Raw genomic sequence first — 60948 nt, 5'->3', positions numbered from 1 at the left:
TTCGAAGAATGACACATAAAATGCAACTGTGAAGAACAAGACAAAATAACAAGATTTAGGGGCACTATGTCTAAAGAACAAACAAGTCAAACAGTAAGGAAGATCAAGTAAAGCGGCCAAACACAGCTAACAAATATTGAACTCAAGAGGATGTATTGAACTCAAAATTCAATAGATACTTTTTATGAATGTCAACTAAGTATCGTAAGTATATTGCTCCCGGTTGTTCAATCATTTGATAACTAGAGTCATTCTTTGATAAATGATCGCTATGAGTCATACTTAGTACCCTATGGCATCTTCAACCCAATTCTCCTCACAATTCAGTGGGATGAGAGCCGATTTCCATAATTAACTTGTCTAGAATACTGGCATCAAGATGGCAAAATATAGTCTTGTTGTTTACGAATTAGAGTTGGGTGGTTTGAATCTGACTTGCTCCAATAGCGAGCCACATAAAAACTCTAAATTCACATCCCTTTTCAGAATGAGTTTATTGAAGGTTTTTGTGATCAATAAGAATATAAGAGTTGAAAGGGGTTCGACTTCTCTTAATCATTTTCGCGATTGAAACAACAAGGTTCAAGATTTATTAACAAGAATAAACATCAAGATGGCCTAAAAACTCATGCCCAAATAACGTTTTTTTTCTCTAGCAAGTTTCACTGAATTGTCTCATACAGCTTCTGAGAGTCTAATTTGAGAAGGACGTCATTCTATTGTGTGCTAATTAGCTATTAAGGTCGTCCACATCCATGTCTCAATACCGTCTCATCCATTAACTTGTCATGGGCCCCGCTGCACTTTTTATCCAATCTCTTAACTATGAGACAACATCTGCAGCCCTCCATCTCTTAATCATCTTATCCTCTAACTATTCATTTAATTTCATTTTTATTTTTATTTCCAACAAATTCAATTAATAAAAACACACTTCATCAAATAAAATAAAATTACAATTTAAAATCCTAAAAATATACATAATTAAAATCTTAAAAAAATAAAAAAGACATAATTTAAAATACTAGAAATTTAAAATTGCACACTTAAATTATAAAAACTACTCCGCCGGCGAATCATCCCTCGAAGGCTGTGGCGATGCACCCGTTTGAGGCGGAATACCAAGTTGTCTTACCAGATACACAATGCCGGCAATATGGGCTTGATATTGGTCAGGCGTCATGCGGGAAGTGTCAGCCATCGTGGCGGTGAAGTACATGGACATTAGGGAGGGCGGCGACGTGCCTTGGGAGCTCGCCTGGCTTGATTCGCCTCGGGCCCTCTCTGCGTGAGCTCTAGTCGCTTTCGCCGCCTTGTTCCCTTGCGGCCGACGTCGTGTACCGGAGGAGCCCCCTGCATCAGATGTCGGGAACTCAACCTCTTGTGAGGCGTTGCCTTCCCCGCCCTCACTAGACGAGTATTAGCCACCCGTCGTGTGCTTCGTGAGTTTCGAGCTCGAGCCCATGCTGGACTGGACACCGCCAACCCACCTATCAACCTCTTTGACCGACTGCCAAATATCAACATATTTGAAATCTTTGCCAGTGTCAGTTTTAAAGACTCGCAAAGCCGCTCTCAGAATGTTGGCTCCACTGGCTCCGCTTTGGTAATTCTCCGTTTCAAGCTTGTAGATCCCACAAAATATTTTGATATCTTTGTCGGCTGGCTCAAAATGATTGCGAAGCATCTTCATGTTGCGCTTGAAGGTTCCCCTTGGCTTTTGCTCGTTGTATGCGGCGGTGACCTTATCCCAAAAACACTTGTGGGATTGTTGATTCCCGACGATGGGATCGTACGACGTGCTGATCCAAGCGTCGAATAGAGCCATCCTCTCCGCGGAGCTGTATGGATGACGGCCTACGTCCTCCACTGCCTCATCCTCCTCGTTTCCGGATCCGCGACTGGCGGAGCTTCCACCGCCTCGTCGTCCTCCTCTGCTGGCTCGTCCTCCTCCGCCTCCTCTTCTAGCTCTGGTCGGAAGGTTTTCCAGAGTGTGTTCCTCCGGAATATTCTCCCTAATTTGGGATAATCCCAGCGTTTGCTCATACCTCGGGGCGAAGGGACGATAATATGCATCAATTGGAAAAGATGGTGTTTGGTACGCCGTCGTCGAAGAGCCTTGGGTGCCCGGTGACGAACCGGAACCAGAAGAACCCAAAACATTGTACATGCCCCCTAGTCGACAAACGTGTTCAAGTCGTATCCGCCCTCGCCGGCAGAGTTTCCGTCACCGGACATTTTTGCAGAAATTGGAGAGGAAAGAGAGATAGATAATATGATAGTGATGAGAAGGAAAAAAGATGAGAGATAGTGTGTTTGTGTGTAAAATGAAAGAGTTAATTGGAGTATTTATAGAATAAATAAATAAATAATTAAATTCAAACAGTAATATTACCGTTTTAAAATTTTAATTTTTAAATTTTATTTTTTTTCGAAAAATCGATCTTTTTTTAAAAAAATTATTTATTGCGTTAGCATGAAGACGCCCATTCGCGGGCCGGCGAGTGGGTGTCACGTCGCGCGCCAGAGCTCGCCAGCTTCATCGCCCCGGAGAGACATGCGACGCGACGGGGGCCTGCATCGCTATCTCGATGCTGGCTCGTCTAGTCGAGACGAGACCGAGCCCGCATCGAGATGGCGATACGGATGCTCTAAAGCGTTGTTTTAAGATTTATCTACTCTTGAAAAAAGCCGATTACATAAATCCCGAATCATATATGATAAAACTAATAGATAACATTCTCAACATGATATTTTAGCTACTTCTTCGTCCTCGTCTCATAATAGATGACACACTTGTATTTTTAATTTATCTCATAAAAGATGTTAATATAAATATAATATTGTCTCCCTTTACCTAACGGAGTAAATAATATTATCTCCTAAAATCTCATGGCTGAGGTACATTATTGCATGATGCCTATCACCAAAGAGTCCTTTTAGTCGATTTTCTAACGTGTCAGAAATTGGATTGAATTTCATACGTGGTGCTAGTATTTAGTACATACATTATTTATCATGAAGAGGAAATAAATGTGAAGTAGTGAAATTGGTGGAGCCTAGAGAAATTAAAAAAAATTGTGGAGCCTAGAGCCCATACAATTGCTAGCTGCAAAATACAGGTGATGATTAGATAGAATTAAAAATTGGATTATTCCTATAAAAATATGGTGGCCTAATTTCCTTTCAAGCTGGAAAATATTAGCTATAATAATAAGGAATGGTTGTAATGTAAGAAAACCTGTGCTATCTATGGTCCCCTCGGCCTATTTGTCTTTTTTTTTATTAGGGCAATTTTCCACCTGATGTTGGAAAGGGGACACCAAATTCAACTAGTACATAGCATTATTGGGAAATTTTAAAATGATAAATTTAATTATTTCTTTTTATTTTGTACTATAAGGCAATAATGAGAAAAATAGGATGGGACCATTCTATTTCAAAACCAATAAGAGAATGGAAAAGCTCTCTTTTTCTAAGAAGTGTCGAGTTATGGTTGTGCAATGAGTAAAATGGCAAATTAATGAAAATAATAAAGTATTCGATCAAGACATTGCAATTGATCTATTTCACACATTAATGTTTCCACATGACGACGATGTTAAAGTTTCATACAATCTAAATGTGGCTGCAATTCATTCCCATGTTTATAATTAATATTTTATAGTAGTATTTTAAGGATAGTACTTGACCACTTTTTGCATTTAATTAGAGCATCCACAATGGAGGCTAGCGGATAGGCTAGCCGATCGCGGGCACTAGCCGATCCGCTAGCCTCCATTGCGACAATTTAGGCTAACCGATCGGCGAGCTCTAGCAGATTCGCGGGCGCTAGGCGATCCGCTAGCCGCCATTGCGGGCTCAGAATCGGCTAGCCGATTTTTTTAATTATTATTTTTATATAATTTACTTTTTTTAATTTAAATAAAATTATTACATTTTCTCGTATTTGTGTCGTAAATTTAATTCCGTATTTGCGTGATTGTAATTTTTTATTATGTAATTCCGTAATTCGTGTGTGGAAGAGGAGTTTTTTTAAAAAATTAATGTACTTTTTTTTAATTTTAATATTATTATTCAATTTTCGCGTATCTGTGTCGTAAATTTAATTCTGTATTTTGTGTGATTGTCAATTATTTGTTTTATATAATTAGGAGTGATGTGGCTAGACTATTGCTGGGCTATTTGCTTGTCCTGATGATGTGGCAGGATGATTTTGTGGCTGGACTATGACTGAGCTATTGTTGGGAGAAAGCCATTGTGGATGCTCTTAGACTACCATATTATCACCAAGAAATGTGAGTATTTTTTCCTTTAAATTTTGGTTCATTTTTTTTATAACAATACTAAGTTGCTGTTGAAACTACTTAATTTTAATTATTGAGATATTAGGTGAAACAAGAGAACTGAATCAGATGCTTCGAACTAATAAAATGTGCAATTTAATGTAAATAAATGGCTAGTCACAAGGCCAAACTTCGGATACTCCTATTTCTTAATTCAAATATAGCATTGAATGAAGTTTCTTAAATTAAAGAAGCATTTATTAAACTTTAAACATGGACTCCACACCATCCAACAATTAATTAATTATATACACCGAATGTATAAAGGCAAAACACTTTAGCATTATATAAATTTTGAGCTAACTTTACAAATCAGTTTGGTTGCAAAATAGTCAAATTCCAATCCGTAAGAATTTATTATACGTTTTCACTTTTAAACCGGAACATTTAAAAGAAGAGTGTGTATGTGTGTGATGATGTTGAAAACAATATTTTTTAAAAAAAAATAGGAAAAGCAATAGAGGAGATAAAATGATATAGAGTGAACTACAAAAATGGTCCATGGACTATGGGTTTATCTCGTCCATAGTCCATGGACTTTAAAAATATCCTCAGATATCCTTAGACTAAGGGTTTATCTCGAAATTGGTCTTTTTACTATTTTTTATAAGAAAATACTCTTTTGAGGGTTTGGACAATTTGGTTTTTTTACATTTTTAACATTTTAAATCTGATATTATTTCAGTGATGTATTAAATCTGGTATTATTCCAAAATTATCATTCTTCTTCCCTTTCGCCATCCTTCACTTTGTTTATTTATTTCAATATTAGATTTAATTTTATAAAATTAAATTTTAAATTTAGATATTTAACTATGAATAAATTTTTATTAATTAAAATTATTAATTCATGGACACTATAAATATTAATTAAAACTATAAATTTTTGTTATTTATTATAATATTCATTTGAATCGAAGAAGTACAGAAGAATAATAACAATAATCATGATGAAAAAATAAGAGTTATTCTACTTAGCCTTCGTTCGGTTGTTATAATTGCTTGTGATTATATATTATGAAGTTGACTAAAAATTTGATACTACTAAAAATTTTATACATGAGTATTTTGTTTAAATTTTCTAGTTAATTTTGATTGTTTTTAAACAAATAAACGAAAATTATATTAGTCTTACATTATATGCATATTTATTTTAGAATAATCGTGTTATATGATCTATTTATGATCAAAACTATTAAATATTGATTAGAACTAAGTTGGAGTCGGCATACCTTATTGATTAAATATTTAAAACTATCAAATATTGATCAAAACTATTAATTTTTGTTATTTAATAGTAATTTTAATAATTAATAAAAATTTAATGATATTTAAAAATCTAAATTTTGAAATTTAATTTTATAAAATCAAATCTAATATTGAAATAAAGAAAAAAAAAGTGAAGGATGACAAAAAGGGGAGAAGAATGATAATTTTGAAATAATATCAGATTTAGTACATCACTGAAATAATATCAAATTTAAAATGCTCAAAGTGTAAAAAGGCCAAATTGCCCAAACCCTCAAAATGGTATTTTCGTATAAAAAATGGCAAAATGACTAATTTCGAGATAAGCCCTTAGTCCAGGGTTGTATGACAATATTTTAAAAATCTAAGGACTATGAGCGAGATAAACTAATAGTCCAAAGACCATTTTTGTAGTTCACTCAATGATATACTATGAGGCAATGCACATGATTGGCCTTTTGCCTACAAATTATTCATTTGAAATGTGACCAATAATGAAATGAGTTGAAATATTGGCACATTTGATCATCATTTGCTTCTTCATATACCATGAGTAATTCAATAATAAAAGTTTAAGTTGCAAATTCGAACCTCAAAAGTTATAGCTCATAGTTCATGTTTTAAGTTAACAGTTATTTATATACGTAGTACTGTATTTGAAATAAAATTACGATGTTGATGATTCATTATAATATATTTAAGAATATATACTCAGTAAAATTTAAGTTGAGTAACACTGATAAAAATATTAAGTTGCTATGGAATATAGTGGTACTAGTACTATTTACTGATTCTAATATTCCACATTTGTTGTAAAGAACAAACCGGAAAATTTGACATTTTCTTGCTTTTAGTTTGTTGTGCAGTGCTCTTATATATCCTTGGTTTTACTTGATTTGAGGTTTTGATACGTGCGGTGCGTGCTTCAGGCGAGGGATTGTTTGACCTATTTATTAACCAGCATTTAATGATGATAAAACCTTTTATGACAATATGAAATCATGAAATAAAAAATTGTACTCCACATAGGTAATTTAAGGCGTCAAACGTAGTAATGGATTGTATTAGAATAAAACAAAAATGAAACTTTGTATTTTATTTATGTAAATTTTAATTTTGGAACAATATAAAATAAATAATGTAAAAGTAAAAAACTCTATATAGTGACATGTTCACTTATTTCTCGTGTATCAAACTAGATCAACATTGCCAAAGATGAAACACAGTTTAATTGATAAGATATTTTCCTCCATATTTTCCTCCATTCAATCAATAGATCACGGATTTAGTGTTATTATGGCAATAGAAGAAAACTGGACCTACGTCGGCCTCAAGGCGTAAAAGTCGATTTTCCAAAATCAAATATGCGATCAGATATATTTTTATGAAACTATCAAATATTTATTATACATTAATTATGCATCATATATTGAGGTGATTTTAAACAATAATAGTAGGAGTACTAATATTAAGGACATATTTTTTCCAAAAAAGCGAAAAAGTAAAGAATGACATTGAGCATCTAGTGGGTGCAATAAGAGCATGCGCAGCGGTGGGCGGGCGGCGTTCGTTCGTCCGTGCCAGCAAGCTCCATCGCCGCTGGCACGGCGCTGCTCGTTGTGAAGAGCACGTCCGTACCAGCGAGCAGGCGACGTGGCGGCACGCAATTGGGCAACGACATAGCCGTTGCCTTTGAATTTTTTTTTATTAAAAATCGATTTTTAATATAAAAAAACCGATAAAAAAAAATCACTTCCCAAAAAAAATATATCCGTTTATTACCGTTGTTTACCACTTTTAAAAAAATATATATTTTTTCCCCCAAAATACACATTTTCATCTATAAATATCTCACTTTAACACCCAAAAATTCACACCAAACTACACAATTCTCATTTTCATTCTCCCATATCCATTCTCAATCTTTCTTCCACTCCTACACCATAACAATGTCCGGCCACGGCGATAACCCCCGGGCTCCGGTTAGAACCCCGAATGGTTCGGTTCACCACCGTTTCCTAGTCTTGAAACGGAATACTCGGCCCCTCCTCAAACCCAAAGTTCGGGGGTTCCGGGTGGCTACCGGCCATACCCAATCGACGACCAAGGAGCCCCCGAAGGGCGATACGGGTGGACACCGGAGCCTAGGCCAACTGCCCCCTCCCAAACTCCGACTCCTCTTACTCGCGGTGTCCGCACACCATACACTCCGGCGGAGATGGATAAATTGTTGAAGGCGTACTTGGAAATCTCCGAAGATCCGGTGGTTGACACGAACTAATCCGGCGATCACTTTTGGTGGCGCATCGCTCGCCGGTACAATGAAAACCGGCCGCCGGGAATAGTCGAGCGCAACGAGAGTATGGTGCGCAACGCCATCTTCAGAGCCAGCGATGAAATTGGCAAGTTCAATGGCTATTTCCTCCAGGAAGAGCGAAATGCGGGGAGCGGCCGGAACGAGGTCGACTTCGTCACTGCCGCGATGAGCACCTACCAACCCATGAACTACAAGCCGTTCAAGTACCTCAACGTTTGGCATGAGACGCTGACGCACCCGAAGTATATGGGAGGCGTAACATCCTCCTCTAGCGGCTCCTCCAAACGGTCAAGGTCGGTATCCCTATCCGACGCCGGCTCCGAAGAAGTGGCTAGCCAACTCGCCGGAGCTAACTTGAGTAGCCCCGACGCCGGCCCGAGCTGTTCCCAACGCCGACCGCAAGGAAGGAAGAAGGCGGCGGCCAACCGCCGTCGAGCCATGGCTGCAACCGCCCATGCTCCAGTTCCCGCTCCCGTTCCATATGAGCCACCTCAACCCCCCCCCCCCCCCCACCAACTCGTTGTGGCAGCTTTTGGCCCAACTCAATATGACCGATAGGTCCACTATGACCCCCTCGCAACTTCGATCGCACGAGGCCATGATATTGGGCCTCCAAAGACAATTGGGGGTAGTGCCGCCGGATGAGTAGTCGTCCACGGGGTATTTTTAGCTTTTAATTATGTAAATTTTAATTTTTAGGAGTTTAATTATGTAATTTTTAATTTTTAGGATTTTAATTATGTCTTTTTTATTTTATTTATAATTTGTAATATTTATTGTGGTTTTTTAATGAATTTTAATATTATGGAAATGTTTTGTTTAATTGAATTTTAAATTGAATTGTGCTCGTACTTGCGGAAGAGCATAGTTGTGGGTGTTATGCTCTTGCCAGAGAGCAGGCAGGAATAGTGGCGCCGGGCCCACAACCGTGCTTGCTGGCAAGAGCACGGTCGTGGATGCTCTAAAAGGCAATACCCGGCCAATGGTAGCGAAGTGCGTGGGACCACTTATCAGGTCATGCCACGTGGAAGTTTGCTTGGTGCATTTAGTGATGTGGCAAGTGGGAGTGGGTCCTATGCCAACGAGATTGTAAATTTTAGGAACCTCCTTTATTTGCAAAGCAAGAATATTAAATAGGTGGCCTCTTTGTGTGTGTTTGTCTCCCATCCCATTTTTTTTTGGTCAATTATTCAGATTTAATCATATATCTGTAATTATTTGTAGGAGTCTCAGGCCATCCACAACGCTGTCTCTATACCGTCTCTTAAACCGTCTCTTAACTACTATTTGAGCACTATTTGAGGACCCCACTGTCCTTTTTTCCTCCATCTCTTAACTAAGAGACGGAGGCTGCAACGCTCCGTCTCTTAACCGTCTCTATACCGTCTCTTAATTACTATTCATTCAATTTAATTTATAATTTTTTTTAAAACCCAATTCAATTTAAACAAACACACTTTATTAAAATTAAAACAATATTACAACTTAACATTAAAAAAACGAAGACATAATTAAAATTCTAAAAAAATAAAAATGACATAATTTAATATTCTCCGCCAAAGTTTTCCCAAATGTGCTCAATTAGATCCTCTTGGAGTTGGGTGTGGGCGCTAGAGTCGCGTGTCCTTGCCCGAATAGCCAACCGTTCTTGTATAGATGGATGCGCTCCACTTCGCGGCGGACTACTTGCAGTTGAGCTTCCGGGGGATTCGGGGTCGAACCAATTTCCGGCATCGGGTCCTTCGTCTCGGACAATCATGTTGTGCAAGATTATGCACGTATACATGATGTCGACCATGCTCTCCATGAACCACGAACGAGCCGGGGCTTTGATGATGTTGAAGCGCGCTTGGAGAACCCCGAACGCCCTCTCCACATCCTTGCGCGCAGTCTCCTGCTTCTGCGCAAAAAGAGCCTGCTTTGGGTTCGCTGGCCTGCCGCACGTCTTCACGAAGGTCGGCCACTTCGGGTAGATGTCGTCGGCGACCGACCGCGTCGAACCCTTCTCGGAAGAACTCCTCCCTGGCCGCCAAAGTATTCGCTATGTGGAGAAATAGCGGTTTCCGCATGCGGAAACGGCGACGGAAATAGGTATCTCCCCAAATCGGGTTATCGCAGAAGTAGTCGCGTACTAACCGTGCGGCGGCTTCCTCCCGGTTCCGATTGATGTACTTCCGGGAGCGTCGTGGGGGTGGTGCGGCTTCCTCCGCCTCTCGTCGTCGATCTTCTTCGAGTGATTGTTCCATTAATTGGCGCATTTGCTCAAAAGGATCCATTTGTTTGAGTTGATTGAAGATGGAAATTGGAGTGATAGAGAGGATTTGAGAGGAATAGATGTGTGTTTGTGTTTGAAATGAGTATGGAATAGAATTATTTATAGAGTAAAAAAATTAAAAATTTTAAAAATGAAAATAAATATTTAACGGTAATATTACCGTTTGAAAAAAAAAATTTTATTATTAAAAATCGATTTTTTTAAAAAAAAATGAATTATTGCGTCATCAGTGACGACGCCCACTCGCGGGCCAGCGAGTGGGCGTCACGCACGCATGGGGACGTGCCACGTGTCTCGGGCGCGTGGCGAGACAGCTCGTCTCGTGTCTCTCCGAGACGAGCTACGCGACGAGACGGTCGCGAGCTGGAGACGAGATGGCCGCTGCAATGCGTCTCGCGGGGGTCTCGTCTCTCCGAGACGAGACGCGAGCCCGGCGCGAGACGCGTTGTGGATGGTCTCACACTAATTATACATTTGTTACAGTTATATGGTTTAAACTAGAATTCGTATAATTCAAATAATCTCTCTTTCTCTCTTAAATTCAACTATAAAGTTTATAGCCTAAATATGTCCAAACCAAATAGGAATACCACACCATCGATAAATCAGACATAAAATAAGATAAATAAATGGAGAAAATATTAAGAGAGCAATGGCTTTCTATCCATCCATTTATTTATCTATATCCACTAAAATTCATGTGCACTCATTAATCAATTTGGGTGAAATCTAAAGCAAGGGATGAAAAAAGAGAGAACCAATCTTAAAGGAAAGGAGCTTAAAAAATTGGGAATAAAAGAGAGAGAGAAAAAAAAAAGAAAAGGGTATGATTCTTGTGGTTTACGTCTTGGGGAATACTTTTTTTCTTCAACCCCCATCAATATGCTACATATATTTTTTTAATAGATTTTAGTATGTGACTATGTATTTTGCTTGTTTCATTTATGATATACTCCACAGAGAATTTTAAAAAATTATAATAACCAAAGTGGATATTATGATGCTTCAATTTGGATATTATATTAATTGTTTCAATTTATCTGTTGCAATATCAGATGCGTGGCACCTCTGGATCTATGATATATGCTGATTTCACAAAATTGTGTCATAACCATTCAACTTTTGGAAAATTAAAGTGGAGATTGCTCTCATTTTTCATGATTAATAACCACTATCACTGTTGATGTATTTCAATGATATATCTCATAAATTGAATTTCTAATTCATTATTCTTTTGGGAATAAATGGCTTAATAGAGGAGTAAATTTAATCTAATATCCAATTGTTGAGGTGATTAAAGAAGAGGAAGACGTAAAATTGAGAAAATGACTAATCTCCTAATTATATGCAAGTTTGAGAGTTAAATTACCGTTTTAATAAAGTCAACGCAAATTATTATACATGACATTTATGGATTATAAATATTCATAAGATGATTTTATAAGTAAATATGAAGTTTATTTTCGTTATTTAATATATTTTCCCTAAAAAATAATCTCAACGCCAAGATGGCCTACTATCAACCAAATACATGCAAGTATAATTAAGAGATTTAGCTAAATAATTATACATATTAGCGTGTTTGTGTGTGACCATTACGCCATCTCTTCACCACGTTATGCCAAACGGAAATTGTTTATTGATTGATGGTCATAATTTATTCATTTTAATGTTCAGTATTCCCTTAAAATAAGATTATATATCCCGAGTTCTGATAGCAGAAGTCAAATTTAAAACGATTATTAATTTTGACTTGATATTTCCAAATTATTTGCAAGATCAATGCCATGATATCACGCGTTGAGAATTGAGATAAGAGAAATAATTATCCTACTATTCCACGTTTCTTTTTTTGAGTGGTGAAAATGTCAAATGTCAATACATTAATCTTTATTAACCAAATTTGATCGAAACAAAATTCAACCATATTTAGTGCAAAAGGTATAATTAATCTTAACTTAATTACGAATCTAGGAACAGTTATTGAACTACCTTACAAGTTTTCAATACTTGAATTATTTTATTACAAAATACTAATGTACTGTCACTGTGAAACCACTAAGTAAATATACTAATTCTTAGTAATCAATTCGAAAAGTGTAACGATTTTTTTTTATCCAAAGCTCAATTTAATAGTACTATAAGTTTGAGTGCAGTCGTGTTATTTTATACCCTCTCTATCTCATATTATTTGAATTATTTTTTACATAAAATTTATAATAATAAATTACTCAAGTAATATAAAAATAATGAAACAATTTAAAATGAAATAAAATGAAATATTGTAATTTTGCAAATTTGTAACTGTACCATATAGGAGTAATTGCAAACTAATTTAATTTTGAATGAATCCTACTAACAAACTAATTAATCTCTAAATTTGGAATATTCACCTACAATTGAGTCAACCCCGAATGTTGTTTCATTTACATACAAATCGAGTAACAATTTAAAATAATTGTCGTTTAGCATAAAGATTTGAAAATATGGAATAGGAGTATTAATTAAAATTTTAAACCCTTTTTCAATGGTAAACAAAAAATGTTTTTAACGGCAAAAGGAAATGATTAGTAATTGCGAGAAAATGAATATAATTGGAAGTTAAGTACTATTAATAAGAAAATGAAATATAGGTTTCTCACTCTAAAACTAAAAGGTGGGAAAGAGAGAATCTGGTCGCCAGCCATGAAATAGAGGGATCAAGCTTTCTCTCTGGTCAAAGATGGCATTTCTTGTTTAAAACCCTTCTCCCTCTTCACTCCTCCCTCTCTCGAATTCAAATCGCCTCTCCTCGCCTCGCCGTGAGAGGGAAATATACTACTCCATGTTTCTCATTCTCATCTGAAGAAGAAGAAGAAGAGAGTTTTTAATGGTTGATTATTGCAATCCATCCATGGCTGTCGCATCTCCGTCTCTCGCCGGCGGAGAGAGGAAGCATTGGTGGCTCACCAACAAAAAGGTGCTGTAAATTTGATTGATTCCTCTCTCTCAATTGATTTATTTATTGTTGATGATTTTGTGTTGGTTATGTGGTGGAGATATTGATTATGAATGATGTATTGCAGATGGTGGATAGATACGTGAGGGAAGCCAGGATGTTGATTGCGACGCAGGACCAGAGCGAGATTGCGGCGGCGCTGGGGCTCCTGGAGGCGGCGCTGGCGGTGGCGCCGCGCATGGAGGTTGCGCTCGAGCTTAAGGCGCGGTGTTTGCTGCACCTCCGGCGGTTCAAGGAGGTGGCGGATATGCTGCAGGATTATATCCCGAGCTTGAAGATAGTCTCCTCTGATGATTCGTCGTCGAGCGCTTCGTCGGATAACTCGTCCACTCAGCTATCGAGAGAGCGAGTCAAGCTCCTCTCCTCCAGCGGCGACTCACTGAGTGGGGACGAGCCTGCGTTCAGGTGCTTCTCCGTCTCCGATTTGAGGAAGAAAGTGATGGCTGGGCTCTGTAAAAACGTCGAGAAGGAAGGGCAATGGAGGTAAATTCGTTTAATCCTCCATCTCTTTCTCTCCGATTTGTTTTAGTGTTGAGTAATTAAGTTTGGAAGTTTGAATTTTACGCGAAGCGAGCTGTTTGCAATTAATGATGCTTGACCTAATCCACTCGTCATTAATTCGTTTTGATCCTATTCGAAAATTCAAATTCGTCTACTTCTATGCCCAGAATTTTCACCAACGATGATCTGTCTTCATCAGATTTAAATAATTACCAGATTTGCACGAGTTGAATTGAATTGACTTGACTCAGTTATCTGACGCATTTCATCGAACAGGTACTCGATATTGGGGCAAGCATGCTGCCACCTCGGCTTAATGGAGGAGGCAATGGTACTCCTCCAGACAGGAAAGCGCCTCGCCACCGCCGCATTCCGCCGCGAGAGCATCTCCCTCTCCGACGACATCTTCTCCTTCAACAAGTTCCCGCGCTCCGGCGAGAATCTGATCAGCAACCAGCCCCAAACCCCGCCGAAGACCGAGTCCGAGAGCATCTCCCACCTCCTCTGCCACATCAAACTCCTCATCCGGCGCAAGGCCGCTGCGATCGCCGCCCTTGATGCCGGCCTCTATGCCGAGGCCATCCGGCACTTCTCCAAAATCCTCGACGGCCGCCGCGGCGCACCCCAGGGGTTCCTCGCGGAGTGCTACGTCCACCGCGCCACCGCCTTCCAATCTGCCGGCCGGATCGCGGAGGCGATCGCCGACTGCAATCGCGCCCTCGCCCTCGAAACCTCGTGCATCGACGCCCTCACCGTACGAGCCAGCTTGTTCGAGGCCATCCGATGCTTGCCTGATAGCCTCCATGATCTGGAGCATTTGAAACTGCTCTACAACTCAATTCTCCGAGACCGGAAACTGCCCGGCCCCGTTTGGAAGCGGCAGAGCGTTCAATACAGAGAAATTCCCGGGAAATTGTGCTCCTTAGCAGCCAAAATTCAACAGCTGAAACAGAGACTTGCCGCCGGAGAAACCGGCAACGTAGATTACTACGCATTAATTGGACTGAGAAGAGGCTGTTCGAGATCAGAGCTTGAGAGAGCTCATCTCCTGCTCACGCTCAAACACAAGCCGGATAAATCGTCTAGTTTCATCGAGAGGTGCGAGTTTGCGGATGAGAAAGACGTCGATTCTGTCCGTGATCGGGCCAAAATGTCCTCGTTGTTGCTGTATAGATTGGTGCAGAGGGGATACACCAGTGTAATGTCGATCATTTTGGATGAGGAGGCAGCTGAGAAGCAAAGGAAGAAGGCGGCTGCAGCTGTTCAGCATCCGGCCCCGCCTCCGCCTGAGAGGGTGGCGATGCCAGTGGCGGTTGCGGTGGAAAGCAAGGCCTTCAAAACTCCACCGCCATCAGTTTTTCAAGGCGTTTTCTGCAGGGATATCGGTGTCGTTGGTAATCTGCTGGCGCAGGCCGGTTTCAACCGTCCGATTCCGGTGAAATATGAAGCTTTGAGCTGTTGATTTAAAAGAAGTTGAATAATGACGGTGGTTTTGAATTGTTAATAGGCCGGCAGGAGAAATCTGATTCTGGTTGCAATGTACAAATCGTTAAACCTCTAGTACTACCCTCCCAGGATAAAAATTTTGTTACCAGTTCCATCTTTTTTTTAAATCATTTTCATTTCCTTTTTACTATTTTATGCTTATCTATGTGTATGTACAGATTTAATTTCAATATTTAAGTAGTTTGAAAACTTGGGGATTAGTTGTGTCATGTGGGATATTCAATCATAATTTAAGATGGGAGGTTGGAAATAAATGAGGTGATGATATTAGTGGTGCATTTGTAAAGTGTTATTGCTTTGCATTCTGGGCTTTTGGCTGATATCTCATGTCTTGTGTGAACGCACTATTGAATGTCAGCCTTATCCAACACACAACTCACATTCCACGAGGTTGAAACCCCTTTGCATCAATGTCTAGATCTTGGTTTTAATGGCATATAGTAGAAAAGACACATTGCCATGAATCCACTTAAAATCCACAAATTATTAATTATCTTCTTGAGTTTATTGGTAATCATCAGTTGCCACTAAGTTCTGAATAAGTTAAAAGTTATTGTACTCCGTACATCACTATATGATTATATAGGCTCCAAGAAACAAAGAAATCATATTTTTGGCCTTGGAAGTACAGTTACATCCTTTCAGGCATACTAGCAACATACTTTCAATTCAACAAAATATTAAGTAATCAAACATCCCCATCATCAGAGCATCCGCGCGGCCATCCGACCGGCGTGCCGGAAGTCCGCGCAGGACGTCCGCCATTAGGCAGCAGGGAGGCGGACATGCGTTGCGGACACCAGAGCTCAGCGGCATTCCAGGGACGTCAGCCATTGCAGTGCCACGACGGACGTCCCGATTTTTTATTTAAAAAAAAAACTCTATATATACGGCTGGTTGAACTTCATTTCATTCGCATCACTTGTTTTAACGAGTTTCTGTCTCTCTCTACGTTTCCTTTATATATCCAAAATGGCTATTGGTAGTGGTAGTGGTAGTGGTGTGGTGCTGATGACGTACGCCGGCGAATTAAACAACAGTTGCGGGCCGTTACGTCCAGGGAGATAAATCGCGTGATACAAGCGGGTTGCAGCAGCAGCAGCAATCGGCTGTACCTCGACCCATCTATCGTCGAACTATAGTACCTCGAGACCACATCACTACACACCGTCGGTTGTATGAGGACTACTTCGCTCCGGAGCCACGGTTTGGGGAGAACATATTCCGGTGACGTTTTAGGATGCATCGTCCGCTATTTCTACGTACCGTGGGCGCTTTAGAGCGTCGATACGAGTATTTCAGGATGAGGGAGGATGCGGTTGGTAAACCTGGCCACACGCTCATACAGAAGTGCATACGGAGGTGCGACCGACATGTTCGATGAGTACCTCCACATCAGCGAGACAACTGCCCGCGAATGTCTGAAGTATTTTTGTGAGGGCGTTAGGGAGATATTCGGGGATAGGTATCTTCGGAAGTCTACCCCCGAAGATTGTCAGACTCTGATGGATATGCACGGGAGTCAATACGGGTTTCTAGGAATATTGGGCAGCATAGATTGTATGCATTGGAAGTGGAAGAACTGCCCCACCGTCTGGAAATGGGTGTTCACTGCCGGTTTCAAGGGCAAGAATCCCACGATGATCCTTGAAGCGATAGTTGACTACCGGCTGTGGATTTGGCATGCGTATTTTACAGTAGCCGGGTCGAACAACGACATCAACGTCCTCCAGTCGTCGCCCCTTTTCAACGACCAGTGCATGGCGTTAGTCCGGCCGTCAGTTTCGTCACCAACGGCAACCAGCACAATATGGGCTATTATTTGTGGATGAGATATACCCTATGTGGCCCGTCGTTGTGAAGACGATCAAATGCGCCACATACGAAAAGAAGATCTATTTTGCGGGTCGTCAGGAGGCAGCGCGCAAGGATGTGGAGCGGGCATTTAGTGTTCTCCGTCCTAATTCGTGTCGAAATTTTAATTCCGTAAATTGTTTAATTTGGTGAATTTGTGAATTTTTTTTTGTGAATGTCCGCCATTGTGCAGTGGGAAATCCTTATGACGTGGCAGTAGGTGTTTTTGGGAAGTCCGTCGGGATATCCGTCCCACTGTGGATGCTCTCATGCATTGTACATTATTATTTGTGCCTGAAATGTAAAACAATTTAAAATCTGTAAAATGAAAATTAATTATTTTTTGGGTTCTATTAGAGTAAGTCGTATTCATATTTGAACTTTCATGTTGCAATCGATTGCAATTTAACTTTTTGGCCAAATTCAACACATTTAATCTCTAGTTATCTATTACTACTATTATACAGTACCTCCGTCTCATAGAAATAGACTCAATTTCTTTTTTTTATTTTGTTGATCTATACTATCTACTATTAATAAAAAAAATTCTTGCTCTCTTTTAGTACTTAATTATTATGGGGCATGGGCCAAACATCCACTGTATTCCCTATAGTCTCCAATAGAAGTCCCATTTTTTATGACACGAATTTTAATAGTATTTGATTTTATGAAAATGGTTGAAATAGTTATTGGAATGTGAGTTCTGTTTTCATATATTGATTTTATAATAAAATGTGAGTTAGTAGAACATGGATTATTTTGATTTTATATATTGATTTTATATGAAAAAAAAGTAAAAGTCAAATCAAATTTCTAGTGGAGATTAGAGTTTAGACAAAAAATAATGAAATGAGAGTTTAGTGAAGAAGTGGAGTGTGTAATTAAAATTGCACAAGCTACCTATGAATCAGTTTGACTGTGTTGGTGAGACATTTGGCTGTGGATAATGGTAATGTGGAAAGGGGCTTATCAGCACTCAATACAAGAAAATGCAGATATTTTTAACTTTTACTGATCGTAATTACTTACCACACCTACCCATTTCAAAGGTAAATTATGACACTGCCACTGCTACGCCCTTTCTCGTCTTTTTCGTGCTTTTGGTAAAAAACTTTCTTGATTGAAGCATGCGTCACTCTGCTCTGATATTTTTCATAATTTTTTTACGTCCTCCAAATACAACAGATAATCATCAAAAAGCTTTATTGGACCTATTATTATGTTTGTTCACCAATGTGCCACTTCTTTATTAATATTCAATATTAATAATATAGCTATATATACTTCAATAAAAAAGTTGTAATCTGTTTATAAATATAACCCTCCCATGATTTTTTATATCAAACTCATTTCACAAACATACATGCAGCCATGCACACATATACATCAAAATTTGATACTCCTAATTTGGTAGAGTGTGAAGATTTTAGGTTTGATTAATCTATATCCATTTTATCACTATTATACCTCTATTTACACACAATATGATAAAATAGGTTGTGGTATGGCCAATTCCTCAAAAGTAATAAATGCTCTAAGCCTTGGGTTTGTTTCTAAGAAAAGTTGCAAATTGCAATTTTTCATGAACACAATAAATTACCAAAAAAAATGAAGTCAAAAGCACAAGTGACATGGGAAGCAACAAATCTCAAAATCAATGGCGTACAAATATTCTCTCAATCTCTGGCTTTTTGAGTGTTTTTGGTAGAGTGTGAAGACTTTGAAATGCTAAAAACTTCATGTTTTTTCCTCCTCTATTTTACCAATATACGTCCACTATATATACTAATATTAGTTATTAGTTATATTTGTGGCTTTACTTGGAAGTGAAAATTCATCAGTTATATTTGAAATTTAAAGTTATTTTCTTTTCATTTTATTCGAAGAATTGGTTTCTTCACTTCCACACTAATCAGCAAAACAATGATTCCTCACTGCCCAACAATGTGGTGTTAGTGAGAATAATCCAAAGATAGCCATCTTACCTGGTCCCCATTTCAAAACCATGTGAAATAAAGTTTAGACTACTTAGAAATTTTATTTCAATAATTTAGGTCTTTTAAAATTTTTGTTCGACTCTTATTAATTTAATTATATACCCGATATATATCAATTATGTTCTGCTTTACATGCCACCAATAATTAAGATTCAAGTAGAAATACATGAAAAGTAAAGCAAGGTATAAAATAAAAAGAGCAAAAATAACATGATCCAATAATGAGAGAATATATTGATGCTTGTTGTATAGAGTTTGGAATGCAAAAAAGAAAATAAAAGTGTGACAATAGTCACGTGCTGGCCAAAAAGGTGCACCTGCAATTTCATTCCTTCAAAAAGAAAATACTTGCACAGAGTTATTAATTATCACCAAGCAATAAATCCTTCTTAACATTTAAATTAAATTTCATATGATTATATGGAGATGATCGATTATAAAAATGCACAAAATATGTATTAGTGAAATGAAGTTTAAAATTCATGAAGTGGAGATATAATAGAAGTTAATCGTTGTTTAACTTCCCACATTTTTTTTGCTTCATTAATAAGAGTACTTTTTTTCTATTATTACTTGAATAAATACTAATCGCACTAACATAGTAATTAATTGCATCTGAGCATATCGAGGTATTTATAATATCAAACATTTTCTGACAAACTTTTTTATATGTTTGAGATGTTGGATTTCATATGAGGAAATATATCAGTACTGATGTGATATTGGAAAAAAATACGTAAAAGTTAAAACTGTTAAATTAAAGGTGTTCACAATTTCAAAATTCCAAATTATTTTAATCAAAGCTTATAAGAAAAATATTCTTGCAAATTAAACAAAAGGAAAAACGTCTTGAATTTTTTAAACTCATTGTAAGACCCTAATTTTTTTCATTCTTACAGTATTAATTCTTTCTCACGTCTCATCCAGCGGGTGCGCTGCGATATTAAATCGGATTTAATCTTAAGGTGTTATTTTTATCACGTCCCAACATAATTTTAATCGTTATTATCATTTTTGTCATATCAGTATATGTATAAATCGTGTCCAGTAAATTCTAGAAGTGTGAAATGTAAGCCTTAATTTTATGACAAAACAAAAAATGAAATCGAAATTGTCTTACTCGTATCATTGAAGTGATATTGATATATAAGGAGTAATGTTATTGTGACAACTTATCGGGCATGATTAAAATTAAAAATAGGTTAAAATGTTTAGTTGCTTAGAATCAACCCATAAATATAAATTAATAATGCGAATGATCCATCCGAACAAATTAGACAAATTTGTTCATTAAATGTTTAATTAAAGCATACGAATAAGACGATTAATTCATGGTTGCATATAGCTGTATAATGTTATGAAATTAAGTAATACAGCTAACCCTACAAATCTATCAACCGTAGGTGTGGTGTGGGTTTTAATTCATTTCATTGTGTGTTGTGCGTGTTTTTAATATTACTCTGTGCAGAGACTGATAGTGGAAGAAATATGCTTTCACATCTAAGTTTATTAAATTGTTAATTAAATATATATGTTATACTACAAGGTTTTGAAGGTCTACAGTTTGAAGGATTCAATGGATTTTCTGACGCACTGATTTTATATTCTTATTCTTTGAGTTTTAAACTACATTGGATTTGGCCTTGAAAAACCACAACATTGAATTTGATAATTGGTACTGTAACGATAATGCCATAAAAAAAAGTTGACCAGTAAAAATGTTTTTTCCTTCTTTATATTATTGAGGATAAAGAAAATATTTCAGTTCAGTTTTTATAGAGCATAGGTGTAATAGTAATTTTTATTACTGCATAAATTAAAAGTGTATAATTTTGAAGGTAGAATAAGACATGGATTGCGCAATAGAAGATTCCTTTCACAAGAAGAATGTGTAGGATTTATAGCATCCAGATTTCGAAATGTTTACCTTAAATAAATTCTGGATTTTTATTGAAAAATCGGGCTTTTCAAGGTCCAAATTGCTGATTTTCAATGTGCAGACTGACATAATGATATGCATATAATAAACTGACATATGCATATTTAGCTAACCTTAATAAATGGAGTAACATACTATACTATGACATAACACAATTTGAATTTTGATTTGTTGTTTCCGTTGACAAAATTTCACCGCTCTTATTTTCCGAAGTAAAAAAATAAAAAAATACTAATAACCTAATAAATAAAACGTCAAATGCAACAAAATTTAGATATCTTTTTGGGTAAGTCTATGTGGCCATAATGTGGCTGGCCATAAATGGCATTTCAGTAAATATAGGTGTTTTTAGATATTAATAAAATAATCATCTCATTTAATGCTTAATTCAGTTGACAATATTACCCTTTCTTTATAACTCACTTATTCTATTCTTTTTTTAGACGTACTTTGCCACTTAACACTTTTACTACTACACTTTATTTCTATTTATATTATACTTTAGTATATAATCTTAATAACAGTGTTTTTAATTTTATTTTTTAAATTTTGTACTTGTTCAATTAAATTTAAGGTTAATTAAAATTATTAATTCAATATAAAATCAATAAAACATCCAATTATTTCAACTATGTATGGATCTACCATTTGAATATCAAATTATTCAATTAAATATAAAATCGAATTGAAAATCGATTGACTTAATAAGATATCAATAAAAAAAATTGATTTAAAGCATACTCATAGAAAGTTATAGTTTGCGTTTATCGAATAATATCATGAATATAATTAAAGCATACTGTTAAATGTTAAATGTAACATAATTTATTTAAAGCATACTCATAGAAAGTTATAGTTTGCGTTTATCGAATAAATTCATCGTTTAGTTTCCCTCTAGCCATGGATGCATTTATTACTTGATTTTGCACTTCTTTAAATATGGTATAACAATGTAACTAAACAATTCAATACACAAAACTATCAATCTGCAACAAGTACTTTATATAAATAAATAATAGAAAAAATGCGTTCCCATTTCAGATCCATCTCCATAGTTTTGAATTTGAAATGAAATTATTGGAAAATAATTAATCAATTTTTCTTTCAATTTCCAGTTATACTAGTACTAGTATTTTATATTCTTAGGGACAAAAGGTGATTCGCTCACCCCAGGCGCCCCCATAACCCGGCCCGACATCGCTATGGAGGGGTTCAAACACGGTACCTCAGCGGCCCATTAGGTGGGAGGAACTTACACTGGTAACCAGCACACAAGGAGCCACCACAGTGGTGAAACTCCCACACTGCGGCTGCCAGCATTCGATCCTGTCTGCTTAGGGACAATCTACCACCCAGGAACCTGCCAGTACTAGTATTTTATATTCTTCCTATTATAGTTTGTAGGCCATTGACAGATTTCGAGCTGATGATATATTATTGGCACATGTGTGATGTGTCTAAGGTCTCAACCTTGATTAAAAAATAGATATTCTACATAAATAGATATTCTACATGACTATTTTATATTTGAGGGTATATTAATCTTTAAAAAATTGTTACTCTCTAGATGCATAAATTTCAACAATTTGGCATTAACTATACAGAATTTTAATAATTTTTTAATATTATGGCTGGCCATAATATGGCCATTTAGCACCACTCTATATTTTTTCAGGGATGGTAGTTAGAAGGTCTATTTTCTAGGTAAATTTTTGTTTATTTAGGAGGCAGAATTCAATATATGGGGGAAATGAATCATATTCTTACCAGATTTGTTTTTGCGAGAAATTTTAAGTTTCTCCACTCATAAAAATTATTTGTTACTAAATCCAAGGAAATGGGCCAGATTTGTTCAAATATTGGTCTATTTCCTAAAATAATGTGTTCCACTCAAAAGCAAGGAACATATCTATTTCTTTTATTTGCTTTGAACAAAGTGTCAAAAACTAACATAACAAACGTGATAAGTTTAAGGATTTTCATATTTACTATTTGTACGTAACATCATGCTAAGACTTGAGAGCAATGTTCAGTTATCTTTAGTGTCTTTTGCTACTTCACAAGCCTTTATGCCAAACCTTTAACCTTGCAAGAATTTCAAGATCACTAGGCATATCACTTCTTCGATTTCTTGGCTCGTTTCTTGGAACTCCGGCTGCTAGTTTTATGGCAGCAGTCACGGCAGAACCAGTCTTCCTCTGGCACAGCCTCAAGCGGAGGATCAAGGCAGTCCGTGTGGGTACCTACACCGCATCCATGGGTACCACTTTCATCACCACATATGAGCATCTCGTCTCCTCTGTCAAGCGATCCACACCCTTGACACACTGTATCATCGACCCGGTGCTCTTCCGGTGTTTTAGGGTGGTCCTCAACAGCCTCCATGCGGTTAACTAGATTCTCAAGTGATCTCTTAGCCCAAGCATGAGTTTGGTATTGCACATGCTTATCAAGGGAATAGCCTGGCTTGCACACATACTCTACCAGATAGTCGGCTAGAATGCAAGGTATCTCATGCCTGAGAAACTCTTGCACCCACATGTCAACATGGGGCATGCCTGCGCTAACAATGGCGAAATCAACCCTTGAATTTAGAAACCGCGTGTATGGAGGGGAGGTTGCTAGTATGGTCCCATCTCCAGCCTTTACAACACGCTTCAAAGTATCCTGATTCGATGATTGTATACACATTATGCCAAAATCATTAAGTAATAACTACGGCAGAATTGAACAAGTGAGTAGCATACCAGTGGAGGAGCAATGCACTCGCCATATATGACTATACGCATTCCATAAAACGCTCCATGACCGGTTCTCTCCCTCAGAAGACGCCATTTCCGTGGACCTTCTAAGTTGATTGATCCATCTTCCGTCAAGCATTTCTTTTGCCATTCATATGGCTCTTCAGGCAAAAACCTTCCAGCCTCGGTGCCAGCAGTTAGATAATCAGTTTTAAGAATCCAACTGCAAAAATTGAGTTATGTAGATGCATCCAGTCAGGTACAGCTTCATTCACATAAGACTTTGAGAAAATGCGTTAACTAGGAATACCTTCCAGATGCAGCAGCTGCAAAGAACTTCTCAGTTCTTCGAATTGGATCTGGAACAATGAAATGTGTTGCTTGATATGACCAATTATGAGAATCCCTGCACACTTTTCCTTTCAATCGCTTTATAACCTGCTGAAACTCCTTTCTTTGAAGCCTATGGCCGCTCAATATAAACCATGCAGGTTCGGTCTTGGTGGTTAGGTCCTGTGTACTGACCTTGTCGACTTTACTGCCATCTTTTAGAGGCTTTTTGGATTTATGAGTAGAATCTGAAGCTGCTCCTTTATCACAGCTTACGATTGGCTGCATAACAGGTTCATTTTCCTTCTCCACATCAAGTGGACCTTTTAGTTTCTTAGATGGTCTTTTACTGGTTTTACCAGCTGACACAGCCATTTCTCCTTTCTTTGAGACAGTCTTCTTCTCGTTTTGTTTGGCCTCCTCGGTAGGACCCTTCAATTTATTCATCTTGGATTTAGGCAAAGGACGTTTCTTGCCCTCTGTTATTTTATTCTCTGCAACATCACCTCTTGATGTTGATTCCGGCAACTCTGTCAACTTTTTAGTTTCAGTGCTCTTCTTTACCCTTGATTTTGCTTCCTTCTTTTGTGTGTTTCTTTTGCTGGATTGCTTGCTTGTATGATGTTCTTTGACTTCTGCAGAATTCTTGCTCCCCATGTCAAACTCATTTGGCCCTTCGCATTCTGGAGCTTCAGTTTCATCGCCTACAGTTTCATCTTCATTGCGGTTTGAAGAGACTGTGACAAATTTCTCGGCATGAGAAGCATTTTTTGTGTGCTCAGCTGCTGCTGCTCCATTCGAATGACCTGCAGACTTACTCTGCAACACGGCGGAAAGCAGCCCTTTATATTTTGTAGTTTTCTCTTTACATGAAGTTGGTTTGGAACCCAATGTCTTCCTGGCAAGCATCTTTTTCTTTGGAGATTTTGACTTGGTGCCAGTTTGATCCACCTTTGATGAGTTCAAATCCGTGTGATCATCTAGTTTCTCTACCATAGAGCTTGAACCCGGAAATGGGGGTCTGACATCTGGTAGATCACTTTGATGTATATCTTCTTCCCCAGTGCAAGATTTGGTCCTGCTCGCAGAAAGGTCCTTCACATCAGAATCAGGCGATCTCCGCTTTTTGGGTCTTCCTCTAGAATATGTAATTGTGTGATCACCGCACTCTTGTTTTCCATCTAGTAGAGTAGAAGTGGCTAAAGCTTCTTTAGAGATCAGCAAAGCTTCCTCTCTCAATTGGCTGGTGATATCTGTGGGAGGAGATATATCAACAGCTGACTGACGTGAACCATGGATCGGAGTTCCAGAAACCAGTATTTCTGTAGCTTTTGTATCCAATACAGTCCCCACTAATGTCTTCTGAGAACGGCTTAGTTTTGTTGATTTGGACTTGCTACGCGAAACAGTCGTTTTCTTCCTACCAGGCAAACTGCTGGTCTGTTCCTTGTTAGGGTGCAATGAGACTCCATCTAAAGGAGTCTTTACCAAACCAGATTCAGTTGTATCTCCATCCCTCTCAGACGGCATGTTAAGAAAACCACCAACTTCTTCCCGCATACAACTAGTAACGTTTGTGGGGGTAACATTAGCAGCGACTTGATGTGTACCATGAACTGAAGATCCAGAAACCAGCATTTCCATTGGTTTTGCATCCAATCCACTTCCCATTAATATCTTTGAAGACCGGGTTTGCTTTTTTGATTTTGAACCACTGCGTGGAACGTTCATCTTCTTCGTACCAGACAAACTGCTTGGTTGTTCCTCTTCATGGTACCGCGAGGCTCCCTTTAACGGAGTCTGAATTTCAGTAGATTCAGTTCCATCTTCAATGTTTTCTGATGGCAGGACAAAAGCGCCACCAACTGCTTCTCTCAAACAGCCAGGTTGGGTGCTTGGAGAACGGCTTAGCCTTCTTGATTTTGAACCACCACGTGAAATAGTCATTTTATTCGTACGAGGCAAACTGTCTGTTTGTTCCTCATCGAGGTGCGACAAAGCTCCCTTTAAAGGAGTGTTTAAACCAGTAGATCCAGTTCCATCTTGAATTATCTCTGATGGCATGGCAAAACCATCAGTAATTTCTTCTCTCAAATAGCTAGTACCTTTAAACGGAGACATATCACAGGTTATTCTGCATGAACCATCAACTGAAGATCTAGAAACCGGCATTTCTGTCGGTTTTGTAGCCAATCCACTTCTGATTAATGTTTTTGGGGAATGGCTTAAGGCTGGTGATCTCAGACTACCACGGGGAACAGTTGAGTTGTTCGTACGGTGTGATCCAACGGTTTCCCCCTCATTAGGGAGCAAGAAGCTTCCCTTCAATGCTGATCTGATACCATGAGAATCAGTCTCATCCGGATCTCTCTCCATTGATATGTCAAAACCTCCACAAAGTCCAGTTTTACTGGCATTTGACAAAGGGCTGCCTGGATTACTTTCAATTCTTTCAGACCTCAGAGGGAGACTGACCTTCATACTCTTGCTACTTAATCTGGACAAGCCATCATTCACAGATTTCCTAGCACTTCCAGATGCTGAAGCTATCACATGCTCAATGTTTTCAGAGTTTGTTGTGCCATCGGGTACGTTTGATGGCACCCCATAGAACATTTTAGCAGGACTCCTGGCACAAGAAGTGTTTGAAGTACTGATATTCTCACCATGAGTATCACGAGATAATGATGCATTTCCAAAGTCGGCCTCTTTTCTGGGAATTGACTGGGTTTTGCCGGTATTCACTTTTCTAGGAGTTGAGTTGGTTTTGCTGGTATTTCCAACATTTGCAAAACTTTCAAATGCAGTCACATAATGACTGGTTCTTGAAACCCCCTGCTGTTCAGGTAACTGGAAATTTCTATTCTCAACTAGTGCATTGTGAGGACTGGTGATGCTTTTCTTCTTCAGATCAACTGAGGCCATGTCTTCTGTCTCTTCTTCGGAATCTTTAGCTTGAGCCTCCATCATCAACTCAAACCCACTGTGTCAGAAGCAATGGTAATCAAACACTACCATGAAGGTACATGTATGCTAAAGTTATGCACTATTATGTTGAGAGTGAAAGCATAGAACATTGCGTTGTCAGGACCTCACCTTTTGGCATAATCAGCTTCTGGAAGCAGCTGCCAGGCCTTCAGACTGAAAACATGCACAAGCAAAATGTAGATCAATTTGACAAACTGCTGAAATTTATATTTCTATAATAAATCAAATACCCAATCCTTCTTATACTTTTGGATTAGTTATAATCAAATTTGAACATACCTATCTTCTAGCCAATGATGGTTAACTAGCTTTATCGTCTTCATCTTCTTGGCAAGCTCATATTTCTCCCCTGGTGAAGAATACAATTTTTTAGTGCATATCGATATCACAAAAATACCTAAAATGCAAATAGATAAAAAAGAATGTAGATAACATTTTGCAAACTTTCTGGGACAAATTACAAAAATTGAAGCAGTTAAAGATTAATTTAGTGCAAACTTGAAGAACTATGCTGACGCCATCATGATCAGTTCAACGGAACAACATACAGCAAAGACTTTTGGAAAGGACAGTGTGCTGCGGTTCCAAACTTCTGTTTTCATAGATTGTCAAACAGTTTTCATCATTATAAACATGATTTACTAAATACTAACTACAAAAGAGTTGTTTGCTAACAAATATCCATGCTACAGATAAAGAGTGGTTCCATACATTCACATATAACAAAGTGGATATTACGGTTGACACCAGTGTGTTGAGCAACAAATTAAAAATACATCACAGAACTCACCCTCAAACTTGTAACATATCAGATGAGTAACCTTGGTAGCCAGCAATGGCTTCGTAAAAGTGGCACCCAACAAGGAAACCATATTCTGTGCAAGAAACAAGTTTATGATAAAATGAGACAAAACAATGTTAATGGAATTTAAACGAGCAGAGAACTCTTGTGTTTAGGTTCAAAAAGCAGAAGAGATTAAATAAAATGTCAGAACCATGATATCATCTCTATCCTGTCTTAGATATCCAGTCAGGCACATAACCAGGGACTTAGCGGCTGGAATCCCACTCGGATCTCTTACTGGCCAATACATGACCTGTGAGGAATCAGAATACAAAATTAAAACAGAAGAGCTGAAAGTGTTCGAGATATATTATCTTCGACAGATTCTAGACTTAAAAGTACAGAACAATGCATGTGGGAACCAATACACTTGAACTGTTGAACATCAATCGAACGAGCAATAGTGCAGTTAAGCGTTGCAACTTAACACTTTAAAATTCAATTCTAGCTTAATAATATACAATAGACAACTTACAGAAGTAGGATCAACAAGCATCCCCCCATAAAAACAGTGATCCACCCAATTTCCAATCACCAATATCTTGCCATCTCTTCGCGCAGCAGCACATATGGGATCATCCTGCACCACAGGCAAACAACAGCAATTATGCAACTATTTCCATACAATTAGAGCTAGTGGAATCAAAATCGATTGGATTAGTGCTATTCTCTTCCATATTGAATGAAAGCAGATCAATTTCGTAAATAAATCTTCAAGCAAACGCTGGTTAACACAATACTAGCATTAACTATCAAAGTCGCAAGTTTCGTCATACACGAAACTTGAAAGCAATACCCAAAATTTGAAGAGGCGAAACTCACATAGAGAAGATTATCGACGATCACGTGATTACAATCTGGACCATAATTCACAGTATCAACTGCCCCTCCTTCTAAAAGCTTCGCCCGCACCTAGATTTGAAAGGAATTCCAAGTAAAAGTAAAAGCTCCGTTCTTGCAACTAAGGCCACAAAAATAACTCCAAACGGAAAAATTCGTTGAAATGATACCTCATCTTCTCTAACTGAATCGAACCCGAAGAGAACGAATCGAATTCCGACAAATGCTTTGGAGGGGTCATTGTATGCTGAAATTTGCTTGCTTGCCAGCATTGTGCTTCAATTTGCCTCAAGTTGCACGCACTTCAAGGGCAAAATCAGACTTGAATTATTTGGATAGTAGAAATAAGGAGTGGAAAGATTGAATTTTGGGGAATGGAAGTGTAGTTAATTGGCTGAAGCTTGTCGAGGAAGAAGGCGAGGGAAGGATAAAATAGGGAATTCGAAAATGAATGAACCAATCATTTTTAATTTTGATTTTGGTGGTGGCGGGAGCGCAAAAGCCTAGGCGGTATAAATAACTAATCATCAATTGGGCATTACGAGTTAAGAATTCCTCCGAATATTGGCCTTCAAGCCCATTTAATAAAAGGAAGGGCAATTCAGTCCATTAAAGTCTGATTCCTTATTCAACATCCCAGATAGGAATGTCAATCGGGCCGGCCCGTCGGGTTTCGGGTCAACCCTACTCGGATTGCGGGTCAATCGGGTGCGGGCTAATCGGGTTGTGATTTCTTTCGGGTTATAAAAGCTCAACCCTAACCCTAAAAGCTCGGGTTTCGGGCTAGCCCAGCGGGTTAATCGGGTTGCTACCGATAATATTAACATGCGATAAACCCAATAAATAATTATTAAAATTACTAATATTCATGCAATGTAAAACATTTAATTATGATATATTTGAGATATATGCTTAAACTCAATCATAAACATGATCAAATACTAATATTTCAGATATTTCGTAGAATTTTAATGCATGTTTTAGAAATTTAAATATTTTTCTTGTGAATTTGAAGTTTTTAATTTATTTATCAATTATTATATTAATAAAAATTCAATATATAATTTGTATATATAATATAAAATTGAAAGTTATTTTTTAGTTAAAATTAATCAATAAAATGTCGAATTAGGAGTAAAAAAAAATAGAATAATAGAAACTTTATCGGATTTTCGGGCCAGCCCATCGGGTTTTCGGGTCTGGCCCTAATGGGTTGCGGGTTAATCGGGTGCGGGCTAATCGGGTTTTGATTTTATCGGGCTAGAAATTTCCAGCCCTAACCCTATAAATTTGGCGGGGGCCAGCCCATGGGTTACGGGCTACATTGACATCCCTAATCCCAGACTTCAATGGCGAGCTTTCTAGAAGCAGCAGAGTTTGGTGAATAATTTCTAGACTTAGAGCATCAGCAATGGAGGCGTCAAAACGCGACGCCGATTTTTCGCCGACGCCGGTTCTGACGCCGAACCATTGCGACCGGCGTCGGCAAAATCGGCGTCAATTTCGGCGTACCCATGCCGATTCGTTTTAACGCCAACAATTTCTGGCGTCGTTTTAGGATGAGGCGGGACTTGTTTATGCGTATTGTTAACGGTTTGGAGCAGCGATATCTGTATTTCCGCTTCAGGCACGATGCGGCTGGCAAACCCGGCCACACCCCTATTCAAAAGTGCACTGCGGCAATCAGGCAGTTGGCCTACGGCACTTCGGCAAACATGTGGGACGAATACCTCCACATCGGTGAGACGACTGCTCTCGAATGTATGAAGTATTTCTGTCAGGGCGTGATTGAAGTATTCGGTGATCAGTATCTTCGAAAGCCTACCCCCGAAGATTGCCAGGATCTGCTGCGGATGCACGGGGAGCAGCATGGGTTCCCGGGAATGTTAGGCAGCATAGATTGTATGCATTGGGAGTGGAAGAACTGTCCCGCTGCCTGGAAGGGGTTCTACACGACCGGCTACAAGGGAAAGAATCCCACGATGATCCTCGAGGCCGTAGCTGATTACCGGATGTGGATTTGACATGCGTATTTTGGGATAGCCGGTTCGAACAACGACCTAAACGTCCTCAACTCGTCGCCCCTTTTCAACGAGCAGTGCCTGGGCGTCGGTCCGGCCATCAGTTTTGTCGCCGACGGCAACCAGCATGATATGGGCTACTACTTGGCGGATGGGATATACCCTAGGTGGCCCGTCTTTGTGAAGACGATCCGGTGCGCATCAGATGCGGAGAAGGCATACTTTGCGAAGCGGCAGGAGTCGGCGCGAAAGGACGTGGAGCGCGCATTTGGTGTGCTTCAGGCGCGATGGGCTGCAGTTAAGGGACCAACGCGTTTGTGGCATGTCGACTGCATTGCTGATATAATGTACGCATGTATTATCATGCACAACATGATTGTCGAAGATGAAGGTGTACAACTGACTGATTGGGCCAATGACGATGTTGAAGCCGGTCCAAGCCACGGCGTCGCCGCCGCCAACGTACGAGGTGGGGTACCTCACGATGAAGAAGCCCTCCTCCAAGCACATGCCGACATGCGTCAGACGGAGGCTCATATTCGACTCCAAAAGGATTTAATTGAAGAGTTGTGGGCGCGGAGGATTGGAAGGCATTAGTTTTTATTTAAATTTATGTAATTTTTTAAATGTATTTTTTTAAAATTATTGTACTTTTTGAAATTTTAATAGTATTATTCAATTTTCCTGTATTTATCTCGTAAATTAAATTCTGTATGTTGCTACAATTGTAAATTAAATTTATATAATTGTTATTAGTGATGTGGATAGGCTATGCGAGGGCTATTTGATGTCCAGTTGCATGTCCAGATGATGTGGCAGGAGGATTTTAGTGCTAGATGATGTGGCAGTGGGAAGGCTATGTGAGGGCTATGGGAGGTCCTAGACCATTGTGGATGCTCTTAAAGCATCCACAACGGTGGCAACATGCCGTCCGTCCGTCCTTACCGCTGGCAAGGACATGCTTGTCCGCTGCTGCGCTCTTGCCGCGGGCACGGACGTGCTCTTAAGAGCACGTCCGTACCAGCGAGTAGGACGACGTGGCGAGTTTCTATTGGCAGTTGGCATTTTATTTTATTTTCCTTTTTTTAAATCGAAAATAATACTAAAAATTTAAAAAAAAATCGAATTCCCAAAAATATACAGATTTTATTACCATTTTTTTGAATTTTTTTGAAATTTCTAAAAAAATTAATTCCAAAATCATCTATAAATACACATATTCATCATCCATTTGGCCGAAATTCGGCCACGAGCAGTGGATTTTTTTAATTTTATGAATTTAATTATGTAATTTTTAGGATTTAAATTATGTAATTTTTAATTTTTAAGACTTTAATTATGTAATTTTTAATTTCTAAGATTTTAATTATGTAATTTTTATTTTTTTGTAATTTGTAATATTATTTCGATTACTTTTAATGAATTTTAATTTTGGGAAAATGTTTTTATTTAAATTGAATAATGGAATGGTGGGGCCTTGTGCTCGTCCTTGCGAAAGAGTACGGCAGTGGGTGTTATGCTCTTACCTAGGAGCAGGCAGAAAAAGTGGGGCCGGACTCACAACCGTACTAGTTGGCAAGAGCACGGTTGTGAATGCTCTTAGAGCAGCTGCAGATTGCACTTCATTTTCACCTGAATACTGAAACAGTCAACCAGTGAAGATGGCGTGGCTGACTAGATTTCTCACGGCGGTGGCGTTTTTTGCGATCGGCGTTGTTTTCTCACCGGAAACATTCGGATCTAAGTCAGACGGCCAGCACTCGCAGTTGCTCCTCTCCTCGCTGAAATTGGCGCACCTTCTCTGCTTCTCTACCGCCTGGGGCGCCGCTCTCTGGGTGACCTTCATCGGCGGCATTATTATGTTCAAGTAAGTATCTTTTTTTCTTTTTTTTCGATTGAAAATAATCAAGTGACTAATTGTTCATTGTTAATTGATGTTATTTTTAGCAATATGCATTCACTTGGTACCTAATTATGGTATTGTTTTAGAAATTGTCATTGCTACGCCTCGTTTAAAATTGTTCATTGAAACGCTATGTATTTGGAAGGACACGTGTTGTTGTGTTGGATTATGCTAAGCATTGTGAACATAGGTTTTGAAAATTTTCTAGTTATGCATCTCTCTATTTTGTAAAATAATGCAATAGTTTTGATGGTTGATTATCAGATTGAGGTGAATTGGGTGAGTGGAATCACTTACTAACTTAGAAGTTAGTTATGTTGATTATTGGTTGTGAAATTATTACAGTAAAACTCAATTTTGGTTGTTTCTTTTCAAAGGAATCTGCCTAGGCATCAGTTTGGAAACCTACAGAGCAAGATGTTTCCAGCATACTTTTCCATGGTGGGAGTGTGCTGTGCTGTGCAGTGGCAGTAGGGTCTTTTGGAAGACATCAGGATCAACTGAGAAGTACCAGCTCGGCTTCTTGCTTGCTTCATTTGCTTTCAATCTGAGCAATCTTGTTATCTTTACGCCCATGACCATCGAGGTACAAACAATTAGCTTCTATAACTGTTTGCAATCAGTGCAAGAATTGCATTTGCTGGACTTGATTGACCTTCTTTGCTTTGTGATTTTGTTTGTCTCGAGTTTTTCTTGTTTCCTTGATAGTCATGTATATGGTTAAAGCATGACCTTAAATGCGTTTTAGTATATCTATTAGCATCTTTGTGGGGCTGTAGCCATTAGGCGAAGGGATTCAAGGGGAATTTTCCATTCCTCTTTACTACTGTTGCTCTGCTGCTTTCTGTGAAGAAAAATGATTTTTTTTTATTTGAGCAATTTTATATATGAAAATACTAAGCATCATTAATATCTTGCATCTGCCTTTAGTATAAGAAGCAGCATGTTACTCTATCATTCTTTTTGGGTGCAAGCAGATGATGAAACAAAGGCACAAGATCGAGAGAGAAGTAAATATTTGGGAGGAAGTTGGGTGGATGAAGAACCAAGAAGTTGCGAAGAAAAATCCGAAGCATGCAGCGATGAACAAGAAATTCGGGATGATCCATGGGATTGTTTGTCTTCTCTTGCTAATATCTTCTCATTTGGTAGCCATGCCCTCCACTCATGGTATTTAGCTGGTAAACTCAATCTGTAAATCTGCTACATATCCTCTTCACTGAGAATATTATGCTTGGCTGTATGTACATGTAACATCAAACGTAAAATCTGCCCATTATATATTTTTTCCAAAGAAATAGTAGTATGTATTTCAGGACTAAACTTTGAAAATAATACATTTCCATTCTCTTGTTTGGGAAGTTGGAAGTGCTCTTTATGGGCATGCATGCTTTGTGCTTCGGAGCCGCCACATTGGTTGTTGTAGCATTTGTTTACTACTAGTATAGGATAGGACTATAAAACTTTTATAGTTAGCCTGGCTTGCTGATTAGGTGTGTTATTATTCATTTCGTATGCCATTATTAGATGTAGAAATAAATAATATTGTATCATAAAGAGAACTGAAGTTCATGTCAATTAATCAACAAGCTATGTCAGCATTAATATTTGTGGAAATTTTAGTCGATTAAGATCAGATCAAAACTGAAAGTCTAGGAATTAACTCGCAAATATTAAAGTTGGATATGCAAAATAAAAAATTTATGCGAACAATATATTTTATTATTTACGATTTATTCCATGTGCACACAAAGCAAAACCTAGCATTGGCATTCAATTGAGTGGGGACGTATTTTTGTATGGGCCTCTGAAATCATAGCAGCGTATGTTGTTGGCAGATGGTAGCCAAATATCCTTTCTGGGCCCAAGTCCATAATTAATGATAATAAGAAATAAACATCCCTCGTGAAAAATTTTAAAAAAAAAGCAATATTGAGGCAATGAAGTATAAATTTATTTATACGATTATTTCTACTTCATTTGAGAGTTGGAAAGGAAATGTGTGCTGAAAATTGGAAAAATGTATAATACCTTCTCAAATACCTCTATTCTTGGAGAATAATTTTTCATGAAAAAAAATAAATATGATAGTTATATGACTTTACCTCTCCCCTTGGAGATGCTCTAACTATACATTGGGGGGCGTCTTTGTACTTCAAAATTTTCGGAAGATTTTACACATCAGACATCGATTATTTTCTATTTCTGAAGATTTTATATTGCTGAGTTTTCATTAAAGTTAGTTGGAGCTTGATTGTTTATATGATATATAAATATTTCTTACATTTCGTCATTAATAGGTGGGTTGTGATAATTTTTTGTCAGGACCAACTTTGGAGTGGCGTTCATTGATTCTTTTATTGCCAAAATTAAATTGTTGAAATTTAGTAATTCACCAATAGTTAGGCAAGATTTTTTTTTTTCTTGGAAGTATTTACTATAATTTAGGTAAGAAGGTCAAGTTTGCAGATTTATATTGGACTCGTGGCATTCAAAGTTGATGGCGTTATGAAAATCATTACAACTTACAACTGTGTGGTTGAAATTTATTTCGGTGGACTGCATTTTTTTTGTAATTTTGTGCTTCATATTGAGAGTAAATGAAATGAAGGCGAGTCTAAATGTTAACACAATTGGAAATTTACATACCAATTCAAATAGCTCACTAAATCTAGAAGATTATAGTTTAAATTTTAGTCCAGTTAGCCAATAACTTAAAGTAATCAATGACTCTAAACGTAATCACTCGGCCTGATGGGTTGGCTATATATGTGAACTCTTGTTTATTAATTTGACATTTGGATGATTTTTTTTGAAAAAAATTAACTAGTGGAGTGTAGTACATAAATGGTTGCATGAATATTCTACTATAAACTGTAAAACTAAATTACTAATAGAATGCTGAAGAGTTTAAAGAAAGAATATAAATCAAAGTGAATGCATGATCAATTTGAAGGTATATATATGTTGGCACAATTTCCACTTCTATGTTGAGCTTGCCTGAAACTCTAATGCTTTAAAGTTGTATTGGAAATTTATGATCCGATAAATTACAATTCGATTAGCTTATATTTAATTAATTTATACCAAATATGTAACTCACTGAGACCCATTTAGTATGATGACACGGAATGTGAATCATATTTTCATTTTATTCATTTGATTGATACAATGGAATAAAAGAGACAATTTCTATTTCCATGTTCTGTTTCCATTCTATGATACCAAGATTAGCTGTGAGAGTATCAATTAAAAACCTAATATACCTGATGGGGTACGAACTAAACCCTAATGGCAAGCCCAATAACAGTGACGGCCCATCAGCCCAGAGCCCAAGAAAGAGTATCTGTTCGGCACCAAAGAGTTCGGCACGACCAAAGAGTTCGGCACGACCAAAGAGTTCGGACTCAGCCTACAGCTCGGTAAAAGCCGACCAGTCAAGCTCTCCTCTCAGATCGGCAAGAGCTGATCGGTAAAGTCCAGCAGTTCGGTCTCAGCATTCGACCGAACTAGGAGTTGGTGGACTCACGAAAGGCCTCCACGACCTCCACTATACCCACGATCTATTTAGTGGTATGAAGCAGTTATTGAGCAGTTATTGCTCACCCACGATCTTGTTAGTGGGGCTGCAAACCACGATCCTAGTTCAATGTATAAATAGAACTTAGATCTGATAGAAAAGGGTTAAGCTCTCTAGAGATAAAATAGCATATAGCAAGTCTGTATTGTAAGCTGTATTTTCGCAGATCAAGCAATACAAACCTGCCCTCATTTCTCCCCGTGGACGTAGATTTACCTCAGTAAATCGAACCACGTAAATTCATTGTGTCATAATTCTCTACCAGCATTTACTAACATCAATAATTCGCGGATCCATCACTGGCGCCGTCTGTGGGAAACAGAGAACAAAATTTGTGATAAAGCGAATTTTTGATCCATTTTTTCCACCCAAAAAATGCATACCAGATCGCAGAATACCCGTATTCCAGCCCGTGAGAACCAGGAGGAAGCCAATCCATCCCATAGGTCGGGAAAACAGCCTAGGGATAAATCCACCACCAGTTCTCATGGCGAAGGAACAAGCCGCTCCAAAAATCGTCCCACTGAGTCTTCCCAGCAGCCCGATTTGAATGAGGCTGTTAAGCAGTTTTTGGCTGAAAAGCAGGAGGAATTCTTAACCTTCCTGCGAAAAAGCCAAAAGCAGCCGGAGACGAAAACGACGGATTCTCCTTCTCCCTCCGCACAAGAAAGTCACTACCGCAGTAGTGTCGCATCTCCCAGGAGAAAGAATCCTCAACCCCGACATATTCCAGCTCCTCCTCGGTACCGGAATCACAGGAGAACTCAATCTCCTCCATACCGACGAGATATCGGATTCGCCGTGTACGGAGCACTGAAGACTCCGTTCTCGGACGACATCACCCGAACTCCCCTACCACAGAACTACCGAACTCCGTCAATGACTTACGACGGGCTCGTGGACCCTCACGATTTCTTGGGGCGCTATCAATATAACATGGCGAACCAGGGTCTCAACGAGGTCCACATGTGCAAGCTGTTTCCCGAGCTGCTCATCGGGAACGCGAGAAGGTGGTTCGATAGCCTCCCCCAGGGCAGCATCAGATCTTACCGAGATCTAATGGATGCCTTCCACAGGAGGTTCTTTCAGAAAGCGGAAGCCCGAATCACTTCGGCTCAGCTGCTTTCCATTCGTCAAGGTCGCGACGAAAAAATTAGCGACTTTATGACAAGATTCCACAAGGAATGCCTGCAAGTAGACGATCTCAACGATCTGCTTGTCATCTCGGCATTCCAAAATGGAATCCTGCCCGGAGCTCTCTACAGGAAGCTCGTTGAGTGCGGTCCGCAGACAGCTCAGGAAATGTGGGACATTGCGGACCAGTACTCCCGGGCCGATGAGGCAGACCGTCGTAAACGGTCGTTAGACAGCTCATCGTCCCGAGGAGACAGAAGGAAGCCCGATCATAGCGATCAGGGGCATCCTCGCCGGACTCCATTTGAAAGAATTCAAAGGGCTCCGGTGCAAGACAGATTGGGACCTCGTCTCAATCCCGAGAAGCCGCCCGCTCAGTTCGTACCGCTGAACAAGCCGAGGGCGGAAATTTTCGAACTGCACTCTGACCTATTCGAAAAGCCAAAGCGGATGACGAAATCAGCCGCGCGCCGACCACAGGATAACTACTGCTCCTACCATCAAGACCACGGTCACGATACTGAGGAGTGCAGAAACTTGGCTGCAGGTATCGATGTTCTTGTGAAGGCAGGGACATTGAAAAAATACCGAAGTAAGCAGCCAAAGAAGAATAAAAAGCAGAGTGGTGCGAACTGCGCCCCTCAGGATCCGAAAAGGCAGCCGGATCCCGAAGACGATGACGAGCCGCAATATGATGGAGTAATCCAGACTATTGACGCGCTCCCTGCCGGGAAGACCAAGTCGTCCCTAAAGTCAGAACGCAGAGGCTCCAATCGAGAGGAGCCAACGCATAAAAGGCTGAAGCAGGACGAAGTGATTACGTTCTCGGCTGCTGATCCCGTCCCGGCCATCTCTCCTCACCAAGACGCCATTGTCATCCAAGCCGGAGTGGCAAACAAACTGATCCACAGGGTGTTTGTGGATACAGGAGCGTCGGTTAGCATTCTTTTTAAAGAGTGCTTCGACAAACTAGAAGTGGACCCAGCTCGGCTCAGTCCGGCTCCGCTTCCCCTGAAGAGCTTCACCCAGGAGGACACCCGCCCTGAAGGTATTATCAGCCTTCCGATCACGGTGGGGAAAGCGCCTACTAGCTCCAGTACGATGATTGAGTTTTTCGTGGTGAAAGCTCGGTCCCCGTACAACGTCATCCTGGGAAGAGACTGGCTCAACACAGTTCGGGCCGTTTGCTCCACCTATCACCTCACCATCAAGATCCCCACTAAAGGAGGGATAGCGGTCATCCGAGGTGACCAAAAGAGAGCAAAGGAATGTCTGCAAATTGCGCTTAGAAGTGCCGAGCAGTCAGATCGGCACCACCAAGCATAGCAATCACAGCAGCCGGAGTCAGAGGCGATGACCGAAGTCATACCGGAGCCGAACTCGATGACAGTTCAGCTGTACGAAGACGATCCATCCCGAACGGTTAAGATCGGCTTCGCGGGAACGCCCCTACTTCGGGAAAAAACCATCCAGCTCCTCAAGGAGTATAAAGACGTCTTTGCATGGTCTCCGTTGGACATGACCGGAGTGCCCCCCGAGGTAATCACTCATCGGTTAAATATTGATCCTTCAGTCCGGCCGATAAAACAGAAGCAAAGACTCTTTGCGGCAGAACGAAATCAAGTCATCCATGACGAAGTCCGTCAATTATTGAAGGCGGATGTGTTATTCGAAGTGAAGTACCCTTCGTGGGTAGCCAATCCTGTCATGATCAAGAAAAAGGAAGGAGGATGGCGGATGTGCATAGATTTCACCGATCTAAATAAGCACTGTCCCAAAGATTGCTATCCCCTTCCGAACATAGATAAAAAAGTAGAAGCTTTGATAGGCTTTGAAATTTTTTGTTTTCTTGATCTGTACAAAGGATACCATCAAGTTTTAATGGATGAGATTGACGCTTCAAAAACGGCCTTCATTACTGATTTCGGCATTTTCGCTTATAAAAAGATGCCATTCGGTTTAAAGAATGCCGGAGCCACTTATCAAAGGATGGTAGACAAGCTTTTTCGGCACCTGATTGGAAAGGAGGTCGAAGTGTATGTTGACGATATAGTCGTCAAAAGCAAAAGCACTTCGGAGTACGAGCACAACCTCAAGTCCACTCTCAACGTGCTCAAGAAAGCCAACCTCAAACTTAATCCCCAAAAGTGTACCTTTTTGGTAGATTCGGGAAAGTTTCTGGGTTGTTGGGTTTCAAAGGACGGACTCAAGGCAAACCCCTCAAAAGTTCAAGTCGTTCAAAACATGGCAATGCCGAAGTCCATACATGACGTGCAAAGGCTAACCGGATGCCTAGCCGCACTGAATCGATTCCTTTCTCAAGCAGCCGAAAAGCAACTGCCGTTCTTCACGGTGTTGAAAAAGGCACCAAAGTTCGAGTGGGGAGCCGAGCAGAAAAAGGCCTTTGACGAGCTCAAAAGTTATCTAGCCGAGCTTCCTATGCTCTCTGCTCCAACCGAAGCCGAAGTAATATTCTTATACTTAGCGGCATCGGATCAAACCATCAGCGCGGTGCTTGTACGAGAAGAAGGCCTAAAGCAGCTTCCCATCTACTTTACAAGCCGAGCATTAAGAGGTCCAGAAACAAGGTATCAACCACTGGAAAAGATTGCTCTGGCATTAGTAAATGCAGCAAGGAGACTGCGGCCATACTTCTATGCTCACAAGGTATGCGTCTTAACTGATCTGCCACTTCGGCAAGTGTTGACCAAACCGGAAGCATCAGGCAGAATCGCCAAGTGGGCTATAGAGTTGGGAGAGCACACAATTGAATATCTACCTCGGAAAGCCATCAAGGGACAAGCCTTGGCAGATTTTCTTGCAGAAGCAAAGTTCGATCAAGCAAGTCCTGTTATTGCCGAACAGAAGAATTCTGCCAATGCCGAACTAGCACAGCCCTTGGAATCCGAAGTAGAACCGCCGGACTGTTGGAGCGGATTCGTAGATGGAGCTTCAAACAAGATGGGAAGTGGAGCTGGTATTCTACTTGTCGCTCCCGACGGACACGAGGTAACCTACTCACTTCGGTTCCTATTCCCCACTACTAATAATGAAGCCGAGTACGAAGCCCTCCTGGCCGGACTCCAGTTAGCGCAAAGTCTGCTCGTCAAATCTCTCAAAGTCCATTGTGATTCACAAGTCATAGTAAATCACATGTTGGGTACAAGTGAAGCCCGTGACGAGAGAATGAAGAAGTATTTGGACAAAGCGCAAAGCATCAGCCGAAGTTTCTCCTATTTTCGGATAATCCGTATTCCCAGAGCGGAAAATAGCCGAGCAGATATCTTAAGTAAGTTGGCCTCAGATCCGAGCTCAAAGGCGGAAGAATTAATGCATCGAAGCATTGATGAAGCCGAGGTACATTCAGTATCCAGCTCGCCGAACTGGATGACGCCGATCTTGCAGTATCTGGATCAAGGACAATTGCCCGAGGATAAGAGAGAAGCTCGGAAGATCACGTGCCGAGCTCTTCGGTACGAACTTCATGAAGGAGTCCTCTTTAGAAAGTCTTACCTCCAGCCGTTATTGCGGTGCGTAGGACCAGAAGAGACGGACTACATCCTCAGAGAAGTTCATGAAGGATCGTGCGGTAGCCACATCGGAGCCAGAGCTTTAGCTAAAAAAGTTCTGAGATGGGGATATTATTGGCCAACCATGGTACAAGAGGCAGTGCAGCTCGTCAAGAAGTGTACGAAGTGCCAAATTCATGCAAATGTCCCAAGGATGCCGCAGACCGATCTGTACACTATGCAAAGCCCTTGGCCTTTCATGCAATGGGGCATAGACATAGTGGGACCACTTCCTCAAGCTCCTCGGCAAATGAAATTCCTTATCGTTGCCGTGGACTACTTCACGAAGTGGGTGGAGGCTGAACCATTAGCTACGATAACGAGCTCAAAGGCATTGGACTTCGTCTGGAAGAACATAGTGTGCCGATTTGGCATACCCCACATCCTCATCTCGGATAATGGGACTCAGTTCACCGACAAGACGTTCAAGAATTGGTGCCAAGAGCTAAACATTCAACAGCGGTTCACTTCGGTCTCCCATCCCCAAGCAAACGGACAAGCGGAAGTAACGAACCGGATTCTGGTGAAAGGGTTAAAAGCTCGGTTAGAACAAGCCAAAGGACAATGGGTAGAAAATCTCCCTCAAGTCCTATGGTCCTACCGAACTACACCCAAAACCTCCAACGGTGAAACTCCGTATAGTCTGGTGTACGGCACTGAAGCCGTAATCCCGGTGGAGATCGGCGTACCCAGTCCCCGAACTCTAAATTTCTCCTCAGAAATGAATGACGACGGACTGAGAGCAGAACTAGATCTCGCCGAAGAAAGAAGAGAATTGGCGTGCATAAAAGCAGCCAAGTATAAGGAGCAAGTAGCCCGGTACTATAACCAAAGGGTGAAAAAGCTTCAATTTCAAGTGGGAGATCTCGTCTTGAGAAACAACGAAGTAAGCCGAGCAGAAAAGCTGGGCAAACTCGAGCCCACATGGGAGGGTCCATATCGGGTGTCAGAAGTCCTCGGCAAAGGGTCTTATAAATTGACTCACATGTCAGGAGAACAAGTACCCCGAACATGGCACGTCTCCAACCTCAAGAAGTTCCACTTGTAAGAGACAAAGTCCGGTCAGTCTGTCTTGTGTCTAGTTCGGTCATAGGGGTACATGTTTTTATTTGTTTGTTTTTTTTTACTTGTATCTTTTACTTGTCGTTTTATAAAAGTTTAAAGTTTTTTTTTTTTTTCTTTCGTCTTTTTCTTTTTTTCTCTATGTGTTTTGTCTCTATGTGCTTGTCGTCTCTTACAAATGGTACCAAGGTATATCGTTCTTTAAAGACTGATCCCCTTTTTAGATCGATTATTAAAGACTATTGTGAGTCCAAGCTTCTAAGGAGGATATAAGACCACAATTCAGCTTAACAAGCAGTCCGTCTGAAACGAACTGCAATAAGCCAACGATTGTGCGTCCAAGCTTCCAAGGAGGATACAAGACCGCAATTCAGCTTAATAAGCACTTCGTCTGAAACGAACTGCAATAAGGGAAAGTCCGATCCACGCGATAAACCTCGCCGAATTAGGACGACTGAGTTCGGTCAAAGAAGTTTACCTCATAAGACCGAGGACGACCATGTCTAGTCAAAGAGGTTTACTGCATAAGACCACTTCGGTTAACTGGGAAAGTCCGATCCACGCGATAAAACTCGCCGAATTAGGACAAGGGAAAGTTCGATCCCGGCGACAAAAATCGCCAAATTAGAACACAAACCAAGTCCGGTCAAAGATGTTTATTTCATCAGACCAAAGACGAGTCCGGTCGAAGATGTTTATTTCATCAGACCAAAGACGAGTCCGGTCAAAGATGTTTATTTCATCAGACCAAAGACGAGTCCGGTCTAAGATGTTTATTTCATCAGACCAAAGACGAGTCCGGTCAAAGATGTTTATTTCATCAGACCAAGGACCAAGTCCGGTCAAAGAAGTTTACTTCATAAGACCGAGGACAAGTACGATGAAATTTTTTCGCTAAGCTGTAAATACAGTGTTAGAAGCGAAAACAAAATTTCATTTATCAAATCTTGTTCGGCATACAACTCCGCTACCCTACAAAATGGCGTTACGCTATTACAAAGGACTATTCTACTGTCCAGGGTTGCTGAAGTTAAGCCACCTATCTGCAAAATCCTCTGGAAGCCGAGTTCGGTTGTTCCGAGCAGATGAAGAATAAGCAGGTCGACGAGATGCTATCCTCGACCCAACGCCTCTTCCCCGAGCCCGAGAAGTCCTAACACCTCGGCGATGAAGAGTCTCTGCAATAAGCATCTGCTGATCTTGCTCGCTCATAGTCACAACTCCTCGGCGAATTTCAGTCCGTCCCCGTCTTGACGATTCCGGTTGCTCCTGAGCCCGTTCTCGTCTAGACGTTTCCGGCTGTTCCGGAGTTCGTTGTTGACTTGGAGTAGGATTTTGAACAAGGGAACCAGAGGTTTGATCTGGAGTGCGAGCATCTGTTGGCACGATATGCCGAAGGAACCTTTCTATGGAGGGGCGCCGAGAAAGAACAATGTTGTACCGAGAAGCCCAACGCCGTAGTGATTTCACAACTTGTTGGCAAGCCGAGCTCTCCAGCGCATTGTTCCTCCGGAGTACAAGATATTCCTCCCACAGTTCGTCAACTCGACTCTGAACATCTGATATGGTCAATCCCCCGCGCACACGGATGTAATCCTCGTACGCAGTCCTCTCAGCAATGGTCGTATTCAGCTCGGCCTCCAGATCTTTCTTATCGGACTCTAAGTCCTTGATATCGGCCTCCAGCTTCACTAAACGAGCTAGAAGCTCGTCATTCTTCGTCTGATCGGCTGTAGCTCTTCTCTCAGCTTCGTCTAAAGCCGAAGAGTACAGCCGTTTCCAGTGAAGTATCTCCTTGAGTACAAAGCAGCTATTAGTTCGGCAGCTATACCGAGCAGATAGTAAAATACAACAGGAATAAAGGCGAGTACGAAAAGCTATACGAAGACAAATGTAGAGAATTTTTCATTCACAAGGAAAATTTTTTACACTAGGGCTTCAAGGCCATTTTACAAGGAAGAAACTAGACTAAGAGAAGGGAGACGAAATCATACTCCGCCTGCTTCGTCTCCGGCTCCTCGGTCTGGTACAGCTTCCTTCTCCTGGGCTACCTCAGCCTCGGCCTCGCCTCCTGCCGGCCTCGCCTCCGCCTCCTGATCGGCCTCCTTCTCCGGATGCCCGGCCTGATCGACTTCGGCCTCCCGCTCCAGCGGCTCGGCCTCACCCTCTCCGTTGTAAGTCGAAGCGGGTGAAACGGGTCCCACGGAGGCAAAGATAGCCTCCAGGTTCTCGTCCCGATCAGCTCGACAACTCCGGACTCGGTCTGCAGAAAGCAGGACCGAAGATGAAGCGAGCTCCTCAAGGAGCGGCAGATTCTGAAGCCGAGCTGCTATCTCTCGGCTGTACAGAGGCAGCACGACGTCGGCCCCCTGCTCGCCCTTATCGGCAATTAGCCTTACCAGGCTACCGACAAAGGCCGAGAACTGGCTGCTCAAAAAGAGTTTCTCCGTGTAAACACGGAGAGCCTCCCCTTGGGCAACCACGGCAGCAGCATCGCTCCGCTTCGCCTGCTCTCGCTGGATGACGAGCTGGTTTTTGGCAAACTGAGCTTCATCCTGGGCCGAAATCCTAGCAGCTCTGGCCTTCTCAAATTTAGCCTCAGCCTGTTCGGCCCGATGACAAGCAGCCGCCAACTTCCTCTGCATCTCGGCATAGTCATTGGACGCTTTGGAGAGTTCGACGGCGACGAGCTTGGAGAGCATATCATTCCTCTGAAAATGGATAAGGAAAAAAGTTAACAGAGGGCACCAAAAATACAGGACAGAAGCCAAGCCAAGGAATCAAGAAGACAATTCACCTCGGCGAAGTCCGTGGGCCATAGAAATGGCTCACAGATATGCTCCGAAGGAGGCGCCAAGACCATGTCTTTCTCTGGCGCTCTCGGGGGCTTCTGGGTCTTCCCCTTCCTATTTGCCGAAGTCGACTCCGGCTTCTTTGGACCCGAAGAGGTCTTTTGCCTCTTCGGATTCTTCTCGGCATCAGGCGCCGAGCTGGTAGCCTTCTCTCTCTCCGGCTCCACAAGCTCGGAGGACTTTCTGATAGCCTTATTCAACATGAACACTGCCAAAAAGCAAGAAAGCAAAGTCAGATTTTCTTCGTTAAAGCAGTAGAGCATAAAGATAAAGAGAAATCCTCACCCTCGGCCTCTTCGTCCGAAGACGAGATGTCGAACACGACGTCGCCCTTGACGAGCTCAGACTCCGTGTATTGTTTCCTAACTAGGGGAATCTTGTTGAGCTCGCCGTCGAGCTCGTCCAACGGTTCAGGCCGAGGGTGACGGATAACGGACTCCGGCCCTCTCCAGGGAAAACTAGGAGCCGCGGTCCTATCATAGTAGAAGAAGCGATTTTGCCACTTCGGCCACTTCGTTTTACAAAAGGCCCTAAAAGGCTGTAAAGGGATCAAGTAAAACCAAGACCCCTTCCTCTTAAATTGAAAGAATTTAAGGATCGCCTTCAAAGACAAATCCCTTCCTAACCTACGGAGTTCGGCAGCGAAGGCCGACAAGTGCCTCCAAGAGTTCGGAGTCACCTGGCCTAAAGGAAGCTGAAAAAAATCTAGTAAATCTATAAAGGCAGAAGGGAGGGGGAAACGAAGCCCGCATTCTAAGCAGGCCTCGTACACGGTGACGTAACCCTCCGGCGGGGAGTCAGCCCTGTGATCACCGTCAGGTACCACCGCCTTCCCCCCAGGAAAAGAGTATTTTTCGTAAAGGGATATCACAGTATCCTTACTCAAGATACTGTGAAAATACTCTACGGTCTTCTCCCCGGATTCTTTCCGGCTAGAAGACCCCTTACCCCCTTTCCTAACGCTACCCGACTCCGAAGAAGAAGAAGAAGACATTTTTCTTACTTTTGAAGGTGAAGATAGTCTGAAAAAAATTCTTGAAAGCGGAGAGAGAATTTTCGCAAGAAAGAGAGTATAGAAGACGCAACAGCAAAAGTGCTTCAATGATGAAGAAAGAGCGTATTTATCAGATACGGGAAAGATTTCGAAATCGTTGCGCCGTTTCGAATCCCACCTTTTCAGGAATCAACGGCCGGATTTTACTGTCGCATTTAATGCAGGCATGCGCTAGGCACGTCCCCTGACGTCAGCCTCCCCCTTACCGTTATCCAGAATGCCGAAGTGACTCACCTCGCCGAAGTGATCCACTTCGCTTTTCGGGGGGGGTAGTGATGGGGTACGAACTAAACCCTAATGGCAAGCCCAATAACAGTGACGGCCCATCAGCCCAGAGCCCAAGAAAGAGTATCTGTTCGGCACCAAAGAGTTCGGCACGACCAAAGAGTTCGGCACGACCAAAGAGTTCGGACTCAGCCTACAGCTCGGTAAAAGCCGACCAGTCAAGCTCTCCTCTCAGATCGGCAAGAGCTGATCGGTAAAGTCCAGCAGTTCGGTCTCAGCATTCGACCGAACTAGGAGTTGGTGGACTCACGAAAGGCCTCCACGACCTCCACTATACCCACGATCTATTTAGTGGTATGAAGCAGTTATTGAGCAGTTATTGCTCACCCACGATCTTGTTAGTGGGGCTGCAAACCACGATCCTAGTTCAATGTATAAATAGAACTTAGATCTGATAGAAAAGGGTTAAGCTCTCTAGAGATAAAATAGCATATAGCAAGTCTGTATTGTAAGCTGTATTTTCGCAGATCAAGCAATACAAACCTGCCCTCATTTCTCCCCGTGGACGTAGATTTACCTCAGTAAATCGAACCACGTAAATTCATTGTGTCATAATTCTCTACCAGCATTTACTAACATCAATAATTCGCGGATCCATCAATACCCTTTAATCTTAATTCAGTTGGCCTCTTATTTCTCACCAAACATGGACATCACATCAATGTCTATAATTTCTGATGTACATTACATTTATATTTTCCTCAAGAAAACCATATTACACTGATGCGTTAAACTCTAGTAATTTCGTCTATACGATTTTTTAATATAATTCAATTGAAAGCTGGTAAATATTGTCTAACTATATGGGATCCTATTAGACCTTTCACACGTGAGCCAGGATTATTAATATTAATACATTTTACATACTTGGTATAATTACAATATATAAAGATTAACATTAACTGTGAATAATAACGGAAATTGATATTCTTCAACACCACGCCAAATTATTGAAAGAAAAATTAGATATTTTTGTTTAAGTCTATTTCAACTTGTAGTTAGTTGTTGCGTACGGATTTTCCCCTCACTTGATTTTAATTTCATACATTTTGCATTATTGTGATAAATAATAGATATAGATAGAACTTAATTCAAAATCTTGTTTTTATAAACTTCTAAGACTTCCTAGTTATTTTAACGAACACAGTAAAACTCTAGTTTATAAGCAAAGTCATAAGAGAATTGCATCCTCTTCAACTAAAAGAAAATGGAGTATTGAAGAAAGATATGACCAAAAAAAAAAAGTTTCGTCCATTGTGAAAAGTTGTTTGTAGTACACTACTAAAAGAACTCTTTTTTAACCCAAATTTATCTTTTTAATGTTAACGACATGGGGAATATCCAGAAGAATACGAGGTATTTTCAAAAGTATTTTCATAAAAATTAAATGTATTTAATTATTTTCACAATCTCTATTTCTCTCTCAATTCCACAACGTGTTGATGTCGAAATGCATAACACCAATTGAAACGAGAAAATGACTATTCAAATTAGGTTGGATGCTCATGTGTCAAATGAAGAAGGATGTGTTTGCTTTGTTGGATGGATAAAAACTAAATACATGGATTGCGCCATTTTAGACTGTGGACCATTATTTTGTCTTCAAACGCACCCTTGCAACTATAGGAAACAACATTTCTTTCTAGGCGACTTGTTTGGCATATTCAAAATTTATTGGTCACAACTCCAGTTGTACTGCATTACCATTTTGGGGTTTATCCAACTTCGTGTAAAATCTGCAATAAATAAAATATCCAATAAATAAAATATCCAATTATTTACTACTACTACTATCACCTAGTAGTAAATTTATATCCAGCTCATATTTTTTCTTTTTCTCTCTTCTTATAGCAATAGTTCCTCTTGATGACGCCAATTTTTTTAGCTTAGTGATTTCAATTAATTACTTTTGAGAGATAGTTCTACACAATAATTGGTTAATGCCACTCAAAAGAAATTAATCAAATCCATTAATAAACTGAATCACCATGAATGTTAAAAAAATGAGAAGACCAGAATTTTATAAAAATGCAAATTAGTCCAATCTGTATGCATCTGCCTCTGCAACACCACCCCTATCAAACTAACAATAGTGTAACTCAATTTTAATGCTACCTATAAAATGGGGAGAGGCATTTAATTATTGGAATATTGATACCTGGTATCATTGAACTTTGGCTAAATTATGGTATTTCTCATGAAATTTAAAATTGGTCTTAAATATCACACACTTTGCTTTCTGTTTGTTATTTCTCAACCCAAGCCAAATAATGCAAAAAAAACTTATTCTAGGTGGACAAACGTGAAATACTTATGATATTTTATATCACTTTTTAAGTTCGTTGCTAGTAGGTTCAAAAGTCACATAAAAAACAATGTTTTAATAGTGTCAAGCAAGATTAAAAAATGCATGTAAGTTAATTGAAAATAGTGATTGAAAAACAAACAAAATGTATAGTTTGTGATATTTAAGATCAATTTTAAAGTTAGTGAGAAATATCAAAACTTAATAAAGTTTATGATTTTAGTAGTCAATATCCCTAAATTTACCGTGCTAGTTAGGTTAGATCCCTAAATTTACCGTGCTAGTTAGGTTAGATTTTTTATAATGTACGCATTTATACATGAAATAACATTTGCAACAACATTTTTCATGCCAATCAAAGTTGATCAAATTTACATTACAAGCTCACAACTGTGTGGTTGTAAGTTGTAATTTGTGGAGTAATCTATATGGACAACCAATTTTGAAATCAATAATCAATTATTATTACAAGTTTACATATTTAATAAATTCGATCAAGAAGGAGAAAATTATATTGCTTCAAGACGAGAAATGACTAGTAAAAAGATTTAATAAGGTATGCAACACGTATAATTATAAATTTATACATAAATAATATTTATATATATGAATAATGATCGTGTACATTTTTCCATAATCTAACTGCAGTCTGCAATTTCCCACTGCAAACCAAGATTATTGCCAATCCACTGGCAAAATGAATAAAGAATCATCTAATTCTAGTATTATTGCAAACCCTTGTGAAAAATCATCACCAAAAAGTTTGCAAAAACCGTTTTTAATCAATTGAATTTGACCAAACCAGAGGCTCCCAATATCAGCAATTTAGCAGGAAACAAGAACACCACAACCAGATGCATATGTTGAGAGGCAACCAACCGACTAAACCGTTTCAACGATTCGCGTCCTGTGTGAACAACACCGGCAAAGTTCAGCTGCCCCCTCCCGACCATGCTTCCCGGCCTAGTAACGATGATTCCGGCATTGATCCCGCCAGGTGCAAGGAGCGGCCACCAGGCTTTCCTGCGGCGCTCTCTCCTCGCCTTCCTGATGCGCTTGATCTCAAGCTGGATGACGTTTCTGACGGATTTATAGTAAGAGTTCATGTCGTGGTCTCGTTGGATGGAGCCACTGTTTCCGTATGCAGCACGGTCGCTTAGGATCTCGAGTGGGTGGGGCGAGTTCAAGAACACGGTTTGCGCGGCTCGGATCTGCTTCTCTGCCTCGCCAGCGTCTGCTTCCGGGCAGGTAAGCAGATATAGGCCGCTGCCTGAGGGGAGGAGGTCGTGGCTGGGCGAGAATTTGTTGTCGGGTTGGAGAATCAAGAAATCCCCCATTGGAGTGTATAACAGCTTCTGTTGATGGAAGAATGTCAAACTAAGCAAGTTTATGCATCAAAATGGATCGGTAGGTACAAAATAAAGCATCAAAATGGATCAGTTTCATACCTGTTTGTTGAGGCATGAAAGATTACGGAAGTTCCCATTCACAGCCTTGAGAAATTCAGCAACATGATTGGGATAGTTGCACGAGAAAGCTCTTGGAACGATGTCCCGGTGCATTGTGATGGACTTGACATGATGTCGAGGCAGCCCCAGATTGCGCAGCAGGCGATCCCCACCACACATGATCGATGGCGACCCAAAAGTTATCACAGGAAGTAAAGAAGAACGAGGTGTTTCGCCCCTTATCAGCAACATGAGATTTACGAGCAATGACAGACTCCCACCAAGTGAGTGCCCTGTGAAACGGAATCTAGCACATTCACCATGAGTTTTGAGATGCTCGCGGATTTCAGGCAGCATTTGCTCATAAATCCCTTTTGCAGCCTCATAGATACCTCTGTGCACGAGAACATCCAGACCCTAAACAGACGCAATGCGTGAGCTTTTTTCGTTGTCATGAAACAAAAATTGATCGACAGTGATCATAACTAAAGATTCACAACAGAGTATTTTCTCAGGCATCATCATTACATACATTTGAAGGTCAACAACTTTAGTTTATGTATAATTACCTCAAACTGAATAGGCTCAAACAATAAATTAGCTTGCCATGAAGCCATGGACTCCGACCCCTGAAAATAACAGGTTTTGAAAGTTCGAGTTAGCAACATTAACATGTAGTACTAACAAACTAGTCGCAATGTGGAGAAACCAAGGACACCGTCACCCTACCTGTATGACAAAGAATCTCGTGGCGTTTTGATCATCATCACAAACAAACCACTCACACGGTGAGGATTTAATTGAGTTGAGATCATCTGCAACGGCCTGCTTTACTTCCTCCTTCGCAGCAACAACTGCAGTCACCGAGTCTGTGGTTGCCATCAACGAAGCCACATCCTCATTCATGTGTTCCTCAGCCAGGTCCTCGTCATCCACAGTTGATTTGGATGACTTCAAACGGAGAATGCTTCTGGTATGCGAATGCAGATAGGAAGCCGCTGTGGCTGCAATTTGATAGGCAGCAGATGGTCTTATTTCATCACCCTTCGCCTCACCAGCATCTACACTCTCTGTTCCATGGCATTCAACATCCTCAGCTTCAGCTGAACTCGTTAGTCCTGTTTGCTCTTCTTCAGCCGAGATCTTCTCCTTCTCGACTCTCAACGCTTGTTCCTTCTTCTCCAAGGATGAAGTCACGAACCTTAGTCCGTGGTGTCTCAGAAAATGTCCTGGCTGCAATGCCATTCCACAAAAACCAATCAGCATAAATTTACTAGAGAATTCAACTATGAATCAAGAAATCAAACTAAAAAAGCTATGCTTCAATCTATGATTCATCATAATTATCAAGAAATACACACAAAGCTCCCAAATTTTCAATTAAACATGGTCCAGGAATTAAAATGGACGTTGAACAACCCTAAATCCTACAAAATCAACATTAGTCCAAAATCCCCAAAACTGTTGCTTCATGAAATGATCATCACACAGATCATACAAATAAATCATCATTCCTACACTGATACATTATACAATAATGAAGCAAAACAAATCATACCTTGATTTGTGATATTGAATAAGCCAAACTCCCCAAATAAGACATCTGCGAATAAAACCTAGCTTCAGCAAGGGGCACCTTCCGCAGCAATTTCGAAAACGATTCCCTATCAAATTCAATCTTCTCTTCATCATCATCATAGTCGCAAACATCGCATCCTTCCTCCTCTCCACCGCAATCCCCGCCGTCTTCTTCCAATTTCACCCCCAACTCCTCGGCCAGATCGCCGTGTTTACTATCCCTCTCTTTCCACAGAGATCTAACATGTAAAATCTTAAAAACCCAATTCCCATTCCCATTCCCATTCCCATTCCCATTCCGCCCCTCATCCTCCTCCGTTTCTCTAACTTCATCCCTCTCTTCAACCAAAACGGCGTCGTCGGCCGAGATCGCCGGTTCAAACCGGCTTTTGGCGCCGGGCCACAGAGATCTGAGGGGGTGCCGGAAAGTGAAACCCCAGGGCGAATTCTTAGGCTGGGCCGCCGAGACCGACGGCCTGTCGCTAAGGCGGATCTCGGAGGCGGCGGCGATAGGCGGCGGCGCCATGGCGTGGAACCCCGCCTTAAACCACAAAATATCCATTGTTGATTTTTCTTCGTTTTGATCTTGTAAACAAATCTTGGTTTGCTTATAGTAGTCGAAGATTATTTGTGTGTGTATGTATATATAGGCGGAGAATGATAACGTCAGCCACAATCTTTGAATTTGTGTTTCCTCTATGAGAATTTAGAGAGTGATTTCTTTATAATTTGGTGTCAGCTCAAAATATATAGAAACAGATGAAACTTCAAAAGCTTTCCTCTCTGCAACTAGAAAAACTACTCTTTTCGTGGAAAGGGATAATAAAATAAAATAAATATCTGAAATTGAGTAATTGAAGCGCCAGTTGCCGGTTGTCGCCTGTCGGTAATTTACTCCAATCACAAAATAAAATGAAAATCATCAGAGGTTCTAGATTTATGATTCCACATTTTATTACTAGTATATTACTGTCTTTTAATACATTTTGGATATAATTTTTTATTACAATAACTTTCAGAAAGTTGTTTAATTAGAAATTATGACAGGTAACTTGTTTTCTCAAAGTAATTTACTTGTCCAATCCTATTAAGAAATACAAGTTTTTAATTGTTTTGAATTATAGTCTACGTTTTAAATTCAAATTATATATTTATTTAATTAAAAATCATCTTATTTGGTGTTTATGCTAATATTACATGAGATATAAATAATGCAAAAATAAAACAATTGCATATAAATTATAATTAAGAGCATAGTATTATTTTTAAATATATATACTATGATAATTCAAAATTGACAATATACATTGGGACGGATGGAGTATATGTTGGCTGACTAAATGTGAATTTTTTTTCTTTTTATTACTTTGATAAACTTAAAATTAGGCAATATATATCAAACTTATCTTGATAAAAGTAAAACACAAGATTTCATCTTATCATTAATAAAACAATTTATTTTATTTTTAAGAAGTTTAGTAAAACCTATAACGTCATATTTCGAGGAAGAGTACCATATTTTTGTGCAGTACATATTTTCGAATTTTATTTGATAATTACAGACGATAATATTAAGTTTCAATGCGTGCTTGCTTGAACTGATGAACATCTGACGTGGAGAGAGGGAGTGGGACCCACATGTATGGATAATCTGCGGATAAACCGCGTGACGTGTCGGTAAAATTTGAGCTACATTCAGAATTCAGCTCATTTGATCTGTGTGAGGACACGTGTAGTGCACGTGGCTATATTCTTCATGTTAATATGCGTGTATTTAGATTTGTAGAGTAATTTACATTTGAATTGAAGTATTGAACTATATATCTGGGAAAAAACTAAAATTACTTATCATGGTGATAATATTCTTAATAATGAGAAAAACGAGAAGTATACATTGTGCATAGATAGAATAGTTATAAACCATTTATATTTAACTAAAAAACTAGTATTATGAATTTATATTTTACGTTAATACTTAACGAACATCTGAAAATTAAAATATATAGTACCCCTAAAATTGTAGACTTACTAGATTCATCATAGCATTCACAGTAGATTGGACTAGTAATAGCATGCAAAAAACTCTTCATACAACGTTATAATGTCCTCCCCACATCTTAGTAATAGGCTAATCAAACAACAGCCTAGCAATAGCCTAACCAATGTCCTAGCCCAACAAATAAATTCACAAATACGATTTAATTCATTTTAATTATTGATGTTTATCAACTATTAAAAAAATGAAGTGCAATGAGTTGTAAATATAGAGTATAAATAAAAAAATTTTTAAAAACAGCTAGTCGGTTAGCCCACGCTCGACCTCTCGTCCGTCACGTTAGCCTAACACAATAGTGGACTAACGCCACTCCCAAGCCGCTAGCAGGTGATTAAGGCGGGCGTTAATCCACTATCATGGACTCTTACGAGTATCATGGAATTGAATTATAGTATGAAGCTAAACTATTCATACAAATCAAGTCATGACATTAGATGTGATGAAAAACTAAACACAACCTCTGAGCCTAGCTAGATTCTATGAACTTTTTTAAATTGGTGCCTAATATTAATAAATTTTTTAAATTTATTCTATGAACTTTTTAAAATTGGTGCCTAATATTAATAATTTTTAAAAAAAAATTTTGTATGAACTTCGAATTTGACATATAATATTATGAATTTAAATAAGTTTTTTTAAAAATTTTATCATCAGTAACAAAATCAGATTATATTAAAATAAGATTAATAATTATCTGGGTTACATGGACTTTATTTTTAATGGTAACCATATCTAAGATGTAATAATAAATAAAATGTAGTTGTATTCATAGTGGTGGAAAAAATTTAATTATTATTTAAATTTTATGATATTATATATCAAGGTTAAAGTTTATATAAAATATATATATTTTTTAATATTAGTCGTCAATATCATTTTTTTCTGTTTTTCATTGTTAATTTTAACATTTATATATTTTGTGGAACATATCAACAATGCAAAATGTAATTAGACTGTCGTGTCATTTTAGTAAGTTAGGAAAACTGACAAAGTATTCATCATACAAAAGTACACCATTCATATACATCAACGAATGGGAAAATCCACACGCAATTAATTGAAAACTACTAATTTCAAATCGGATATACTACTATATAATTTTTGAGCATCTATTTTTCAAATCAACCAACGCATACTTTTCATAATAATATGCCGATGGTTTCATGAGATGGATAATAACAATGATTTGGTACAGGTGTTAAAGACTATACATTTTCCTTTAATAAATAAGAGTAGTAATTCTCTATATATTATTTATTTACTTTTACTTAAAAATAGGACGTTTGGTAAGTGCAACTATGTATACGGTGCACTATAATAAATAGCACGAGAAATAAGAGAAAATCAATCACAATGCATTAGATTAAATCGAAATCAAATTTTGATAACTCGTTTAAAAAGACGGTGTAACAAACGTTTGCAATATAGTTAGTACTTATATGCAATTATAAATTATTAATCAGAACTTTAGAATCTAGGATCCACTATTATTATTTTTTTCGTGATTCATATTCTATTAAAAATTAAAAGAGTATGGTTCGAGCTAAATTTCATCGTGGTATATATTTATGCAATTAAAATGGCACTTGATGTATACTTTGCTATGATAATTTTATTATTATTAGATGTCGGCATAAATATAGATACAATCACCTTTCATATTAAAAAAATATATATACGTCATTAATTGCCACATCCTATTTGATCTTATAGATTTCTAGATGGAATATAATTAAGTGAGGCCCCCATCTAATTAAGGGGTTAGTATACTCTATATTATACTGGTACTTTAATTTTCAGGATTGAAGTTCATCCACAAGTTTATTTAGCCCTATTTTAAATGATTTTTGTGGAATTTATTAAAAATAGGGTAGTAGATTTTTCGTCAAGGGTTTGGTTGGTATTAAATAAATAGTGCGTGGATTTGTAGCCATTTAGTTATTTTAATTACAGATATTAATTTTAATATAGGTAATATAGTAATATGATAAATGATTTATTAAAGTAACTAAAAATAAATTTGTGATACAGACTGCACATGAAGACACGAACCCAGACATAACACAAAACAATTCATACGTGATACGAATAAAATATGACTCGACAACGGCGTGGCAGTGAAGACAATGAGCTAATGGAGGCAATATATGAACAGTGTGAAATCGATTACCTAAATACCTAATTTTTAAATCTAATCTAGTAATAAGTATTGAATTAATTAAAATAATACTCTTTTCGTCTCTAAAAATAAAAATCTTTTCTTTTTTAGCTTGTTCACTAAAAGTAATAATTTTCTATTTGAGGAAATTTCATTCTCTTTAATGAGATAGAGACTAATTTTTCAATAACATATTTTTTTTCTCTTACTTTTTTAAGTATTCATTAAAATCTATGCTGTTTTAAATTTCATATATTTAGGTGAATCCGAAATTACGTTACTACGGTCTACGACGATTTGGCATCGTGTAAAGCCCATGAATCCGAAAAGGCAAAGCCCAACAATTGAAATACTTTCTAGTTGGGCTTTTACCCAATAGTATATATACGGAGAATATTAATATGTATAGTTAAAACAGAAAGCACCGCTTGAGGTAAGTTCTCAATTCTTCTCCACCCCTTTTGCTGAATTATTGTGGTCTGTCGAAATTTGTTGTTGAAGAATGACTATGGAGTTAGGATTTTAGATGAAAGAAATTATTTGTGGTGAATTAGAATAAAGATGGAGTTGGGATTTGGGAATTGAGATGTGGTTACTGAATGTGAAAGTGAATGGAAATTAGAATTGCAATGTTAGGTCTGAAGCATTACAAATTGTAGTGACTGTGGGCTTCATGATTTCATGTCGTTGGAGCTCGATTCCGGTCAACAGTATTAAGGTTTTGATAGGCATGGTTCGGTGATGAAAAATTACCGAATATGCTACTACTATATGATCATTGCTTGCTAATTTAGGGCAATGCCTAAGAATAATTAGATACTCCATAATTAGGCTGAGGCATGTATAGTGTGATGTAAGCTATTGAAGACTCATGATGTAGTATTGCTTGGATGTAACCTATTGGGGACTTGTGAGGGATAGTTTTGCTTTGAAATAAATGGAACCAAGAAATTGGGAAATGCTGTGTGCGATTTTTATTGGTTTCTAGTCGTATTTCATATTCTCGCGCCATTCATAAACGCAGCTTGTCATTTTTCTTGATACTAATAATACTGAAGAATGAAAACTGTTGGAAATATATATATTTAACTATCATAAGTTACTCGGAAAATCAATCTTATATTTTCCATTGCTTGGGTTCTGCATTGCTAAATGTGTGGATTCTATTGACATCATTTTTGCCTGTGTACTGTTAATTTTATCATTCTCTCCGACGATGATGAAGATGTGAAGAAACCAATTAGTGTTTTGTGGCCTCTTCTAGATATCTTGATTACATTGCACACAGTAGTGCAGCTATGGTTTCCAGATTCCTAAAAACCTATATATGATTTCCGACTTGTTATTTTCTCGTACTTCTTGTACTTTGAATTTGTGGATCCTAGGTAATTACTTGTGTTTTAAAAAAATGAAACTGAAGGGAGGAGCCAACAGATATAGAGGATGAGTAACATGGCAGCAGGTCCCTCAAAAGTGAGGCCAGGTTCATCACAACCTTCAGAATCCTCCAAGCGTAAACGCGGAATGTTTCAGAAGGATTGTTAGTATTTCTCTTCTGGAAATCTTTTGTCTGTGCCTTTTAAGTTTTACTATGTTTTTGAGAGACTTACTTTTTTGTTTATCTGGAGGGAGCAGTGCAGCATATGATGTATGGGTTCGGAGATGATGCTAATGTATGTCATATTCCCATCATCCGTATTTCATTTGCAATGTACACTAATATTTTTCCAGAGCAGAACCCTTGCACATTAATGTTGGAGTATGATTATAGATATTGTACTATTGATTTTATTGTATGTTTGCTCAATTCACGTGCACTAACGAAGTCACGATTATATAATCCTCATTTCCGGGGAGTTCAATTAATAAGTTGAATAAGCAAGGATGGGACAAACAAAATGGATTGTGTTTGCCATACATAAGGATCAAATCATTTGAATTTAGTATGCAAGATGCATTTGGTAGCAATTTGATCTAAACTTGTAATGTCTTTTGAGTTGCTATTGTTGTAATACAGCCCCTTCCAGAGACTGTTGCACTTGTTGAGGATATTGTTGTGGAGTACGTCACGGAGATGGCAAGTCTTTACTTGTTAAACTATGTTCAATACTCTCTCTTGATAATGTTTCAAAGAATTTCTCTTTTCCCTCTCTGGTCGTTCTTCTTTATGAAACGGATTGATTTCTCTATCAGGTGCATAAAGCTCAGGATATTGCATCCAAACGAGGAAAACTCTTGACAGAAGATTTCCTCTTTCTAATCCGAAAGGTAAGTTGCTATGTTGGAGATTTGATCTTTCTCTACCTACTAAGCGACACCCATAAAATATTTGACTTCCACCATGAATGAGTCGAAGTTAAAGCTCTCTCATCTTCCATTTTTCAAATCTAGAATGTAAGCATAAAGAATTAGCTCATTGTCACGTCAGTCTGTCATACACAACTGTGATTGTATAGGATTTGCCAAAACTCAACCGGTGCACGGAGTTGTTGTCGATGAACGAAGAACTGAAGCAAGCAAGGAAAGCTTTCGAGGTTGACGAAGAGAAACTGGCTTCGACTGACTGATTCTGATATGCGTTATAGACTGTATTTTGAACAATTTTATGGTATGAATTTTGTTGTTAGTGCAATGATGCTTTGGAAGTCATTGAAGGAGAAATGTTTTATATCCAATTAACATCAGTTGAATTGGGTTGGCACTAGGCAAAAACCAAAAATCAAAGGATTGGAAAAATTATGCTACCCGATTATCATTGACAAAAAGATGACCGGGAGAATCGACTTTTAAGAAGCCTTGTTTGCAGACAGATTATATATACATAGATGCATTAAATATTATTGATTATTTTAGTTCGAAATAAAACGGGTTGGACTTTTTTTTGAGGGGAACTTAATGGCTGTGAGTTACACCTATTAAGGTGATGTAAGAACATGTGATTTGTTTGTTGATATTTTTTGTCTGGAGATGTCAAACATCTGGATTTCAAATGCGTAGTTGATTTCTAAATTTTGGCATGTTAATTTTACTCCTATCAAGTTGTCACCCTAATCCATCATCTGTAACATATAAGTTGTTTGTAATCGACAAAGTCGATTGAACGACCAAATAGTACGAGGAAGAAAGAATCTGAATGGTTACATCTCTCCCTCTTCACAAAGGATCTCTACAATTTTAACAAAATTGTGAAGAGTATAAAAATGTGGCAACAGCTAAAGATTATGTAAAACTCAAATCGTGCTACAAAATAAAAATGTTATAGCTAGGGTAGTACTTCCTTGATATTTGTCTTCTGCTCCTCCGTCAATGATGTCGGGAAAATAACCTCGAAGGCCACATATAAATCACCCTTCTTGTTGCTGAAATGTAACGGCATGCCTTCCCCTTTAAACTTCCTCACTTGCTTCGGTTTTGTGATTCCCTGTTACAAAATTTCAGATCATCTTCATTTATACTTTCCTTGAAATTAAAATGCAACAATAGATGATATTATACAAAGATATGTGAGAATTTTGGCTAAGAACGTTTCGTTTACCTTGGAGCTGATGTCCACTAGATGCTCGTCGAGGTGTTTAACAGTCTTCTCAAAACCAACAAGAGCTTGAACCTGAGATAGAGAGGAGTTTTAATTTGATATCGGTCATTAACCTTTGACAATCAACTAGTTCAAGACTGCCCAAATTCCGAAACATTACCAAAGTAATAGTGACTGTTGTATGCAGATCATTGCCTTCCCTTCTGAAGCGGTCATGGGGTGCAGTACGTACACGAAACTACACATATAAGACCAAATCCGTCAGATATGTTCAATAATTGAAAAATAAAGAGAATTAATCCACTACCAGAAATTAAATTAAGGATGAGGATTAAACCTTAAGATCTCCTGCTTCACCATCAATTATCGGTTCACCTTCTTCATAGAACAGCACTTCCTGTAAATAAATAACAGTGCAGAAAATGAGACATGTCTGACTTTAGTTGACAGACTCGGCGAAAAACATTATCAAAAGTTGCTGATCCCTTTTACTACAGAAGCATTTCAAGGAAAGGGACAAGTTTGTGTTCCATGCATACTGACTACTAGCCACCTAGTTGGACTGGTTGCTTGGAGAGAGTAGGATTGATAATTCATAGTACGAGAGCAAGAAAGGTAAAAGCTGTCAATATAAGAAAGTTTTGCAGAAGCCATGTTGGATCTACATTTAGAACCATGAGGTGGGGAGAAAGAAATGCTTACTTGTCCATCCTGCATTCCTTTCTCAATATCCACGGTGATAAAATCACCTTCCCTTTCATACTTCACATTTGGGCACTGTTCACATACCTGAAAAGAAACAAAACAGAACCTTGGTTGAGTGATACCTAGCGCTTCAAGATGTAGTTGCATTTACTCATTATGACATATATACCTGCTCCGTCATCTGCTGAAACATCCCAGGACCAATTTGTTTGTGGTAAACCTCATTTCTACAGTTGCAGCGCCTCTTCCCTGGGGCTGGTTTTATTACATTTTTCACCCTCCAAACCTGATGGATTACACATCTCAATTATTCAATTATGAGCAGCTATGCAACTGTTATTATAGTCTATTTATTTGTGTTTTACGAAAGTTTTTTTTACTATCATACGCATGTTTACGTTCCATGCAGATTAAGACATAAATGGAACCAAAATGAATCAAATATCAAACATGTAAACGGCACATTCAGACTGGACAATTCAAAACAACATACATCTATTTCTTCTTCTATATAGCTTTAAGCCTTATAAAGCCACAACTAAAAGAGAAATTTAATCTCAATAACTCAGATATGACCAGAAAGGGGAAGATAGAGCAGCCAATTTAGCAGTACAATATTCTATTTTGCATATTTATAGACATTATATTCATCAGTTATTCACTTAATCACAAAATATATTTATACAGAGGTATATGTATATGTTGTTTCCACATTCAGTACCTTCAAAGTACCCCCCATATACAGGTCTTCAAGTGTGGCATCCAAATCAACAATAACATCGTCACCTTTGACAACCCTCTCTTCCTCTTCAGCAGGACCTCCACCAAAGAAACTGCAAAGTGGTTCATTGTCAGAAAATTATCTCATGGAAACACAAACAAAAATTCAATTTCAATAACCAAACTAGGCAACAAGGTTCGGCATACATGAGCAATTTAAACCCAAACAGAGCATCAACACTACGACATGTCGACGTAT

The 60948-nt window shown here is 39.1% G+C and overlaps 5 protein-coding genes and 1 pseudogene across 6 annotated transcripts in view; 3 read left to right on the top strand and 3 right to left on the bottom strand.

Moving 5' to 3' along the window:
- The first annotated feature begins 12813 nt into the window (after nucleotides 1-12813).
- LOC121745293 lies at nucleotides 12814-15391 on the top strand. Its single transcript, XM_042139139.1, has 3 exons — nucleotides 12814-13145; nucleotides 13252-13667; nucleotides 13962-15391. The coding sequence occupies exons 1-3, from the start codon at nucleotides 13056-13058 to the stop codon at nucleotides 15145-15147; spliced, it is 1692 nt and encodes a 563-aa protein (XP_041995073.1). The 5' UTR covers nucleotides 12814-13055; the 3' UTR covers nucleotides 15148-15391.
- A 7480-nt stretch (nucleotides 15392-22871) lies between these two features.
- LOC121744288 (BRCT domain-containing protein At4g02110-like) lies at nucleotides 22872-29104 on the bottom strand. The gene is made up of 10 exons (XM_042137769.1): nucleotides 28895-29104; nucleotides 28707-28796; nucleotides 28360-28464; nucleotides 28036-28137; nucleotides 27831-27915; nucleotides 27320-27389; nucleotides 27149-27193; nucleotides 24033-27035; nucleotides 23729-23945; nucleotides 22872-23648 (listed from the first exon to the last, which is right to left on the bottom strand). The coding sequence occupies exons 1-10, from the start codon at nucleotides 28994-28996 to the stop codon at nucleotides 23097-23099; spliced, it is 4371 nt and encodes a 1456-aa protein (XP_041993703.1). The 5' UTR covers nucleotides 28997-29104; the 3' UTR covers nucleotides 22872-23096.
- A 3247-nt stretch (nucleotides 29105-32351) lies between these two features.
- LOC121743896 lies at nucleotides 32352-33909 on the top strand (annotated as a pseudogene).
- A 15150-nt stretch (nucleotides 33910-49059) lies between these two features.
- Nucleotides 49060-52307, bottom strand: LOC121745166 (phospholipase A1 PLIP2, chloroplastic-like). The gene is made up of 5 exons (XM_042138966.1): nucleotides 51496-52307; nucleotides 50667-51170; nucleotides 50507-50566; nucleotides 49938-50354; nucleotides 49060-49844 (listed from the first exon to the last, which is right to left on the bottom strand). The coding sequence occupies exons 1-5, from the start codon at nucleotides 52075-52077 to the stop codon at nucleotides 49272-49274; spliced, it is 2136 nt and encodes a 711-aa protein (XP_041994900.1). The 5' UTR covers nucleotides 52078-52307; the 3' UTR covers nucleotides 49060-49271.
- A 3833-nt stretch (nucleotides 52308-56140) lies between these two features.
- Nucleotides 56141-58569, top strand: LOC121744877 (transcription initiation factor TFIID subunit 13-like). 2 transcript variants are annotated; one of them, XM_042138553.1, is made up of 6 exons: nucleotides 56141-56162; nucleotides 57150-57269; nucleotides 57365-57402; nucleotides 57747-57806; nucleotides 57923-57997; nucleotides 58186-58569. In XM_042138553.1, the coding sequence occupies exons 2-6, from the start codon at nucleotides 57173-57175 to the stop codon at nucleotides 58294-58296; spliced, it is 381 nt and encodes a 126-aa protein (XP_041994487.1). In that variant the 5' UTR covers nucleotides 56141-56162; nucleotides 57150-57172; the 3' UTR covers nucleotides 58297-58569. The 2 variants fall into 2 exon arrangements, with proteins under 2 accessions (XP_041994487.1, XP_041994486.1); XM_042138552.1 differs by lacking the exon at nucleotides 56141-56162 and having other exon boundaries at nucleotides 56169-57269.
- A 233-nt stretch (nucleotides 58570-58802) lies between these two features.
- The window catches only part of LOC121744876 (dnaJ protein ERDJ3B-like), a 3642-nt gene continuing 1496 nt past the window's right edge, over nucleotides 58803-60948 (bottom strand). Inside the window, exons 4-10 of the mRNA XM_042138550.1 lie at nucleotides 60691-60802; nucleotides 60139-60255; nucleotides 59967-60053; nucleotides 59602-59661; nucleotides 59425-59502; nucleotides 59265-59336; nucleotides 58803-59150 (exon numbers count right to left, since the gene is read on the bottom strand). Of these exons, the coding sequence (XP_041994484.1) occupies nucleotides 58992-59150; nucleotides 59265-59336; nucleotides 59425-59502; nucleotides 59602-59661; nucleotides 59967-60053; nucleotides 60139-60255; nucleotides 60691-60802 (685 nt within the window). The 3' untranslated portion in view covers nucleotides 58803-58991. The remainder of the gene's footprint in view (nucleotides 59151-59264; nucleotides 59337-59424; nucleotides 59503-59601; nucleotides 59662-59966; nucleotides 60054-60138; nucleotides 60256-60690; nucleotides 60803-60948) is intronic.

The sequence above is a fragment of the Salvia splendens genome, chromosome 8 (assembly GCF_004379255.2).
Source record: "Salvia splendens isolate huo1 chromosome 8, SspV2, whole genome shotgun sequence".
Taxonomy (NCBI): Eukaryota; Viridiplantae; Streptophyta; class Magnoliopsida; order Lamiales; family Lamiaceae; genus Salvia; species Salvia splendens.
Note: the sequence above shows the minus strand (reverse complement) of the source record. Positions and strands in the feature narration are given on the sequence as shown.

Bases quoted from the DNA above. Each gene is read 5' to 3' on its own strand.
- LOC121744288 (XM_042137769.1), bottom strand. From the start codon at position 28,996: ATGCTGGCAAGCAAGCAAATTTCAGCATACAATGACCCCTCCAAAGCA. The intron at 28,465-28,706 runs GTGAGTTTCGCC...CCTGTGGTGCAG, and splicing joins TCGTCGATAATCTTCTCTAT to GATGATCCCATATGTGCTGC. The intron at 27,194-27,319 runs GTATGTTCAAAT...GCATGTTTTCAG, and splicing joins CATCATTGGCTAGAAGATAG to TCTGAAGGCCTGGCAGCTGC.
- LOC121745293 (XM_042139139.1), top strand. From the start codon at position 13,056: ATGGTTGATTATTGCAATCCATCCATGGCTGTCGCATCTCCGTCTCTC. The intron at 13,146-13,251 runs GTGCTGTAAATT...GATGTATTGCAG, and splicing joins GGTGGCTCACCAACAAAAAG to ATGGTGGATAGATACGTGAG. The intron at 13,668-13,961 runs GTAAATTCGTTT...TTCATCGAACAG, and splicing joins GAGAAGGAAGGGCAATGGAG to GTACTCGATATTGGGGCAAG.
- LOC121744877 (XM_042138553.1), top strand. From the start codon at position 57,173: ATGAGTAACATGGCAGCAGGTCCCTCAAAAGTGAGGCCAGGTTCATCA. The intron at 57,270-57,364 runs GTTAGTATTTCT...TGGAGGGAGCAG, and splicing joins CGGAATGTTTCAGAAGGATT to TGCAGCATATGATGTATGGG. The intron at 57,403-57,746 runs GTATGTCATATT...GTTGTAATACAG, and splicing joins GGTTCGGAGATGATGCTAAT to CCCCTTCCAGAGACTGTTGC.
- LOC121745166 (XM_042138966.1), bottom strand. From the start codon at position 52,077: ATGGATATTTTGTGGTTTAAGGCGGGGTTCCACGCCATGGCGCCGCCG. The intron at 51,171-51,495 runs GTATGATTTGTT...ATGGCATTGCAG, and splicing joins ATTCAATATCACAAATCAAG to CCAGGACATTTTCTGAGACA. The intron at 49,845-49,937 runs GTATGAAACTGA...TTCCATCAACAG, and splicing joins TTTCATGCCTCAACAAACAG to AAGCTGTTATACACTCCAAT.